The sequence below is a fragment of the Cyprinus carpio genome, chromosome A7 (assembly GCF_018340385.1).
Source record: "Cyprinus carpio isolate SPL01 chromosome A7, ASM1834038v1, whole genome shotgun sequence".
In the NCBI taxonomy this organism is placed as follows: domain Eukaryota; kingdom Metazoa; phylum Chordata; class Actinopteri; order Cypriniformes; family Cyprinidae; genus Cyprinus; species Cyprinus carpio.
This window is the reverse complement of record NC_056578.1, coordinates 1,632,017-1,704,105: the sequence shown is the minus strand read 5'-3', so window position 1 is coordinate 1,704,105 and position 72,089 is coordinate 1,632,017. Positions and strand designations below refer to the sequence as shown.

The 72,089-nt window shown below is 38.4% G+C and overlaps 4 protein-coding genes across 4 annotated transcripts; 3 read left to right on the top strand and 1 right to left on the bottom strand.

Moving 5' to 3' along the window:
* Window positions 1–7,992: 7,992 nt before the first annotated feature.
* On the bottom strand, window positions 7,993–8,991 carry LOC122145529 (fucolectin-5-like). The gene is made up of 2 exons (XM_042759310.1): window positions 8,367–8,991; window positions 7,993–8,273 (listed from the first exon to the last, which is right to left on the bottom strand). The coding sequence occupies exons 1-2, from the start codon at window positions 8,693–8,695 to the stop codon at window positions 8,105–8,107; spliced, it is 498 nt and encodes a 165-aa protein (XP_042615244.1). The 5' UTR covers window positions 8,696–8,991; the 3' UTR covers window positions 7,993–8,104.
* A 24,153-nt stretch (window positions 8,992–33,144) lies between these two features.
* On the top strand, window positions 33,145–35,550 carry LOC122134558 (SLAM family member 5-like). The gene is made up of 3 exons (XM_042759306.1): window positions 33,145–33,454; window positions 34,482–34,790; window positions 34,970–35,550. Exons 1-3 carry the CDS (start codon window positions 33,325–33,327, stop codon window positions 35,248–35,250), a joined length of 720 nt encoding a protein of 239 aa, XP_042615240.1. The 5' UTR covers window positions 33,145–33,324; the 3' UTR covers window positions 35,251–35,550.
* Window positions 35,551–37,752: 2,202 nt separating this feature from the next.
* Window positions 37,753–46,738, top strand: LOC109091131 (carcinoembryonic antigen-related cell adhesion molecule 5-like). The gene is made up of 4 exons (XM_042759255.1): window positions 37,753–37,937; window positions 43,543–43,578; window positions 43,743–44,006; window positions 46,278–46,738. The coding sequence occupies exons 1-4, from the start codon at window positions 37,907–37,909 to the stop codon at window positions 46,736–46,738; spliced, it is 792 nt and encodes a 263-aa protein (XP_042615189.1). The 5' UTR covers window positions 37,753–37,906.
* Window positions 46,739–51,497: 4,759 nt separating this feature from the next.
* LOC109106780 lies at window positions 51,498–71,160 on the top strand. The gene is made up of 4 exons (XM_042759308.1): window positions 51,498–52,138; window positions 69,043–69,154; window positions 70,157–70,462; window positions 70,642–71,160. Exons 2-4 carry the CDS (start codon window positions 69,091–69,093, stop codon window positions 70,920–70,922), a joined length of 651 nt encoding a protein of 216 aa, XP_042615242.1. The 5' UTR covers window positions 51,498–52,138; window positions 69,043–69,090; the 3' UTR covers window positions 70,923–71,160.
* Window positions 71,161–72,089: the final 929 nt, after the last annotated feature.

Below are 72,089 nucleotides of genomic sequence, written 5' to 3'. Positions count from 1 at the left end.
CTCATAAATCTCACCATTTACTCGCACGCTATGAACTGAACTGCTTCCGCATCAATGACACGAGAGCTCACTTGCTCTGCTATTTCCTCGAACACTTTGAATAGGAACAAGATGAAATTATGGTCTAGAATCTAAGTACTATATGTCTGCCATCTAGTGGTAGGGAATATAAAAGAGATATTACACCATATTAGGAACTACAGTCTATTTTATTAAGTATGACGTCTTGTCGCAATTTTGCGACTTTGGCGCTCAGAGGGTTAAGTGCACATACAGTCGTGAGTTTCTGCTGGATATCGGCAGAACCGCATTTTTAGAGTTAAACTCCGCGCACGCTGAACAGCTGCAGGCCCTCGGTCTCGCCCACAGCGGAGGTGCCACAAGAGGTGTGAGAGGAAGCAGAAGAGGGGTAAGCGTGGAGGTATCCGGGCTAGGCTAACAGCTAACCCACACAAGCCATCTATCCCCACCATCGTACTGGCTAACGTACGCTCTTTGGACAATAAACTGGACTACATCCAATTACTACGTTCAGCTCAGAGGACTGTAAGAGACTGTTGTGTTTTTGTGTTCACGGAAACATGGCTTAGCAACAGCATTCCGGACTGCGCCATTCAGCTCGATCAGCTGACATGCTATCGAGCAGACAGAGCTCTCATTGCGGGAGGTAAAACCTGTGGCGGCAGGCTTTGTGTTTACATCAGTGATGCGTGGTGCCACGATGCTGTTGTGGTCTGCAAACACTGCTCACCCCTGGTGGAGTTTATGATTATTAAGTGCCGGCCGTTCTATCTGCCGAGGGAATATACTGCCATACTGCTCATTTCGGTTTACATTCCCCCGAACAACAACAACAGGAACGATGCAGTAAATGAACTACACCAGCATATCAGTGAGCAGCAGACAGCACACCCTGATGCATTTCTCATCATAGCTGGGGATTTCAACCATGCTGAGAGTGTGTTTCCAAAAATACACCAACACATTAACTTTCCAACAAGAGGTAAAAACATTTCAGACTTTGTTTATACCACACAGAGAGGAGCTTACAAAGCCCTCCCCCTCCGCCACCTTGGTGTCCCAGACCACATCACTGTCATGCAAATGCCTGCATACAAACCGCTCATTAAAGTCGCCAAACCAGTTCAAAAACAGGTTCAAGTGTGGCCGGAAGGATCATCAGAGGCTCTTCAAGACTGCTTTGATACAACTGACTGGAATATGTTTAAGCAGGCTGCCACTTACAATAACACCACTGACCTCCAGGAGTACTCAGAGACTGTCACCGCCTACATCAACAAGTGTATTGATGATGTAACAGTTACAAAAACCAACACTGTCCAGGCTAACCAGAAGCCGTGGATGACAGGGGAGGTCTACAGACTCCTGGAGATGCGGAACGCTGCATTCAGAGCTGGAGATGAGGTGGGCCTGAGAACAGCCAGGGCCAACCTATCCCGTGGCATCAGAAAAGCTAAGAGACAGTACTCCAGGAGGATAGCCCATCAATTCAGCGACAGCAGAGACACTCGGAGCCTGTGGCAGGGGATACAGACCATTACGGACTACAAGCCCCCACCACGGACCTGTGACAGCAACATTTCTCTGTTGAACGAGCTGAACACCTTCTTCGCTCGCTTTGAGAAACAAAACAGCTCCACTGAACAGAAGACTCCAACGAGGTGAGATAGTCCATGTTTCAGGAGGTAGTGGGGGTTTGTGTGGGGTTTCAGAGGAGGGCAGGGTGATTTGAGTTCAGGGCTCTCACAGCTTGGGGGAAAAAGCTGTTGAGCAGTCTGGCGGAGTGGGCTCTGATGCTCCGGTACTGTCTTCCTGATGGTAGGAGCTGGACGAGACTGTGGGAGGGATGGGTGGGGTCCTTCACGATACTGTTGGCTTTGCTGGTGGATCGTGTAAGGAAAATGTCCAGGATGGAGGGGAGAGGGACACTGATGATCTTTGCAGCTTTGTTCACTGTCCGCTGGAGGGTCTTGCAGTCTGCTGCACTACAGTTCCCATACCAGACAGTGATGGTTTAACACATGCCTCTTGCATCGTTGGTGTTAAATTGTTCTTCAACTTTGTTTTTGTATTGTCTTTTTGCGGCTTTGATTGATTTCCTGAGATCGTAACTGGCTTGTTTGCAATCATCAGCGTTTCCGGATTTAAAAGCAGATGTCCGCGCTGACAAGGCTGCTCGAACATCACTATTAATCCGCGGTTTTTGGTTGGGGTAGATGTGGATTGTTTTTGTCGGCACTACATCTTCTACACACTTCCTTATGAAACACGTTACAGTTTCTGAGTACGCATCTATGTCATCATCAGACGCTGCCCGGAACATGTCCCAGTCCACGTGATCAAAACAGTCCTGTAGTATAGCATCTGATTGGTCCGACCAGCATTGAATTGTCCTGAGGGCGTGTGCTTCCCCTATAAGCAGGCAGCAGCAGAATGGAAGAGTGATCCGATTTGTCGAAAGGTGGGCATGGGAGAGATTTGTAGGCGTCCCGGAAAGGAGAGTAGCAGTGGTCCAGTGCACGATCACCACGCGTGTTGATGGTGATGTGTTGAAAATATTTCGGAGATATTGTTCTGAAGTTGGCTTTGTTAAAGTCCCCCATAAGAATAAACGCTGCATCTGGGTACGCGGTTTGCTGCTCACTTATATTCCCATACAGTTCCTTGAGTGCCTGGTCTGTGTTGGCTTGAGGGGGAATGTAAACAGCTGTGATTATGACCGCTGTGAATTCCCTCGGTAGCCAGAATGGTCGACACAGAAGCATATGAAATTCCAGATCAGTGGAGCAGAAGGATTTAACAGAGTGTAGGTTCCACAAGTTGTTGATAAAGAAACAAATGCCCCCACCTCTGCTTTTCCCTGTGAGCTCTTTCGTTCTGTCCGAGTGGTGCACAGAGAACCCCGTAAGCTCGATGGCTGAGTCTGGAACCACTGCAGACATCCAGGTTTCTGTGAGGCAAATAATGCAGCAGTCCCTTGTTTCTTGTTGGTATGAGATACGTGCCCGCAGTTCGCAAAGTTTGTTGTCCAGTGACTGAACGTTAGCCAGCAAAATGGATGGGAGAGGAGGTCGGAGGGGATGACGTCTGAGTTTGACAAGGACGCCGGCTCTCTTCCCTCTTTTCCAGCGGCGTTTCCTCTGTCGCGACCATGCGGCCCAGACAAAGGGCTCTGATGCGGTGTCTGTAAACAAAGCGTCAGTGTTCAAGAACTCAAAGTCCGGTTTGCATTCCGCGACATAGGAACCAATGTTTAGAAGCGTGTGTCTGTCGTAGACAGTTATACAAACAACATCCAACACGTAGAACAACAAAAAAACAAGTAAAACAAATGATGAAAAACTGCAAAGTTTACTCGGAGCTCGCAAACACGGCCGCCATGCTCGGCGCCATCTTGGATCAATTTTTTTTTTTTTTTTTTTTTTGGAGCTTATATATAGGTAAACATTTATATATAGTATATTTATAGTCAAAATCTGACAGTAGGTTAGTTGTGTATAGGTTTTTACTGTTTTACTTCATTGTTGTATGTCTGTATTTATGTATCACTGTGGTCCTGTGAGGCACGATACAGTGGGGCTCGAAAGTTTGGACACCCCTTGCAGAATCTGTGAAAATGTGAATAATTTTCAAAAAATAAGAGAGATCATACTTAATGCATGTTATTTTTAATTTAGTACTGTCCTGAGTAAGATATTGTACAAGATGTTTACATTTAGTCCACAAAACAAAAAAAAAAAATGCTGAAATTATTAAAATAACCCCATTCAAAAGTTTGGGAACCCTTGGTTCTTAATACTGTGTGTGGTTACCTGGATGATCCACGACTGTCTTTCTGTTTTGTGATGGTTGTGCATGAGTCCCTTGTTTGTTCTGGACAGTTAAACTGAGAACTGTTCTTCAGAAAAATCTTTAAGGTCCTGCAGATTCTTCAGTTTTCCAGTTTCTTTGCATATTTGAACCCTTTCCAGCAGTGACTGTATGATTTTGAGATACATCTTTTCACACTGAGGACAACTGAGGCACTCAAACACAACCATTAAAAAAGGTTCAAACATTCACTGATGCTCCAGAAGGAAACAAGATGCATTAAGAGGACCTTAAAGATTTTTCTGAAGAACAGTTCTCAGTTTAACTGTTTAGAACAAGCAAGGGACTCATGGACAACCATCACAAAACAGAAAGACAGTCGTGGATCATCCAGATAACCACACACAGTATTAAGAACCAAGGGTTCCCAAACTTTTGAATGGGGTTATTTTAATAATTTCAGCAATTTTTTTTTGTCTTGTGGACTAAATGTAAACATCTTTTATGTACAATATCTTACTCAGGACAGTACTAAATAAAAAATAACATGCATTTAGTATGTTCTCTCTTATTTTGGGGCAATACCACGACTGAGGTGCCCTTGAGCAAGGCACCGAACCCCCAACTGCTCCCCGGGTGCTGCAGCATAAATGGCTGCTCACTGCTCCGGGTGTGTGTTCACGGTGTGTGTGTGTGCATTTGGATGGGTTAAATGCAGAGCACGAATTCTGAGTATGGGTCACCATACTTGGCTGTATGTCACGTCACTTTCACTTATAGTCAGTTTATCTGTTAGTTGACCATTATAATAAAGTGTTGGCATATATTTACAGAAGCAGACATACTGTTACTCTAATGACTGCTAGTTGATATGTAGTTGCAGAGTTACTTATCAACAGCTGTCTAAAGGGTACCTTCAGTAAAAATAGTTCAAAGCAAATGTGTCATATTACACATTCTGATCTGATCTGATATCTGATCGTATGGCTATTTGAGAGAAATTATTATTATTATTATTATTATTATTATTATTATTATTATTATTATTATTATTATTATTATTATAATTACTACTACTACTACTTATAAGTGGTCTTTGACTGTTTTAAGTGAAGCAGCATAAGAAAAATAGCAAGATATGAGACTTATAATACATTATAACTATGAGAAATATAATCCATTGTAAAAGTGGAGGCAACGTGTTCACTGTGTTATAAATCATCATACTCTTAAAAGCTATAACTACAAATAACTAAATTTTATAATATATTAAAACTGTTCTTATGAATATTCATGAGACGATACAACATATGTTTTTTTTTTTTTTTTTTTATAATGCATTATGCATTCATTATAATGCCTTAAGAATACCCTTATAATGTATTATTGTAAGGTCTGCTTCGGGTTTTTATTTCATGTTCTTGTTTTCATGTCTTTTATTTTGTAGTTTAATTTGTGCTGTTTGTGTCATAGTTTGGTGGCTTTTAATGATGTGGCCCTTAAGGAAATTTTTCGAGTGGGTTTAAATGAACCGATTCGTACTCATTTGCCTGGGGAAAGATTCATTGGTCACTGGAACAGTGTATAGACTTTGCTTTGCGCATGAGTGGATCTACTTTTACTGTGGGTGTCATGGAGGAGGAGCACCACACTTCCTCAAAGTCTGCTCACATCACGTCTGCCAAGCCACAGCCTGCTCACGTCATGTCTACTACGCCAAAGCCAGCTAACGTCAAGCCTGCTACTCCAGGACCTGCTCACCACTTGCCAGTTAAGTCCCAGTTTACTCATATCATACCAAGTCAAAGCCTGATTACATCATGTCTGCCAAGCCAGAGTCTGATAACATCATGTCTGCAACCCCAGGGTTTGCTCACGTCATGCCTGCAAAGCCAGTGTCTGTTCATATCATGCCTGCTATGCTAAGTCATATTCATGTCACGTCTGCCAAGCCAAAGCCTCCTCACATCATGCTGGTCACTCAGAAAATTCTTCACAACATGGCCACCATTCAAGAGCTCCATCGCAAGATGGCCGCCACGCCGGAGTCCCCCCGGCCAAGATGGCCGCCACGCCGGAGTCCCCCCGGCCAAGATGGCCGCCACGCCGGAGTCTCACCATGTCATGGCAGTCACAGAGACTGTTCCCGTGACCTCAGTGCTTCCTGTAATGGCGGTCGCCATTTTGAGCATGTGGGCTGCACACTGTGCTCCAGAGACCTCTCCTGTCCATGAGTCTGCTTCTGAGGCCTCTCTTGACCGTGAATCCACTCCAGTGCCCCCAGAGGTGGCAACGTCCGCTGCAGAACCTCCAGAGGTGGTGGCGCCCACATTTGAACTCTCTATCAGCCCTGTTACAGCCAAGGAGGCTGTTTATGAACTCTCCGTCTGTCTTGTTACAGCCACGGAGGCCACTTCTGAAGTCTTTGCCTGTCCTGCCACAGAGACCATTCATGAACTTATTGTCTGTCCTGCCACAGCTATGGTGGCCACTTCTGAACTCCCTGCCTGTCCTGTCACGGCCAAGGAGGACTATACATTTTATTACCAAACATGATAACAAAACATGACTATATGTTCACAAATTATTATTAAATACTATGCTAATGATTTACAAATCTGCCGTAAGTTATCAAAAAAAAAAAAAAATAAATAAATAAATAAAATAGCATTATGAAATAATTAAACAGATTCTTAGTAAATGATTAATACACTGAAAAAAAAATACACTATTTTCTTTTTTTAAGGTAAGTGGTTGCCAACAATTTATTTTAGCTACATTTAAATATTTTTTTGAAAGTCAGTCAACTAAATTTATTTATTTTAATGTAGCTAAAATAAATTGATTGCAGCCACTTAAAAAAAAATAGTAAATTCAATGAATCATTTTTTTATTCAGTATAGCTACTAGTTAAGTTACTAGTTAATATATTATTAATCACTTATAAATCATTGAAATGTCAACATTTTTCTATTGTCTTAATAAATATTTGTTTATCATAAACAAATGATGATTAAACCATTTGTAAATTATCAGTATATAATTTATGCATGTTTCATTAAACTTGTAAGCAGGTCTGATAAAAACCCTAAAAATGCAATTATACTAAAACATTTTTTATTTTTATTTTAAAGATTAATAAATTATTTGTTGTCAAGTGAATCAACGTGTAAATAACTAATCACTTATAAATGACTTAAAACTGAACGTTAATATAAAGTGTCACCAAGAAATGTATTTTACCTCTAAGTCACACAAAAAATAAGAAACCACTAAACAGCTAACCAGCCAAGCAGCACACAGTCTGGAGAGAGGTGCCTAGCACTACACACATCACATATGAATCAGTAGTTGCTAGCTTCAATAATAATTGTTCATTTATGATACGCCTTGTTATTAGTTTGTACCCATAATTGTTGCTCAGTTACGAAAGATCTGTAGAAAAAATGGAAAAAGTGGATAACTTTCTGCCAGGACATTATTTGTGAAGTTTACAGACATTTCCTGTAACCCTACACAAAATGCAAAACATGATTTAAAATACAGGTAAAATCAATCAATAAAGAATTGTTTTCATATAAACACAGTACATTTTGCCAGATTTTTATTACTACATAAAAATCTAATTGTTTAAAAATGTGTAACTGTTCAATAATTCAGTGTTGAATTAAAATATAAAATATCTAATTTTATATATTTATATATATATATATATATATATATATATATATATATATATATATATATATATATATAGTATTTATATTACATTTACAAATATATTTTAAATGTTTAGATATTCTTTCCAAACATATCTAAAATGAATATATTTTAAATCATATTTTTGTTGAGATTTGAATAATATCATTGTGTATTCTACGCAATGACGCAATTTTGCATCATGTAATGACATCATCACCCAATGACATCACAGAGTCATTTAGCAACTTTTAGCGACAAATCAACCTGCCTTTAGCAACTTTCCCTGAAAATTAGTTGGAAACACTGCTGCCTGCGAAAACTCAACTGTATTTCCAATAAGATTCCAATAATAATCTGTGTGATCCGGAGTTTCCCATGAAGGCGAAAAAATTCCCCACACAGATTTCACTGCATGTTCAAGTTGATCACACAAATTTGACCAACAGAAAGATGCTGGGCTTGAAACATCTTTGACATCTGACATCTTTGTGAGCTGTGCTTCGTACATCTCTACACTATTGACAATGGACCTATTTTTTTCCACTTGAAATTTCACTAATGTTACCACACTTTAACAATCTAGAATGAGGTTACAGAAATTACCTGTTCCATAAACCTCCACCTCACACAGCACGAGATATGCCTGTTTAGGAATGTACATGTTCACATAACGACCTTCCATTCCACCGCAAGAGAAACTGACAGTACTGCCTGCTGGGACAGATGAAGTGACAGCACATCTGCAGAAAGAAAGAGAGAAACCACGACACAATCAGGTGACCTGCTCAAATCCGGTTCTCCTGACACGTTCATAATTGTTTTCATAACTTCACCTGGGATTGTTGTTGCCGTTGTTATCCAGAGAGTTTCCGATGCGGATCTCTACTCCAGTCGTTTGCTCCAACCAGCCGTCGCCTCTGTTGGTAATGGCCACTTTGTAAATGTAGTAATAATCCAGCAGGTCCAGCCTCCACCACGGGTTGAGATCGTTTGATGTGTGGGAGCAGTATGTATAGGTTTCTTCTGGATGGGGTGTACCTGAAGGAGAGTATCTGATGCCGTCGATGGCCTTTGAAGCTCCACAGATGGAATATGTAGCTCCACAATTATGTGTGCTCGACTGTACAGCCATTCCTTTTAATGCCAAATCCTCTATAAACATTTAAAGAGACAGAGGTTCAAGACTCAAATGTGTGCAGTTTCAGTACATTCCATTTGGTTTCAAATATTATATTCCTATCCAAAACACTCAATTCCATTTACTACTACATTAAAATCTGAAGTTAATATTTTTAATGGATCTGCGCTTACATGAACTAATTACAAGCAGTTGTATTTTAATAACCAACATTAACACAGATTAATAAATACTATAAGTTGTGTATTGGTTAATGTTAGTTAATGCATGTTAACTAATGGGACCTTAGTTACTACTTTTTACCTTCCAAGTTTTCTGAACTCCCCTGAATGGAAAAGACACCTGTTACAAAAACAAAATATTTCCATTGCTTTCTGTGATGTGGATCAAGTTTATGTTGCATTTGATTCTTTAAAAAAAATTCCATAAAGAATAGCTAAACAGGATCTATAATTGTACATCATTTGATTAATGTGTGTCATTTATACTCACCCAAAAGTAAGAACAGATAAGAGAGTACCTCCATCTTGTTTTTTTTAAAGACCATTAACCAGATATCTGTGATGGTCAGATATGACAAAGGCATCCATCCCTCCTTTAATGTATGTTTCTCTTAGCAGCTTGAGTCTCCACCCTTAGGAAATTCTGACTTGCTGAATATATTTCATAAATCGTGGTACCACCAGAATTACTTTTCTCAGCACACCTCTCAGGTCAAGTCTGATTTACTAAACAAATCTGACTAAATGCAAATGAAGATGAGGACTTTAAGGGTTTTTTATTTATTTATTTATTTTTTCCTGGCACCTAAATAAATAAATAAAAAGAAAGGACTGAACTTAAGCTTCATTTTCATACAGTTTTTCTTCATCTAAATTAATAATATACAAATTAAAGAAAACATCATCATGCTTGGAAAGTTTCAACTCTCCATGAGTTTCATTATTAGAGTTAGTTCAAAATAAGATCAGCTCTTAAAAGGAATCATCTAAAATAAGTTGAATCAGCATAACCATATTGTGTTGTCCAATGTGAGGCATTTTCCTTCTTTAGCATCTTTTATCATTCAAGTAGTTTATTCTGAATGAGAAAAAACGATTGTTGTAAAGTATCATAAAATCAATATGTGGGACATCTAAATGAAAGTAATGGTATAATTAGACGAGAAAATCATGTGCAATAAAGAAGATATCCAAAATAAGGATGCGTGTTTAAAAAAAAAAAAAAAAATTATTTATCATTGGCAGCTTGACATGGACATTAAATTATGCAATGTGGAGGGAAATAATTTTTGAAGAAGTATTCCCACAAGGTCAAACATTTCAGGTTTTACAATTCTTGTAGGATTTTTGGTAACACTTTAGAATACTGTTTCTTACTTACTGCATAACTAATAAGGAATTGTTGAAGAACTAACAGGTATTTTTTCATTAACACTTAACTCACTACTGTTAACTACTAAGGAAGATATGTTAATTAATCAGTATGTAATACAATTTTATGATTATGTTAAGTAACAGTGTTTTACATTTCTGAGGGAAACTTAAGATTTTCACTGATCTGTCATTGTGTAGAATGTGGTAAAACTCAATAGAAATGCATTACAATATGGACGGGCCAGTGGAAATTCCCGTAACTACGCAAATCACCAGGAACATAGTGTGAAAGTACAGCTGTACAAAGTTGCTTTAGTTCTTTGTCCAGTGATGAAATCTGGACAAATGCTTTAAATCTCTACATGTACTGTATGTTAATTATAGCAGCTCCAGATGAACCCACAGACCTTTAGTTCATCTCTGCTGATTTCCACTCCATCAGTCTGATCGCTGATCATTTCCATGTTGTTTTGTGTGGATTTAAATGATCTCAAGCAGGATGTAAATCAGGAGCTCCACAGGAGTCCATCATCTGCTCAAACCTCAAACAAAGAGCCTTCACTTCATACAGATCTCAGACTGTACACATTTTTGGCCGTTTTGCCTCAAACACAGATATAAGCATCACTGTAAGCTGTTAGTGTTCAGAAACACACTTTTTTTTTTTTTTTTTTTTTTTTGTGAGATGGATCAACTAGAATGTTTTCCTTCAAAAGTATTTTCCTTCACATAGCTGACATCTTCTTTTGTGAGGTCAATCACCCAACATTGAAACTATGTTTAGGCTTAAATTGCAAAATTTATGTATACGGATTTAACAAACAAACTAATAAACTTTTCATTTTTAGTTTGTCCTTTTAGTTTTTTTTAAAGGGGACATCAGATGATAATTTTCCACAAGTTGGTATGATTTTTTAGGGTCTTCATGAAATGTCTGCAACATACTTTGGTTCTGTTTCCTCAATGGACCTGTAAATCCTTTTTACCATGTCAAAAACAGCTCCTATCACAGAGTTCAAATGTAAGAGACTGAAACAAAACAATTTACCAAAGTTATCACTATTAAAAGGGTCACATGATGCGATTTCAATTGTTACAATCTCTTGGTGCATAAAGATCATAAAGAAGATCTGTAAAGTTGTAAAGACTAAAGTCTCAAATCCAAAGAGATATTCTTTATAAAAGTTAAGACTTGTCCACACCCTCCTAAAACGCCTCGTTTAAACACGCCCCACATGTCTACGTCACTGTGTGGGAAGATTTGCATAACGCTGCCCAAATGTTCACTCAAAGAAAGAAGGCGCAACTTTTATTCTTGCTGTAGTATTGTTGCTGCTGCCACCATGTTGTGGAGACACTGTGTGTTTCGTTGTGAAAGCAAAACTACTTTGTTTGGCCTTCCGAAAGAGTACGATATCCGCTTCGTCATGCCTAAGGCTGATCCGTGCTGGTCGCTGAGGAAGCAGAGTCCAGCCCGGGGTCATCACATGTGGTTGCCACAAGGCTGCCGGCTGCTCCTTCATCGAATCCGCCGGCTGTTCCTCACTCAAGCCCGCAGTGTGTGACACTGTGTGACGCATTTTATGGAGGACTGTTTCATGAACCTGCAGAGTAGCCTACAATGGGTCTGTGCTCAAAAGCTGTTCACTGATGATTCAAACCTGAGTTTTGAGCAGTGTAGAGTAGCGCTTGTTGTTTGTCGTTTCTCCGATCACAAATGTAGACATGGGTTTTATGTTTACACAACGAAATACGCAACGCGATACGCAATGCATAAAAAGTCATTATAATCAGTAATTATGTCCCCACTGGATGCAACAAATGCCTTGTTTATAATGGGTTTTGTTTTTGTCTTGTCGTGCCGGAACACACAGCATCGTTGTTCTGATTCTAGAAATCATGTTTATATCACGTTTATAATGGGTTTTAATGTTCATGTCTCGTCGTTCCGGTGGACAGGGCATCACAATATGTTAAGGGGCATAACATTTCCGTCACAAACTTGAGGTATTCAGCCAATCACAATGCACTGGATGGCTGGCCAATCAGAGCACACCTCGCTTTTCAGACCGATGAGCTTTGAAAAAAATTATGCATTTCAGAAAGGCAGGGCATAGAGGAGAAACAATAATGTACAGTATGTGGAAAATAATGTTGTTGTTTTTTTTTTAACCTTAAACCACATAAACACATTTCATTAAACCAAATACACAACATAATGTTCTTTTTAGCAATGTCATGTCACCCATTTAAAGAAATCTGATCTGTTTCATTTACTATATTCAAGATTCAAGATTTTTATTCGTCACATACACGATTATATAGAGAATACATAACCAGCAGTGAAATGTGAGTATATATGTATGTACATCAATATGTATGACAGACAAATATGCATCACATTAAGTTTATTAAACTGTCTAATCCAAATGGATGGAAATTGTATATGCAATTCATTACAAAAATCTTAAGTGCATTTTTTATTAAAATTTGATTGGTTTTCATTGTTTTGTTGATTCATATAACCTTAAGGCATTATAAAGCAGCGGTTCATATATGATTTGGAGCAGGGCCGTGCAGAGACCTTTGGAGGGGCAGGTACTCAAAGTATAAAAGGGGCACATGGAGCACGTCTTTTAATAGAGCTGTACTCCTTGCTGATACTTGAAATCTGAAACGGATGCTTCTGTATTGATAGCAGCAAATGCCATGACACAGTTTTTAAAAAGAAACACAAAACAGAAAAGACCATTTTAAGTTTAATAGTTAAATATATTTTTATTTGCAACTCTTAATCACTCTGGAATTAGAAACTGAATTATATTATTTTTATTATTGTTGAATTTATGGGGTATGGTGGTTTTGCTGTTGTTAACACTACTGTTGTTGTTGTTGTAGAAAAAAAAATGGCTTATTTAAAAATAGAACTATATTCAAATCCTGTTCTGAATTGATTCATTTTTTGCATGATAATGATCATAAAAACAGGATTGATAAATATAATTCGGAGGATGAGAAAATCAGTATAAGCCTGTTTTACCAGTGTTGGGGTAATTATTTTTAAGGCACTCTTTATTTTTTAAATAAATACTGTAATAATAAAAGTAATATTTTTTAGTCAGATAACATACAGACAAAAGCCCTCGACGAGCTTTAAACTTTTCTCAGTCAAACAGCAAGAACGAAAGCTTATAAAAACGTAGTTCTGGGTTTTTTTTTACCTTGTTTACTGTACACCTTGTCACACAGCAGCTTTTAGGCCTTGAAACATGAAGACAATAAACACATGATTGCAAAAATATATGGGTTATGTGTGTGTTTCAAGTTATCTCCAGATAATAAATAAATTCAATTCAAAATTCAATTCCCATCCCTTACGGTGCTCCTCAGGGTTCTATTATTGTTCCTTTATTGTTCTCGCTCTACATGGCTCCCCTAGACTCCATTCTCCAGAAATACAATATTGACTATCATTGCTACGCCGATGACCTCCAACTTTACCTTCCAATCAAACTTGAAAATGACTCTTCTTAACAACTTCTTTTCTCATGTTTTGACGAAGTGATAAATTGGATGGCTAATAATTTTTTGGAACTAAACACTAACAAAACTGAGGTGCTTCTGCTAGGCCCTGCTGCACTCAATACTACTCTTACAAGTAGGTTAGGTTCCCTCAGTGATAACTTACCACACCATGTAAAAAATCTAGTGGTCCATTTCGATCCATTACTACAATTTGACAAGCATGAACACACTGTTGTAAAGAAGTATTGTGAGAAAAAATGCAAATGATCACGCTGTAGCCTCCATGTCCTGCAAAGCACGCTTTGGCTTCCATTTATATATATATATATATATATATATATATATATATATATAGCCTAGCGCACATTTAGCTATCTAGTTTTAATGTTTAAACATGGTTATACACTTGAACTGTTTTATATCTATAGATTTAATTTTAAGCAAGTTGTGATGATTTGAGAAGTCTAAATTGATCAAACATAAGCTCACTGTCTGCCGCTAGCCGCTTGGTCATTACTTTAAAAACCAAAAACTTATATTTAATGAACAAAACATGCTCCAAACGTTTTTCTAAATTAATTTAATAAACAAAAAATAAAATAAAAAAATTAAACAAAATATAACCCTTTTGCGATTACATACAAAACTGAGCTATTTTAAAAGCTGAAACAGTAGTATAAGCTGTTTTGGGAGAAGGGGAAAAAAAGAGCAGGTCCCTAATTCTGATAAGCGGTCAGACACGGGCCAGGCTTTATAATGTGCAGCTTAACAAGCAACAAGACACTGCTGTGTGAAAGGAACTGGACCGGACAACCTTCTGTAAGGTCATACAGTGCGACTTCAGTAATTTACAAATGTGTGGATATAATCTGTCAGCTGAAGGTTTTAAATTTAGTTTGTGTTCCATCAGAAATGCTGCTTCAGTCTCAATTTTAAATCCGGGGAGGAAAAACAGTAACCTTATATTGCTTAAATGTGATCATTATACATGGCTATGATTTAATTAATCAAACACGACCACGGCATGTTCAAAATAAAAATGCAGTTAGCAATCACCAAATAGCTCACATATGCCAACTTTTGTTTCTTTCTACTGATGACGAATAATTAATATTTTGTGTAATTTATGGTGTTTAAGTCATACCTGTAAACTCACATTTCGCCCAGGAAAATTCTGATGGCATTTTCTTTTCGTATAGTTTATTTTATGTAAAGGCTATATTCTGTTGTTCCACAAGCGCCAACATCTAGCAAAGTGTGAATGTGCATATTCACTTAGATTCTACTGTCACTAACGATTATTTTGGTAATCGGTTGGTTATTCTGACTATTAATTGAGTAATCAGAAGAAAAAACAATTGTGGTAATAAAAATAGACCAAAGGCAACAACAGACTTAAAATACAAATATAATATTGGCAATAATAATTGTTTCAAATAAAATATCAAAAGCAAGTAATCATATGATTGTATTGAACAAAACTGTTAAAATACATAATGCAATTATACAATATGATCTTAACTTATGTATATAACATATTACATCAAATGCCTGCAGAGGGTGCAGACACATGGCCATTGTTTTTACACACACACATATAAATATATATATATATATATATATATATATATAATAATAATATATATAATATTGTAATATGTTGTATCATCTCATAAATAATCATAACTACAATTATAGTACATTATAACACTTACACATTTGTGGTTATAATATTTAAGAGTATGATTATGTAAAACAAACAATGAATACCATAAATCAACTTAATTTATAATGGATTGTGTCATATCTTGACATTGTTTATTTAAGATCTGGACAGCATCTTACTACTACTTGTGTGTGGTTAGGAGTGGTTGAGTGTTTTTTTTTTTTTTTTTTTTTTTCTGTGAGGTTAATATTAATTTTGCTGTAGTTTAAGATCAGTTGCAATACTTTCAAATGGAAAAAAAGCAATGTGTGTGTTTTATTATTATTATTATTATTAATTACATTTTATTTTGATGGTCCCCTTTAGTCTATTGACTATAAGCAACTTTGCAACTACATGTCAGCCAACTCTCATTAGAGTATTAGTAGGCTTCGGTTAAGGTTAATGTTGGTAGAATAAGTTGACGTACTTGCAAAGCTGCTTATAGTCAGTAGAATGTCTGTTAAAGAGGAACCATCAAAATAAAGTGTTAGCATACGTTTAGCTACTACTCATACTCTACTAATACTCCAGTGACTGCTAGTTGACATGTAGTTGCAGAGTTACTTATCAACAGTTGTCTAAAGAGTACCATAAAAATAAATCAAACTTATATTACATTAAAATTGTTCAAAACAAATGTGTACGTTTATCTGATCTGATATCTGACCTTATGGCTGTTTGAGAAAAACATATTATTTTTATTTATAGGTGGCCTTTGTCTGCTTTAAGTAAAATGAAGTTACTTTACTTAACTCAGCTTTCCAAAAAATGTGGTTAATCACAGTTTATTCGTGATTTAACAGGAGGGGCAAACACTTTTTCATATAGGTCTAGGCAGGTTTGGACAGCTTTTTTTTCCATTAATAAATGAAATCCTAATTTTAAAACTGCATTTTGTATTTACTCTGGTTATCTTTGTTTAATATTAACATTTATTTGATGATCTGAATCTTTTAAGTCCGACAAGAAATATAAAAGAGTAAAAATAAAAAGTAAATAATAATAATAATAATAAAAAACAAACAAACAGAAAAACAGAAAATATTTTTTTCACAGCACTGTACAGTATATACTGACTTCATCAAGTAATGACTTCAGAGTTGAAATGACGTAACTGCCAGTGGCCATATGTTCTTGGTTTTAAATTACATAAATCTGTAGTAATCCAGCCTTCATGCAAAGCCTCTCATTACCTGATGACTTTGATGGATCTCCTTCATCTGAAGCCCATTAGGCAAAAGCAAAAGACATGAAAATCATCTCTGATCAGGTTCACAGATTGGATGAGCATGACAAGCCGAGTGAACTCATTTGGTTGATGTAAACCTACAGATGAATCACCACTGGCACACAAGCGAGACCTTAAAAACCATGTGATTTAGCAGCTTTATGGAGGTTAAACTCTCTAAATGAACCCGATAAACCCATCTGTCGTTCAGCTGAACTAGCGGATCTCATGCCGGATGTTGTTTGGTCAAGGCTTCATTTTCACAATAATACTTGATGTCAATTTGTTGCTGTGAGAAATGTTTGAAACCTATAATTCAGATTTCAAAACTGTATTAACAGTCTTCTGTCAGCCAAGAAGTTAACTGAAAAAGCCAGAGAAGAGCAGAAGCAGGAGACGAAGTGATGATCATAAAGAAAATTAGCTCATTGAGTGATGAGTTTATTGAATAATCTTAAATGAGTTTATAGACTAATCTTAGTTGCGTATGTTTCAGTGCTCAGACTTCATCTGACCAGCACAAATCCTGCTGCAGGAAAATCAACAGTTAAGTTTCTCTAAACCTCTGATCTGACATCAGTTTCTTTCACAGTCACTCACCAAGAAATGGTGGCTAACAATGGTGGAGTGTTTTTTTGTCTTGTGAGTCACAGTGTTTTTGTATGTCTTCATCGCGTCTAACTGTCTTTAAGCCATCTTCAAGAATTGGCTTAAAACACATCTCTTCCATCTTTATTTGACCCTCTAACTTTTGCACTCACTATTCTAATTCTATTAAAAAAAAAAAAAAAAAAAAAAAAAAAAAAAAAAAAAACTAACACTAACTTTCTAATCTTTTTGTATTTTAACTATTTCCTTTTCATTTATTATACAATTATAAAAAAAGACCTCTAACACTAGCTTGCTCTATTCTTTTTCTATTCTATCTGTTTTCTTTTTATTTATTATATTATTTAAAAGCCCTTGCTATGTATACTGCGTTTAAGCTAACTGAGACTGGTTATAGCACTTATATATCATTGCTCTTTTGTTGTTTTTGATTGCTTCCATTGTCCTCATTTGTAAGTCGCTTTGGATGAAAGCGTCTGCTAAATGACTAAATGTAAATGTAAATGTAAGCGCGTATACAGTCGTGAGTTTCTGCTGGATGTCAGCAGAACCACATTTTTAGCTGCGGGACCTCGGTCTGCTCCAGAGACCTACACCATCACCGACCCCCACCACTGCATTTCGCCCACAGCAGAGGCGCCGCAATCGGCGTGAGAGGAAGCAGAAGAGGGGTAAGCGCGGAGGTAACCGGGCTAGGCTAACGGCTAACCCACACAAGCCAGCTATCCCCACCATCGTACTGGCTAACGTACCCTCTTTGGACAATAAACTGGACTACATCCGATTACTACGCTCAACTCAGAGGACTGTAAAAGACTGTTGTGTTTTTGTGTTCACGGAAACATGGCTCAGCAACAGTGTTCCAGACCATACCATTTAGCTTGATCAGCTCACATGGTATCGAGCAGACAGAGCTCTCGTTGCAGGAGGAAAAACCTGTGGCGGCAGGCTTTGTGTTTACAAAAATGACGCGTGGTGCCGCGATGCTGTTGTGGTCTGCAAACACTGCTCACCCCTGGTGGACTTTATGATTATTAAGTGCCGGCCGTTTTATCTACAGAGGGAATATACAGCCATACTACTCGTTACTGTATACGTTCCTCCGAACTCCAAGAGCAACAACAGGAGTGAGGCTCATCATAGCTGGGGATTTCAACCATGCAGACTTAAACAGTGTGTTCCCAAAAGACACCAACACATTAACTTTCCAACAAGAGGTAAAAACATTTTAGACCTTGTTTACACCACACAGAGAGGAGCTTACAAAGCCCTCCCCCACCTTGGTGCCTCAGACCACATCACCGTCATGCTAATGCTTGCATACAGACCGCTCGTTAAAGTCACCAAACCAGTTCAAAAACAGGTTCAAGTGTGGCCGGAAGGGTCGTCAGAGGCTCTTCAAGACTGTTTTGACACCACTGACTGGAATATATTTAAGCAGGCTGCCACTTACAATAACACCACTGACCTCCAGGAGTACTCAGAGACTGTCACCGCCTACATCAACAAGTGTATTGATGATGTAACAGTCACAAAAACCATCACTGTCCGGGCCAACCAGAAGCCGTGGATGACAGGGGAGGTCTACAGACTCCTGGAGATGTGGAACGCTGCATTCAGAGCTGGAGATGAGGTGGGCCTGAGGACAGCTAGGGCCAACATATCCCATGGCATCGGAAAATCTAAGAGAGAGTACTCCAGGAGGATAGCCCATCGTTTCAGTGACAGCAGAGACACTCGGGGCCTGTGGCAGGGGATACAGACCATTACGGACTACAAGCCCCCACCGCGGACCTGTGACAGCAACATCTCTCTGCTGAATGAGCTGAACGCCGCCTTCACTCGCTTTGAGGAACAAAAGAGCACCACTGCACAGAAGACTCCACCTCCTCCCGGTGACAAGGTGATGATGCTGACCCCGGACAGTGTGAGGAGATCCTTCAGCAGGATCAGTGCACGCAAAGCTCCGGGTCCTGACAACATTCCTGGGCGTGAACTAAGAGACTGTGCATCTCGCTTAGTCAGGCTGTTGTCCACATGTGCTTCAAAGCTACCACCATCATTCCAGTACCGAAGAAGCCGTCTCCATCCTGCTTCAATGACCATCCAGTTGGACTTACTCCTATCCTCATGAAATGCTTTGAACGGCTAGTCATGCACCACATCAAGTCTTGGATGACACGACTGTGGTGGGTCTCATTAGCAACAGAGATGAGACAAACTACAGGAGCGAGGTGAGCCGCCTGGCCAGGTGGTGCAGTGAATCTGGAGAAGATGAAGGAGATTGTTGTTGACTTCATGAGAGTGCACACTCAGCATGCTCCTCTGACCATCAACGGTGCGACTGTGGAGAGAGTGAGCAGCACCAAGTTCCTGGGTGTGCACATCACAGAGGACCTCTCCTGGAATGACAACTACCTCCGCAAACTGAGAAGAGCTAGAGATCCGGCCCCCATCATGTGCACCTTCTACAGAGGCACCATCGAGAGCATCCTGACCAGCTGCATCACTGTGTGGTATGGCGCCTGCAACACGTCCTGCCGGAAGACTCTTCAACGCATAGTGAGAGCAGCTGAGAAGATCATTGGTGTCTCTCTCCCCTCCCTCCAGGACATTTACGGAACCCATCTCACCCGCAAAGCCCTCTGCATCGCAGGTGACCCCACCCACCCGTCACACAGCTTCTTAAGTCTGCTGCCATCAGACTTCCTTGCCTCCCCTCCCCTCTTCTGCCCCAGGCACCACTGAACCCCCCCCCCCCGCCCCCACCAGGTCCCACATCTCCAGGTCCTTCCATTCCCCCCTCCCACTAACATACAGTGACATGCACCAGACACTTTGTGCAGGTTTGGTCTGCTCACTACCTCATTCAGCATAGAACTGACGTCATTCTACTAACTCTTCAGTCAGTTTAAATAAGAACTGCTCTCTGAGCTCTGTCACTTTAATCTGACTGAATAAGCTCTTTTGCACTACAATCTTTTTATCTGCACGGTTTGTTCACTTCACTGGTTTGCACTCTATATGCCATGTGCCTTGCGCTGCTTTATTTAACCTTATTTTTATTTTTATTATTTTTTACATGCCCTTATTTGTATAGTTGTATTTTATATTTTATATTTAATCTGGATCTATCTGTATTTTTAGGCTCTACTGTTAGTGTTATCTGTATGCACCATGGGTCTGAGAGTAATGCAATTTCAATTCTCTGTATGTATGTACTGGACATGTGGAAGAATTGACAATAAAGCAGACTTGACTTGACTCACCGAGAAAAACCATGAGTTGAATCTTGTTCTGCATCATCTCGTCCTCACAGGTTTGTTCACTGAAAGAAATCTATCCTGAGCCTGATCCACTGATCTGTATGACGACTGGATCGCTCAATGCAAATTATATGGCGTTTTACTAGCATTACAGTTTCCATAAATGTTATGTATGTATGTTGAATTAATTAAAGCAATAAGCCCAGTGGAGCCTTGGTTTACAGTGAATTTATAATAGTTAAGAGGCGTTAGGTATGATGTGAAGTGGAGTGCCTAAAAACCCCTTGTCTGTTATAAACCTTATAAACCCTTTGTCCCCTTGTCCGCTTTTATAAAACAATTATTCCATGTATGTAGTAAGGTTTCACAGAATAAAACAGAGCAAATAACCTGTAATGACATTAATAAAAACAGTATTCTTCCACCAAACAATGTAGTTCCTCAGAATCAGTTGTGGTACAACAAAGCGGTTGCCAAGCAACACACAAAGTAAACAAAGGTGTATGTTTGTAGAGTAATTTACAACAGCTTTGAACGCGGCTCAACCAATCAGAATCAAGGACCGGAACTATCAGTTTTATAATATTAATTTAACCAATGTTTAAATCATTACCTGCATCAAAATGAATGCTGTTAATGAAATCACTGGAAACATTTTCAGTTAGCCTACTGTACGAATAAAAACACCATTACATGAACAGCCCTGAATAACTGTACAAGGTGAATTAAGGTATATGCGCATACAAAACATAAACCTTTATTCAGATTTCAGAAAGACCACTTTGTCATTGTTATACATGTTTTGAGGATCTCTTCCTCATTGCTGCTGTAATGAATATGATATGTCACTTCTTAATAAGCAGGGTTAATTCATTAAGCACCGATAAACAACAGCAGTTGACCTTAGTGCTGTGCAAATAAGATAAAAACAATGAGAAATGGTAATAGCAGTAAGATTCTTCAGATATAAAAACTGAAAACTTGTGGATTATTGTGATGTTTTCTCATTAAAATCATACTATTAATTCAATAGAATGTAATGGGATACTAGGGAATATCAATATGGCGGCATGGTGGCTTCACTTTGATGACGTCATGAGCAATCCAGTTCTCTGTTATAGATCAGTGGCCCGATCCTTATTTTACGTCATGCCGGTGTCGTGCAATAGGTGGCAGTATGCACCTTCAAGTTGATTTGCCAACCACCATTAAAAGGCTTAATGTGTGTTCATTGATTGTGATGTATGGCCAAGTATCCCTGCTGGTACCAAGACTCAAACCGAGACCTTTGGGTTGCAAGTCCGACTCTCTAACCATTAGGCCATGACTGCCCCCGTCATACAGTTGCATGTTGCTGCTTTAGCTGCTGTCCACTCACATCACTGCTCTAGTCCTGCTACTACTGACTGTGCTCTCTTCTTCTTCCTATCTTCTGTCTTGGTCAAGGTCTCAGCTGTAATCCACTCTTTTTCTGACTCCCAAGTACTTCCTGGCATAATGATCTAAGCGCCTCTTTTACTGGCTGCAATCTAAAGAGTATTTTGTATTCTTCATGCAGATCTTGTAGTACTTCAAACCTGTTTCTGATCTGCTCTGGTTTTGGAGTCCTTCAGAAGGCTGATGTTATATTTCACTCTTTTGTCTGACATGTATGGTCACCACCAGGTGATGCTCAGACACCACGTCTGCTCCTCTTCTAACCCTTATTTTTAATAACAAAGTCAAATTAAATAAAAATCGCCATATGATAATGATGATATATATAAAATATTTATATATTTATATAATATTTTATAGTGAAATAAAATTTCTCATACTGTGAAATATTTTAGTCACATCACCCACCCCCAGTGCCGCATTAAGCCTTTGCGGGGACCTGGGCTTACGCAGCTTTGGGGGCCCCCCTACCCGACCCCTTAAAAAAGTGATCAAACACTGTATAAAGATGCGCACAATATACTCGTGAAATAAAAACAAACTTATGTGCGCATCATAATCCCATAGGAGGCAAAAAAAAAAAAAAAGTTGCCTACATAAATTAAACAATATTATCGAGTAATAATCTTGCAAATCAACAACAGCCCAGCAAATAAAATTAAATATCACACTACTAAAAGTGTTTCTTCCCGCTCTTCTTATAATGCGCTAGATTTGTTTCTCTATTTAAAAACATTAACTGATGGACTGGAGTGCTGTGGATTACTTGTGGATTTTTGTGATGTTTTTATCAGCTGTTTGGACTCCCATTCTGACGGCACCCATTCACTGCAGAGCATCCGTTGCTGAGACACTGATGCAATGACACATTTCCCCAAATTTGATGAAGAAACAAACTCATCCTAATCTTGAATAGCCTGAGGGTGAGTACATTTTCAGAAAAAAAAAAAAGTTTCATTAAGGTTGTACCATTTAGGCTTTGTCAATGAAACTGGAATATGTTGTGCTCACATGCGACTCAAATAACTGTGCTTGAGTAATTTCAGTCTTTTAATTGAATACACTTTTATTTAATGCACTGAATAAAAACACAGATTTTTTTATATTATTATTATTATTATTATTATTATTATTATTATTATTATTATTATTATTTACATATGTTCAATAATAATTTGTGAATTTAGTACCTAGAAGAGCTCAATACTAGGGTATCATTATTTTTTTCTAAATGAATTGGTCTGAAGTGAAGTGAAGTGACGAAGTGACGTGACATACAGCCAAGTATGGTAACCCATACTCGGAATTCGTGCTCTGCTTTTAACCCATCCAAAATGCACACACACAGCAGTGAACACACACACCGTGAACACCCGGAGCAGTGGGCAGCCATTTATGCTGCGGCGCCCGGGGAGCAGTTGGGGGTTCGGTGCCTTGCTCAAGGGCACCTCAGTCGTGGTATTGAGGGTGGAGAGAGCGCTATACATTCACTTCCCCCACATACAATTCCTGCCGGCCCGAGACTCGAACTCACAACCCTTCGATTGCGAGTCTGACTCTCTAACCATTAGGCCACAACTTCCCACTGTAAGGTTTCGTATATTCAGTGAGCATTTCTGCATGTATTGAGGACCCCTCCCTTGTAAGTATGACCTAAAGATACTCCGTTGTTGACTCTTTTTCATTTACACACTTATGCCACCGAACTGTTGTATAAATGCAATATCACACTTGTAGCCGAGCTGAAACCTTCCAGTATCAACTTGCTACCAAATAAGCCTATTCAAGTGTCTGTTTGAGAACTTTTGTTGAGTTATTCATAAATGATGATTATAAGGATGATTGGGATGGAGAAATTAATGAAATAAAGAAATTCATTTATTTATATATATATATTTATTTGTGTGTGTGTGTGTGTGTGTGTGTGTGTGTGTGTGTGATGTTAAGTACAAAAATAAAATAAAAATAAAAAATAAATTCAAAAATAAAAATACAAAAAATAGCATGTTAATGATGTTCAAAGGATACAGAATCATCTCACCTTCTTCTCTATGGCCTACATCACTGCAGATTCATCCAGAGATCTGTGAAAATAACTGGTGAAAAATAGAATTTGCCATCAGATGTCATGTCTGTAATTTATAGCAAAACATCTAGCTTTGATTTGATCTTAAATGGATTAATTAAAGTTTTTACTTTACCACCTGCATGACATCATTAACCAATGTGGTTGAAAAACTATTTGCGACAATATAGTTTCGGAAAACAGTTTGTTGTGACTAGCTAGTTGATTTCTTTAACGATGTATCATACTGTGCTAGTTAAGCAGCGGGTTACAGGAAACACACACCAGTTCGGTTATCTTCCTGTTACAGATTTAGGTGTGCTGCATTCTGATTGGTTTGACTCGAACACAGAAATCACGCTTTCAGCAGTTTAAAAATCATGCATGCTAACATTGCGATATCATTATGATTTTGATTAATTGCACAGCCCTATATTTTCGGCTGCAGGAAAATCAACAGTTAAGTTTATCTAAACCTCTGATCTGACATCAGTTTCTTTCACTGACACGCACCGAGAAAAAACACAAGTTGAATCTTGTTCTGCATCATCTCGTCTTCACAGGTTTATTCACTGAAAGAAATTACAAGAATACGACTTTGTTCGTTTTCTGCACTGGTTTTTCTACAGTTTTTAGACACTTTCAGTCTTTGTTCATACATTTCATTTGCTAACACCTTTACAAAGATTGTGACTGAATTCACCAGTTTTAGCAACAAAAGTATTTTTAATGGTCAAGTAAACATCAGTAAACATGATCAACAAATGTTTTTCCCATTACTTTTACTCATCAGATTCATTAAATCAGTTTCAGCTCATTAAGTCATACAAGATTCAGTTTAATTTATAAGTCAGTTTAATATTATTTAAGTTAAAATAACTTGTACAGCCAGTTTTATAACACTTAAAAATAAAGCAACAAATATAGCATTTTTAAACAATGATAGAAAATCACATTGGAGAATATGAACATAAGGGTTTTTTTTTTTTTTCATGTCATTCTGAAATGCCTGTTTGTTTGTTTGTTTGTTTGTTTGTTTGTTTGCTTTCATCTAAATTTGAATACAACATCTTATATTGCTAATATAAAGAAACAGTATTGGAAAAAGTATAATGTTGAAATGCAGAAAAATAGTGCTCTCATACCTTCGGATTAAAGTCTGTCGGTAACACTTTAGAATAAGGTTCCATTAGTTAATGTTAGTTAATGTATTAATTAACATGAACAAATAATGAACAAAACATGTATTACTGTATTTATTAATCTTTGTTAATGTTAGTTAATGAAAAAAATAGTTATTCATTGTTAGTTCATGCTAATTCACAGTGCATTATTAACAAAGCACAACGTTTGATTTGAATAATGCATTAGTAAATGATGAAATTAGCATTAAATAAGATTAATAAATGCTGTAGAAAGATTGTTCTTGCTTAGTTCATGTTAACTAAAGTAGTTAACTAACATTAACTAATGGAACCTTATTCTAAAGTGTTACCAGTCTGTCTACAAAAAATACAAATAAAAAAATTACCTGCTCCTGACCGACTGAAGGTTGATCTTTTCACCAGTATATTACGTTTCTTCCCTCAACATATTACCAAACTCTTTATACATTACATTATGCAAAACATTTTGTGTAGTACTGTACATACAATACTACGGCTGATTATTGATTTGCATTGTATTTTGCTGCAGAATGAGGCTTTTCATTCAAATTGCATCAGAGAGCATGAAATAGATCACAGAAGTGATTTTTCACAACTATAAAACACAGTTGAATGTGTTTATCAGAATCAGAATTATTAAACTGTATTTAACAAATATAGGCAAAATGAGACACAATACAACAAGATTTAACATGACGCTCAACACAAACAGCAGCTGTATTTAGTCATAACATTTGCATTCAAATAAACAATTTAAAATGACCTTATATGACCAATATGAATCCACTTTTACCGATAAAAATCATTGAACTGATATTAAACCTGTGCCATCAAACATGAGTATCTGGAGTTGTTACTCAATGAATCACAATCCAATTTAGTCCCTTAACAACAGTTTGTTCTAAGGCTGCCCTGACAAAGATTTTTCTAGTTGACTAGTAGTTGACTAAACTTGCGATTAATTGCAAGTTTATATTAATGAAATTAATAAGATAGAGCGCACAAATAAAGCTTGCAGCAAAGCACCAGTAAAAGCAATGATTAGGAATGTGTTTGTATTTTGTTTCCACTGTTATAAGGGGAAAATGGCAGTGATTGTGCCAGCGCCTCCGTGTCATGCCGTATGTGTGCTAACAACTTCCACACGCCACACAAACACTTGGATGTGCACCTAATAATGCACATTCATCTAGGGCAACGTTAGAGCAAATAGCCATGTAAAGTTGCTACTACTTACATGTTGCAATGATACGCCATATTTGAGGTCGATGAATAATAGACGAATGTTTCGATATCCGATACAGTGGGTCTAGAAAAGAATGAGACTAAAACTGAATTATTTGGCATCAACACAATGACTTGAATACTGCAGTCCACAAACATGAGCAGCTCTGCAAAGAAAAGTGGGCAAATATAGCAAAGTCTAGATGTGCAAAGTGAGTAGAGACAAATCCCAACAGACTAAAGTCTGTAATTAAAGCACAAGGTGGTTCAACAAAATACTGACACAAGGGGCTGGTCCTTTGTGATGAAAATGTGATTACCTAAAGACCAGTGGTTAATGATCTGTACATCACAGACAGCTTTTTTTTTTTCTTGTGACTAACAGACTAACATTTAGTCAACTGTTAGGGAGCCAGCCCTACTTTGTTCTCAATTGCCATTGGACTAAAGAGGATGAGATTACAGATTACTGTACACTACATCCATAGTCGAGTTGTTTAGAGTTGCTTACAAGACAAATTTCCATCAGAACAGCAATTTCTAAATGACTTCAGCTGATAGATGGTGTAGTTACAGCATCTGACTGACCATATTAACCAGTCAAATGAACCCTGATCACTTGGAAAAAAACATCTTATATTGGTTTGCTCTCCCAGTCAAATTGGACAAATTGGTCTGGTTTGATTGGTTTAGAGGAGGGGTGTCAAACTCAGTTCCTGGAGGGCCGGAGCCCTGCAGAGTTTTGTTCCAGCCCTGCTTCAACACACATACCATGTGGCTTTCAAAAAAGCCTGAAAGACTTGATTAGTTGGATCAGGTGTGTTTAATTAGGGTTGAATCTAAACTCTGCAGGGCTCCAGCCCTCCAGGAATTGAGTTTGACGCCCCTGGTTTAGAGGGTTTTCTCAGTCATTTTCCTTTAGGTGAAAGTGTTTTCAATCTGTGTGTTTAAACCCCACCCACAATCTACTGCAGCCATGCCCACATCTTAACATCCAATCAAGAACAGATGGATAGAATAAAGTCCCTGCCTTGCTTTTTTAATCCGTTACAATCACAATATGGAGACATGAAACTTCTGTTTCATCACAACTTTAAGAGCAAATACAGTTTGTTTGGAGGATCTTGTCATTTAAATCCACAAGCACCTTCCCTCCGGTTTTTCCATGAGTACACTACATGCACTCGCATACATTTATTTGTCTGTCTTTTGTAAAAATGTTTTATTTTTGTAGACACCAGCGATGCCATATGTTGAGTTCTTATCCACCTCAAACAATCCCATTGACTTTTCATGAGCTCATTTCCCTGCACGTTTGCATGAGAAATGAGTTTTATTTGTGTATCATTTATCTCCATTATACAAATAAGAACCTAATGAACGTGAAGATGACAATATATTTGTTCGATTGAGTCATATGCATGTCACTGACACAAGGGGCAGTCGTGGCCTAATGGTTAGAGCAGGGTTAGGCAAATTCAGACCTCGAGAGCTGTCCTACAGAGTTCAGCTCTAACCCTAACTAAATACACCTGAACAAGCTAATCACTGTCTTCAGGATCACTATGCTATATGCAGGTGAGGTTTTTTTCAGGGTTGAAGCTAAACTCTGCAGTACAGTACCTCTCTAGGACTGAACATGCCTATCCATGGGTCAGAGAGTTGTGGGTTCGAGTCTCAATACTGGCAGGAATTGTAGGTGGGGGGAGTGATCCATAATCCATAAAACACTTCCTCCAGTAGAAAAACTCCATCTCCTGTTGTCTTCTCACAGCAAAATCCACCATCATATTTGTTAGAGCTCTTTTGTCTTGTAAGCGGTGATTGATCTGCGCACATTTCTCTCCTGATTCAGACCAGATGACTTTTTCTCTAAAGATTTGAAGAATTACTGAAAGGGGTTGGATGTCCTAGATCGAATATAGACATCTTGATAAAATATACAGTGCAGCTCATGACTAGTTATTCACTAAAGAAGAGTGAAACCTAAAGCTGAAGTGTTACTGTGTCCAGCAAAGGGGGCCTTATTTGCTGTGGTCTTTACCGTATCAATCCCAAAGCATTCTGACCAAAATGCTCTTTTTTAGCCTCTATTCATTATGTTCCATTAATAACTATGAAAGGCTCATGGGAACTGTGTTTACTGAGGATTCAAATCACAGCAATGCCTGTATGTTTCATGAATATGGAGTCAAAATAATGCCGTATATATACACAAAAAAATAAAGTTTTGCAAAAGAAAATAAAGTTTTGCAAACGAAAATAAAGTTTTGCAAACGAAAATTAAAGTATTGAGGAAAATAATTTTGCTTTGTGCAAATAAAAATGAACTGCAAAAGAAAATAAAGAATTGGGAGAAAAAAAATGAAGTGTTGCAAACAAAAGTAAAGAATTGCAAAACATAAATGAAACAGCGCAAAGCAATGATTTTGCAATACATATTTTCCATGGTCATATCTATTAATTTATTTGCAACGCTGCTTTTATTTTGCGTGTCAGTCTAGTTTGAGCTTGCGATGCCGTTTTCCCTTTGCGCTTCATTTTTCTGCGCTTCTCGCTTTGTGGCACTGTTTTGACGTGGGGGTGGAGTCAAGGGATGGGGGCGTGTACAACAGGCCTCCCTGGAAGTGACGTCATCAGCCCGAGACGCAGCTCGCTGATCCAGGTACTGTCATGATGAGCAGAGGCTTGCGAGTGGATTGTTTCTTTTTATTCACTAGCATTAAAATATGCATGTTTTCGTTTTATTAACTTTATTAACAAATGTATATGTGTATTAGCAGTGTTTGCTCAAGTTAAAGAAGTTGTTAACATGAACACCTTCTCTCCTCTTCTCCTCATCAGTTTACACTGGCTACCAGTAGCCGCTCACATCAAATTCAAGGTACTGATGCTTGCCTACAAGACGACCACTGGCACAGCAACAATATGCCTAAACTCACTAGTTCAAACTAATGCGCCCTCCAGAAGCTTGCACTCTGCAAGTGAACGACGTCTTGTGGTGCAATCCCAAAGAGCTTCAAAATCACTCTCACGGACCTTTTCCTGGACTGCGCCCAGCTGGTGGAATGACCTCCCGATCTCAATTCGAACAGCTGAGTCTTTACTCATTTTCAAAAAACATCTAAAGACTCATCTTTTTCGCCTGCACTTAACCAACTAATACTAGTACTTACCTTTTCTTTTCTTGTCTATCATATTCTAAAAAAAAAAAAAAAAAAAAAACTGGCTACGTGTTCTGTACTAGACTAACTGAGACTTGTTATGTCACTTGTATACTCTTGTTGTTCTCTCTTTGGTCTGATTGCTTCTATTGTTCTCATTTGTAAGTCGCTTTGGATAAAAGCATCTGCTAAATGATTAAATGTAAATGTAAACACCTGCTGTTTATTTCTCTCAATGTGCACACTTTTATAGCATTAAAATATGTATTGTTTCATTTGGTTAACTGCATGTGTATTAACTGTTTGTTTAAAATCTATTAACTTGTGGGAGGACAGAAGCGTTCTTTGTTCACATTAGTTCAGAGTTACTGCTAGTTTTAATGTAAAATTATGCAATTCACTTCATAAACTATAACTTACATCATTAAAGAGGTCTACGACTCAAGTTTCATATCGATCTCGACTTCATTTTTCATTTACATAACTCCTGGCATAAATTAATAAATGACTGTCATTGTAAGATAAAAAAAAAATAAAAAATGAAGCTCGAGTCTTTTTGGTTTAGTTTTGCCACGAGTTTAATGCATAAACAAACCCGCATGACCATAGCAATCTGAGATTATCAGAGATTGATCAAATATTTTTATCCATCCCACAGTCTGTTGATCGTGTCAACGATATCGCTGTAAATGAGGTGTCCCCAACTAAGCAAGCCAGAGGCGACAGCGGCAAGGAACCAAAACTCCATCAGTGACAGAATGGAGAGAAAAACCTTGGGAGAAACCAGGCTCAGTTGGGGGGCCAGTTCTCCTCTGACCAGACGAAACCAGCAGTTCAATTCCAGGCTGCAGCAAAGTCAGATTGTGCAGAAGAATCATCTGTTTCCTGTGGTCTTGTCCCGGTGGTCGTCTGAGACAAGGTCTTTACAGGGGATCTGTCTCTGGGGCTCTAGTCCTGGTCTCCGCTGTCTTTCAGGGCTGTAGAGGTCCTTTCTAGGTGCTGATCCACCATCTGGGCTGGATACATACTGGATCCGGGTGACTGCAGTGACCCTCTGACTTGGATACAGTCTGGATCTGGTGGCTATGGTGACCTCGGAATAAGAGAGAGCAATACTAATATGAGCGTAGATGCCATTCTTCTAACGATGTAGCAAGTACATCGGTGTTATGGGAAGTGTTCCCGGTTCCGGTTTACCTAATTAATGCAGCCTAAAAACCCTTTAACGGATTTGGATATTAGAAGTGTATTAGTATGTTATGTGTAAGCCAGGTTAATGAGATGGGTCTTTAATCTAGATTTAAACTGCAAGAGTGTGTCTGCCTCCCGAACAATGTTAGGTAGGTTATTCCAGAGTTTGGGAGCTAAATAGGAAAAGGATCTTCCGCCCGCAGTTGACTTTGATATTCTAGGTATTATCAAATTGCCAGAGTTTTCAGAACGGAGCGGACGTGGAGGACTATAATGTAACAAGAGCTCGTTCAAATACTGAGGTGCTAAACCATTCAGGGCTTTATAAGTAATAAGCAAGATTTTAAAATCTATACGATGTTTGATAGGGAGCCAGTGCAGTGTTGCAAATTTTTCAGAATTTAGCAGTAAGAAATTGCTCGTCATCCAGTTTTTTATATCTACTATGCATTCCATTAGTTTTTCAAATCGGTATGTTTCGCCGGGCCGCGAAGAAATATAGAGCTGAGTATCATCAGCATAACAGTGAAAGCTAACACCTTGTTTCCTGATGATATCTCCCAAGGGTAACATGTAAAGCGTGAAGAGTAACAGCCCTAGTACTGAGCCTTGCGGTACTCCACACTGCACTTGTGAACGATATGATACCTCTTCATTCACTGCTACAAATTGATGTCGGTCATATAAGTACGATTTAAACCATGCTACTGCACTTCCATTAATGCCAACAAAGTGTTCTAGTCTATGCAAAAGAATGTTGTGGTCAATATTTTCGAACGCAGCACTAAGATCCAATAGCACTAATAGAGAGATACAACCACGATCAGATGATAAGAGCAGGTCATTTGTAACTCTAAGGAGAGCAGTCTAAGTACTATGATATGGTCTAAATCCTGACTGGAAATTCTCACAGATGCCATTTTTCTCTAAGAAGGAATATAATTGTGAGGATACTACCTTTTCTAGTATCTTGGAAAGAAAAGGGAGATTCGAGATCGGTCTATAATTAACTAGTTCTTTGGGGTCAAGTTGTGGTTTTTTGATGAGAGGCTTAATAACAGCCAGTTTGAAGGTTTTGGGGACATACCCTAATAACAATGAGGAATTAATAATAGTCAGAAGAGGATCTATGACTCCTGGAAGCACCTCTTTTAGGAGCTTAGATGGAATAGGGTCTAACATAAATGTTGTTGGTTTAGATGATTTAACAAGTTTATACAATTCTTCCTCTCCTATAGTAGAGAATGAGTGGAACTGTTCCTCAGGGGATCTATAGTGCACTGGTCTGATGTGATACTGTAGCTGATGGCTGCATGGTTACAATTTTATCTCTAATAGTATCGACTTTAGAAGTAAAGTAGTTCATAAAGTCATTACTGCTGTGATGTTGAGAAATGTCAACAATTGTTGATGCTTTATTTTTTGTTAATTTAGCCACTGTATTGAATAAATACCTGGGGTTATGTTTGTTTTTTTCTAAAAGAGACGAAAAGTAATCAGATTTAGCAGTTTTTAATGCTTTTCTGTAAGATAGGTTACTTTCCCTCCAAGCAATATGAAATACCTCTAGTTTTGTTTTCCTCCAGCTGCGCTGCATTTTCTGGGCTGCTCTCTTTAGGGTGCGAGTGTGCTCATTACACCACGGTGTCAGACTGTTTACCTTAACCTTCCTTAAGCGTAAACGAGCAACTGTATTTAAAATGCTAGAAAAGAGGGAGTCCATAGTTTCTGTTACATCATCAAGTTGTTCTGAGGTTTTGGATATGCTAAGGAATTGGGATACATCAGCTGCGTCAGATATGAACGGAGCGCAAGTGCAATCCTGTGACAGTCTCGGGTGGTAATATTGGAGTGCGTGAAGGATAGATGCGAGGCACGAACACTGTTCAAGGTCTCCATTAATTTGTGCATGTAGTAATTTAATATGTATATATTTTGAAAACACTGGATTGCTATTGAAATCGCGATTCATTCGATTCTTAGCGTTTTAAATTGATTAATGTCCGAGATCGGCGATTCACGATTCAAAAATCATGTTTCAAGATCGATGCATATGCATCGTCAGGGTTTGTAATCGATGCATCGAGAAAACAAGTGAAACATGAATAAAGGTTTAGAAAGGTTAAGGATGTGTGGTTACGTGAGTTTATTACTCTGTAGTTCACCAGCTCACTATATACCACCCACTGCTATTCTTTCACAGCACCATCAGCGAATGAAGCTGGATGTTTAACTCGAACAGGAACAGGGACTCTCACAGATCAGGGCCTTTAACAAAGAGAGTCTTATTTCTAAGTGAAACTTCCTTATTCCATTTAGGATTTAATTTCACTTTGACTCCCTGATGAGCTGCCAGTACTTTGGTCATTTATAGTAATGCATATCTAAATGCTTACCCTTCACTTCCTACATGTTGGATGTAATGCTTGCACTCTTACACTAGAACCTAGTGGGAGGCGCAAACAAATTTAGACCAAAAAGCCCCTAAAACTCAAGCACAAATTCCAGGAGGCACTTCTTAAAGGTATCGTCACCGAAGCTCTTTGTGTGTTGTTATTTGTGCAGATATGCACAAAGTGAGAGACGCAGAGCAGTTGGTGTGAGGAAGCCTGTTATAGTCTCTTCTGTTTCACTGTGCTGGTTGATCAAACGCTTGTGCTCTCGCACAAGATGCTAGTGTGAGGAAGTCTGTTTATGTCTCTTCTGTTTCAGTGTATCTGCTGTCACGAATCCCTCAGTCTGTCGTCTAAACGTCTGGACATGAACATCTTTCAAGAGTCCCACTGCTCCATTTTAGGAGTTCTCCTGGTTTTCCTTCACCAAGGTGAGTGACTCCAGAAATACAGTAGTTATTCCTGTATGGGGAATGAATATGAGTATATTAAATGAATTAAATACAGCCCTATTCGGACAGTAATTATTTTCAACATGTACAGGGGTTAGTGTAGATGTGTGATTTCATTGCCGTCAGAATATTTTATTTTTTTCTGAAATGCTGGAAAGTAGGCTGTTTACAGGAACAATATTTCACAGCGAGCGGGAGCTGTTAAGAACAAGAAGAAGAAAAGCATGTTAACATTTGAAATGGGTCATTATTAACAGGAATAAAACTTTAAAACATGTAACCCTATTATATACAATTAACTACATCCTGTATAATTATACTTAACTATAGTGCATCTTTTATTCCCTATGTTAAACAGGAAATTTCAATAATTAATAAATAGGATATTATTTAATATCGATTAATAATTTTTATTCCAAGCATTTAACATTTTATTTACAGCAGAGAATCATGTGATCATGTGTGTCCCAGGGTCGTAGGATCTCAGAACTCACTTCTGCACTGAGAAACAATTACCGCCTGAATAGGGGTTATGTTTATGTTTATTAAATATGAAACAAAATGTGTTTAATGCAATGCATGCAAATGATCATTGACAGTTACAGTAGTTTACATAACTGTTTCATCTGTGAGAAAAGAGTTCAGCTCAGGAACCTCAAGCCTTATCTGTAGAGAATGTGTCCAGCTGCAGTGGAGCGTTATTTCTGTTGCAACCAGCTTTAGAATAATTCTAATAAAAATAGCCTATATATGTTATTTTGTGGTTTAACTTTGGAACAAATTGCTTTCTTGGTAATAATAAAGTTGACCATGACCATCACAAAGTGTCAGGTCTCCCCTTCCTTAGTGTCTTTAACCAGCCAGCAGAGGGCAGATGATTTACTCACATTTATTTATTTAATCAAATGTGTTGATTAAATGCATGTTATCTTTTGTTGAATGGGAAAAAATGGTATGAATTTATGACAGATTGTAACCATGTGTTGTTGTTTGTTCTGTATTGTAGGGTCATGTGCTGATCCAGATGTTGAGGTGCACAAAGCTGTTGGAGACTCCCTGGAATTAATCGCTGATTATCCAAAAAGAGATCTTGAAGTGCAGTGGAAATATAATCAGACTATATTTGCTGAGTATCCAAATGATGATCTCCAAAAAGTGAATTCTGAATTATTTAATAACAGGTTACAGATGAATAAGAACAATATTAGTGTAACAGTAACAGACCTTACACTCCAGGATTCTGGAAGATTTTCTATTGTTGCAGAAAGTAAATCTTTTCAATATAAAACAATAGTCTTTGTACTACATGTTCATGGTGAGTTTAATTGTTTGATATTTATTCTGTTAATGCTGTTAGGATGCAAATAACAAATTCTAAATCAACTCATTTAAGAACTGACACTGAATATGTTTGTGGTCATTTAACCGATATTAAATATTTCCTTAAGCATTAGAATGCTTACATAATTAATTTAGCATACTATTCTCCTACAGGTCTCATCAGAGAGGTAAAGATTGAGGACAATTATGTCTGGCTGCAATCAGAAAACATCTGCATGTTTCATCTTCGGTGTGTGGCGTCTGGTGATCCGAGTCCCTCCTACAGCTGGATCAGTCCTCAGACTCAAGGATCACAGCTGAATATCAACCTCAGTTTAGCAGAGAGCGCTACACTCAACTGCACAGGCAACAACACCGTCAGCGTCAAGTACACTACCAAGACTGTAGTGTGCACAGACAAATCTGAGGTTCAGCAGTTCTGTGTTAAAAGTTAAATGATTAAATTCTCGAAGGATTATACAGTTTACAAAAGATTACTTTGAAATAAAGACAAACTTAGAAACAGGCCACTCATTTTTGGAGACACATTTAAATGACGATATGTGTATATTTGTTGATTTGCTCTTAAATGATCATGTTAGATTATAATTCATCATGATATGTTCATGAGCAGTTTTAGGATCTGTACATATATACAACATGAACACAATTAAATCTCTTCAAGCCACCAGTTATACAGCATTATTATTTATCTTATTTACTTGTTTATTTCTGATTAAATGAACTTGCAAACATCTTGTCATGTGTCACATGCTGCTCAGTGAATCTAAAACACTACTTTGTACTCATCATCAAACCACAAACTACATTTTAGCAAAAATATTGTGCAGCAGCCACATCAGGTGCAAGTGTTTAATATTAAAGTAGCAGTATGATCTACATCAGGGGCTCTCAGCTCTGGCCCTCGAGGTCCACTTTCCTGCAGAGTTTTTAAGTGACGTGGCATACAGCCAAGTATGTTGAAGTGCCTTGTAGGTATTTTATGAGTGAATCAGTTAAAATAGCCAGACATGAGCTACTCCCACAACTATGCCTACAGTGATAAGTACTTAATACAACAAAGAGAAATAAGAGCCATATGAAATACCTAAAATAGTCTGACAGACAACAAAGGCAACAAAATAAAGGCAACATTTTTTAATTTATTTGTAGATGTTAGCCAGCTAGCTAGCTAGTTTGTCTAATTAGCATACCAATACCTTTCATTTCAATTATTTGCATACAGTGGAAAATTACTTCAACTTAATTAGTCTATTTCATTTTATGAATGCTAGATTATAGTCCTAGTCATGGTCTTTTTCAAAATAAATTGAGACAATTTTTTGGTGAATTAAAAGCAAGCAGTAATGTAACTGATACTGAAACAACATTACAGAAGCTTACATTTATTTTAAAGAAAATAAAGTCAAATTTAAATAAGCTGTAAACTCAAGCAAAAATGTTCCACAGTGTCAGTGTTGCCAGATAAGATGTTAGCCCTATTCAGACAGTAATTATTTTCAACATGTACAGGGGTTAGTGAAGATGTGTGATTTCATTGCCGTCAGAATTTTTTTTTTTTTTTTTTTAAATGCTGGAAAGTAGGCTGTTTACAGGAACAATATTTTACAGCGAGCGGGAGCTGTTAAGAACAAGAAGAAAAGCACGTAAACATTTGAAATGGGTCATTATTAACAGGAATACAACTTTAAAACATGTAGCCCTATTAACTACAACCTGTATAATTATACAACTACAGCGCGTCTTTTTCATATTTTAAAACAGGAAATGTAAATAATTAATTAAATAGGATATTAATATGAATTTATTATTTTTTTATTCCAAGCATTTAACATTTTATTTATAGCAGAGATTCATGTGATCATATGCGTTCCCAGGTTCGTAGGATCTCAGAACTCACTTCTGCACTGAGAAACAATTACCGTCTGAATAGGGGTTATGTTTATGGGATATCAATTAGAGGCTAAATAAACACCAAAGATGTTAGATATACACTCGCACTGTCTACGTTATGAAAACTGGTGTAACACAAACCTACTCTCAAATATTATAACAGAGTGCACATCACACCTCTCTTCATCAGTTTGCACTGGCTGCTGATAGCTGCTCGCATCAAATTCAAGGCACTGATGTTTGCCTACAAAACAACCACTGGCTCTGCACCAAAGTACCTAAACATGATAGTCCAGATTTATGCACCCTCCAGAAGCTTGTGTTCTCATGGACCTTAACCTGGACTGTTTCAAGCTGGAGGAATGGTCTGCCTATCTCAGTTTGAGCAGCTGAGTCTTTGGCCATCTTGAGTGACTAATGCTAACATCTTTTATTTTATTTTATTTTTTCTCCACATTGACTATTTTAACAGTCCTTACTACCTTTCTGAGCCTTGAACATTTCTTTTGTATTGCTGTCAGGGTCTGAAAGCTCTTGGATTTCATTAAAAATATATTCATTTGTGTTCTGAAGATGAACGAAGGTCTTACAGGTTTGAAACGACATGAGGGTGAGTAATTAATGACAGAATTTTCAATCTTGGGGGAACTATCTCTTTAAGAGGTCTAATAAAAGCATTGAGCGAATGGTGGCATTGAGCTGATAGTTGTGGTTTTACTTCAGCTTTGTTCTCTGCAGCTCTTTTTCACTCGTCTTGACTGCAGCCGCTTACTGTCGTCTATATGAAGGCAAGGCTTTTGACCGACAAACCGAGACCAGAGAGCTACTCACAATCTCACCAGAACGAACCGCAGTTCAGCTGCAAATTACAGCTGAAAGTATAGCTCAAATTACATGAAAAAATCTACAGTAGATGTCACCTTGTGATTTTACTTGCTATTTTCTGAACTGTCCTTATCTTGTGTGGCTGTGGGTGTGAATTTGCAAAATAACATAAACAATAAAATAACAGAACAATTCTAAAACAACTTTTCTGTGAAAGTCTTTCCAAGTAGAGGAAAGAATCTAAATATCTTAGAATGCATCTCTTTTTCTTAGAATTTTCATCTCTTCTTAAGGTGTGAAATGACACTTTAAACACAGGAAGTGTCTGTTTAAGAGCACACAGGGCAGCAGTTATTTTATTAATGTGTCAGTATGGGGTCCAGTGCACTGCCTCTAATCCTCTGTAAGTATTTTATTATATTCTATACTAGGGGTGCAAAACTCAGTTTCTAAAAGGTCACAGTCCACCAGTGTTTCAACATTGTTACCTTTAGTTCTCAAATCAGCTCAAATTTGCAGGGCTGCAGACCTCCAGGAACTGAGTTTGGCTCCCATCTTCTACACTATCTTCTATTTTCTGTTTCTAATATTCGTATTCAGTTGAAGATGAATTTCAGCAGGTTGTGCTGTGTGCAGGAGGGTTTGTGTCTTTAGTCTCAATGCTAATTGTACCCCCCCCCCCCCCTCCATAATCATGAGATTTGCATAGTCATGTCTCGAACACTTTAATACAAGAGAAATGGAACGTATATGCAGGGCACTTACAGTCGAATAGAATAAACAGCTGAAGCCATCAGAGAAACATACAAAAAGTGCAGAGCGGGGGTCGCGAGGACCAGGACTGCTGGCATTAGACACAACATGTCAAACCAAATGCCAACAAATGATGCTCAAGCTTATTTAAGAACTAATTTCTATTTTATGAGACACTTTTTCACTTATTTTTAACCAGTTTGTCTCAGTGTCATTTTTAGCAGAAAAACCAGAGCTGTAGTTCATTACATTAACATATGAACATGTTCCACCATTGCATGACAACCTGAAAGACTTTGGACTCGTTTGAAAAACATAATTATTATACATCATATTTATTATCATGTTTTATTTTGTGAAATGTTTTAATTGAAAATTGAGCTTTTGCTATATTTCTTTAAAATAAAGGCCACTTGTTTTGAATGTTGCAAAGATGTAAATGTTGTATCAGTCTGTTTACATTGTGAACACTAAAAGCACTGAGGTCACTTGCAGCAGTTTTCTTTTCTGGTTCACTTTAACTGAACTGAGATTGGTTCATTTAAAATATACTTTATGTGTAAACACATAAAGTGTCTAAATTCTTTTTGCGGCCACTGTAAAGTCATAATTAAGTTGAGGGTACCAACGTCGAACAGGAAGTGAGGCTGTGTGTATCTCAAACACTTTGACCTCATTGAGGAGTTTTGTAGCTTGTTTTGTTCCAGTGAAGAATCAGTGGTGTGAAACATTCACATTACTGCATGTAACGTGTTTGCAAGTATTTTAATACAAAAGTGAATTTTTATGTTGTAGTGAACATTCCAGGGCCCAGTTGTTGGTGGGGCCCCTCTTTGACCACAATAGTGAACAAAGGTTTGCTACTTTTTAAATGGATCTTGGTGGAGTAACCAGTGGTGGTGTCTAATTTTTTGTAGTGAGTATTCTGTAATTATTCCCTCCCAGCCTCATACTCACCCGTCCCAGAGCGACACCCCATAAGCACCACCACAGTCACTAATGCATGCAGTATACATGTAACTGAGAGCATTCTGAAAGATTGCTTATGTGTTATCAACATGTCAATTTATTATTAGCAACACAAGACTTCAACAACCAAAGACAAGCTGGGGAGACTGAACTGATTTTATACTGTTTAGTGGTAAAGGGATAGTTCACCCAAAAATGAAAGAAAGAAAAAAAAAAAAAAAAAAGAAAAACCACCATAGACAGCAAGGGAAGTACCACGTTCAAGGCCCAGAAATGTAGTAAGAACATTGTTTAAATAGTCCATGTGACACATCAGTGGTTCAATCATAATTTTATGAGACTCAGATTTCAACTGAAATATCTTAATTTGTGTTCTGAAGATGAACGAAGGTCATAAGGGTTTGGAACGACATGAGGGTGAGTAATTAATGACAGAATTTTCATTTTTGGGTGAACTATCCCTTTAATTATTTCCCTGCCAGCGTTTTTGAAAAAAGTTGCCAGCCACCGCCAGCATTTTCGATCATTTTCACATATATTTCAAGACCTCCAGAATATTTTGTTGTATGAATATCTGAACATGTAATACATCGAAATAAAGAACAAAGCTCTACTTTTAAACAAACAAAAAAAAGTTTTATTCTAGCTTCAAGCATTCTTTATTATTAATACTTGAATGTAGGTAAGTTTTATAAAAAAATAAAATAAATAAATGTATGAATAAATAACTTTTTGAGCAAAAAAAACTGAGAAAATCACATTTTTATCAAAGACTTGATCTGGATCATATTCAGTTTTATGGTCAAAGCAAAGATGCAGTAGATCACTTTCATCAACACCCCCAAAGCTTCACAGACCTTTACCAGTTCCGGGATCGCCATTTCACTCGGTAACATTAGGGAGTTATCATTTACTGTATTTGCTGGTTATTGTTGATGATCACATTATTTTTCATATGCATCTGCTTACATATGAGTTCACTCGTTTCTTCGTCTTCCTAGTCAGTGTTTTTGATCGGGAGATTGTGCTCTCAATCAGGAGATGTGTAAGGAACCCAGGAAATATTCGTTTTTGGCAGGGAAGTGTTTTCTCATAAATAATGGAAAATTCCATGTTTGGTGTGGAAAGAGTTAATAACCATCTAACTCATAAATCAGTTCACTTGCGCCTCTGCTTGCCGTATGCCAGGTGCTGATGGCCAGTTGTCTATATCCAGAATGCTGAGATCATGAAGCCTTTCACCTTCAAATGAGAGGCGCTTTTTCCAAGTTGTTGATTGGATTTTGTAGAGATTGTGGATAATCTTCATGAATGCTCTGAAGTGGTTGACTGCTTGAACCTCTTCCACAGCATCAGATACTGTACAGTCAGTTCCAAACGGTGGTTCATGCAGTGCCATGAAAAGATTTTAGGTAAGCTTCAGTCAGCCTGGTTGCCACACAGAAGTTCTTGCTTAACATGACACTGTCTCCATCAGAAACAAAAGAGACCCAGTTCTTTTGAAGCCACTCTTCACTGAAGCCTGCAGTGTCCAAACAGTTAAGTAGAGCAACTTCTATATCCTCCGATCCTTTGGCTCTCCAGCTCCACCAGCTCCAGGAACACTTTCAAGTTGACAATAGCCGCGTTTCCACTGTCGGGCCAAAAAGGGGCATGCTAGTGCGTGCCAGGGCCAGTCGCGTTTCCACTGTCACTTCCGGGGCTTGATCGTGCCTTCCTCGGGGCCAGCTGCCAGGGATTGTTGGCCTGACGAAAACCTTGGGCCTAAGCGGGCCAGCTGGGGCTAGAGGAGAGGTTATGAACAAAGGCCGAGTTTCTCCGCGTCTGGAGAATATGTAGCTCATTTCATAAATATTTCATATTTCATAAAGCTAACACCAGTATTAAACACTTTTTAAAATACATTGAGCTCAAACTGACTTTCAGTCAGCAGCGAGTGTTTGAAATAACTCGATCCGATCCGATGTGGATTATAATCACCATAAAAGGCAGAAATATTTATAAGCGATGCAAAAGAATATGCACGCTAGGTATTAACGTTACCATAGTAAACATGAAAAATGTGACCATTTAAAGAAATCAGACGCCAGCTTCTTATTCTCCATCAGAATTGTGTAGTAACATATTTTATCTATCATAAATCTCGTCTCGATAGTTTAGCTCCACGTAGCCTATGTCATAAAAATATAATAATGGTTTTTGTTCGGGAGCTTTTATAAAAATAGAGAAATTATCATTAATTTTAAATCTGATGTATGTGACTACAAATAAACAGAAACAGTCTCGACCGAATAAGCAGGCTATTTTTATATATTTTCAAAAATAAATAAATTAAATAGAAATATATTTATTTCTGTGACAAATTTTCAAGTCTGATAAATTGATTCATTATGCTCAATGTATCACTTATAGTAAAACATTGATGCTTTTGAATTTAAATATTTAACAAAGCATGCAAACAAAAGGCCGCTCTTATCGTGTTCGTTTTGTGATGCCGCATGTTCCAGTGATTTTTTTTTATTAGTTTTCTGATAACTTCTCTTTGTTGGTGAAATGATGGCATTGCATGACGTTGTCCCTGAGAGGCGTGTAATGGGCGGGTTTCAGTGAAGCGCAGCGGAGCTTCTGGCCCGACGGTGGAAACGCAGTGGTATTTTGGCCTCGTGCTACTGGCCCGAGGCTATTAGCCCCGCCTGGCCCATTTTAAGCCCTGGCTCACACTGGCCCGACAGTGGAAAATCGGCTAATCATGGCAGATTTGTGGCCTTATCAATGAGAACAGACAACTTGCTTGAAGACGACACAATACTTCAGCTTTAGTGACAGTTTTCTTAATGTGTGTTTAGATTAAGCAAATAAGTTCCACAAGTGGAAAGAAGGGTTGTCCTCACCGTGTTCCCCCTGCTCTGATGGAAACAGCCAATCAGAGCACAAAAATGGAGAACCGCCAAACTGCAATCTCCTCCTCAGTAGAAAGAGATAAAGGTACCCTTCCAGAAGACACTCCTTGTTGAGTCTCAGTCCTGTAAGGAGAGAAACATTAGCAGATTCCCTCGTTCTGAGTCTCCAGACTGCATGGTAGGAGACAGTAACAGATATACAAATGAGCCTGCGGCCCACTACAGACTGTAACAGATACATTCAGGTTCTGAGTCTCTAGCCTGCATGGTAGGAGACAGTAAGTCTGAGTCTCTGGCCCGTGAGGGAGAGACATCAAGAGACCACATCCTGAGTCTCCAGCCTGTGAGGAAAGAGACATCCTGCGTTCAGAGTGTTCATCCAGCAAGACAACAACAGATGCAGCACGTCCAGAGTCTCCATCCTAGACAGACAGCAGACTGACCAAGTTCTGAGTCTCTAGCCCAGAAAGGCTTTATTATTGTTATTATTTTTAAGTTTATCTTTTCATAAGAAAACATAACTCTGCCATAGCAACATCCAACTGAACCACTTGCATTTTATGCATAATGCACTTTAATCCTTTTTCATTTATTGTTGCACTTTATTATGATGCACTTTATTATTCTTCATTCATTATTTATTCAGCAGTAGTTGATTACTCCTGTCTATATTTTGTTAATAAAATGTATTTTATTAAACTTGTCTTCCTTGTATTGATAATACAGTAAGAGGTTCAAGTTAGGTATCTCACCAATCATTCTTATCTGATGTACTCAGTGACACATGATCCTGAAATCATAAAGTCATCTGTGACGTGAATCTCCATCACTCACTATTTCGCCTCCCTAGGTTGGTGAAAGCAAAATCACTACAATGCACTATGAGATAATGTCATAGTTACTGGCGTGAAAATTGCATGATTCTGCATTTGATATATTTTCAATTGCATCTTTCATGTTTTATGAAAAAGTGAGCAAATAAACCGTGGAAGCAAACAAATTCATTTGGGACATGTATGGTATAGAAAAGCAAAAATACAAAAAGAGAGCAAAACAAATATAAAAACAAAATGAGCAATAAAAAGCTAAACAGACAGCACTACAGAGATTGACATCGCATTGATTGATGGGAATATTGTAATTTGTTGTATATTGTGAACCTCAGTGCTTCTCTGTGCAGCAGTGAATCCATCAGTGAATCAACTCTCACATCAGTTCACGAGTCCTGTGATGTCATTGTGTGTGTCGATGTTGATGTTGCTCATCAAAACACAGAAAGACACTTTCAGTCAATGTAAAATAAACTAAAATAGACATGTTTCAGTGACTTGCATTGTGTTGAATAAATGAACATGCATCATATCTGTGTTTCTTTTTCGGGGTTAGTGCTGATGTTCCTCATCCACGCTGGACTCACTGAAGGTACTGTGATTTGATTTAACAAATGTGAATTGTTTTCTAGTCCTATTATGTTTATTTGCCTACAATGCAGTGTTTTTCTCATGAGGAGGTTTTGAGTTCATAACAGTTACTGATACAGTGATGCTGTTGGTGATCAATATCTCCTCATATGTGTATTAATACAGCGAGACCAAAAGCTGTAGTGAAGGTGACTCCAGATCAGCGTGTGTTCAGAGGAGAGACAGTCACTCTCACATGTGACATACAGGGAGCAGGAGACATTCAGTGGACATACAGCTGGTTTAAAGATGCTTCAGTCATCAGAGACGTCACTGAGAGAGTCTACACCATCACATCTGTGTCTTACAGTGGTGAATACAGCTGTAGAGGAGAGAGATCAGACTCACAGAGATCAGACACCAGTGCTGCTGTTACACTGACTGTATCAGGTGAGTCTTCAGATTCACATCTGTTTAATGATCATTTATTTGTTGCTCCAGTGCACACAAGTATAATATTGTTCAGCTCTGACTGATTTAATGGAACAATGTATGAAGAAAATGATTTGGTAAAATATATTAATAGCAACAATGAAATAAGACAGTACAGTTTATCCGTCAATCAGATACATGTGAAAGTTGTAGGTTACTATAACCCTGCATGTTTTCTTCAGAAAAATGAAGAAAGCGTGAAACAGTGTTAAAACTCACATCCACATTTTAAAGTCACAAGGAAAATTAGGTAGTGAAGGATCGTATCTTCTGTGTTCTGAGTGATTTAAAAAAAAAAAAAAAAAAAAAAAAAAAGGAAGGCAGGACTTGAGATGTGTTTACTGCACTAAACAACAGAGACAGATGTGAATGTGAGCTTGCTGTCAAAAGAAAGAGACAGAGTTTTAGTCAAGGGTGCAAAACTCAGTTCCTGAAAGGCCACACAGTTCTGCAGCCGTTAGTTTCAGCCCTGTTACCTGTAGCTCTCAAACAAGCCTGAAGGACTTGATTATTGTCACACCTGCCAGGAGTGCCTATGACAGCCACAAGAGGGCACTCCTTCCATCTTTGTCTTCTTATCATGGACTTCCTTTCCCATCACCCATTGCCTGGACTCATCATGCCTGATTACTTTCAGCTGTTGCTCTTTACCTTGTTAACTCACCCTGTATAAGCCTGGGCCCGTAGTCACAAAACATTTTATCTTACCACTAAGAGTTCTCCTAAAGAGCAGTAAAAGTTTTTAGCTTAGAGTTTCCTTTTAAAACCTATTCACAAAGCTGCTGAGACCAACTTTTACTAAAGACTTGGGAGAAATCTTAAACTGAGAGAAAGGGCAGGGTGACCTTCTTATGGATGACATCAGCAAGTTTACTAACTATGCCCACAGTGATTGGCTGAGAGGGAATGGGTTTCTGTGAATGATTTGATCATAGAAATATTGTAGAAGGAGGTAAATGTTTACCTAATTAAAGTATCATTTGAAAATTAAAACATGTAAGTTGTAGCAACTTTACATCCCTGCTCGCTCTAGTATTAACCTGATAAATGTGCACTACTGAGTGTTTGTGCGGAAGCTAGTAGCACGCGAAGGTGTCGTGGGTCACTGGCACTTTTTTTCCTGATAATTGTGGAAATAAAATATGCTGTCATTTTTGCTCATACAGATAAGAGAGTAATACATCATTCTACTCTTCTTTGTGTGCAAAGCACAAGAACTTCACATGTGCAATCACATGTTAAAATCACAAGAGAAATATGTGAAACTCACATGAAACGTGGTCTTGACCCTTTACCTACTATTTGGATTAGGACTGTAGATTACCCTTAATAAAGCTGTGTTTGGTTCTTCAACACAAGGCTCAGAGCAGTGATTCGTTACAATTAGCAGGATCAGGTGTGTTTAATTAATGATGAAGCTAAACTCTGCAGAGCTGCAACAGTTAAAGTGGACTGAATGAAATAAACTGGAGAAATCCAGCAAACTTCACGAAAAAGAAGTCTGTGTCATTTCACTGGATGGATGCATAGATGAATTAAGTTCTGTGTAACATTTACAAAATTTCAAAAAAAAGAGTCACTTTATGTTTTAGTCTTCCTTCACAGATATCCCCAGATCTACACTGACTGTGACTCCAGACAGTCCTGTATTCACTGGAGAGAGAGTCAATCTGAAGTGTGTGATTGAGTCTGACAGTGACTGGAGATATGAGTGGTATAAAGGTATATACTACAGTGTAATGTTACCGACGTCTGAGCGTTACACTGTAAACAGAGACACTCTCACTATCAGAGCAGTAATTACAGCTGATGCGGGTCAGTACTGGTGTAAAGCACACATAGATGGAAGATCAGTCTCATCACAATCAAGCTCTGCTGTTTCTCTCTCAGTGAAGGGTGAGTTTAATATCATTGTCCTCCTAAACTCTCTGTACTATATATTTGATCATTTATTCAGGTGAGACATTTACGCTGAAGCTACAAACTCCTAAAGTTCTCAGCCTAACATAAAAAACCATTAACTTAAAGAAAACAAAACACATTCACTGTAAGTCTGATAATTGTTTCAGATGATCTAATGTTGAACCACATTAAACCTGTAGTGAACCAGACGAGGAGAGACCATCACTCTCCTCTTTAACATCAGTGTCACACAAATACAGGAACTCAGATGATTAGATCATGTTTCTGACTAGTTCACTGAAAGAGCTCCGTCTTCTTTCTTCACAGATTCACCCAGATCTACACTGACTGTGACTCCAGACAGTCCTGTATTCACTGGAGAGAGAGTCGATCTGACGTGTGTGATTGAGTCTTACAGTAACTGGAGTCAGAGAAATGACCTGACATATGACTGGAGATATGAGTGGAGATATGAGTGGTATAAAGGAGGAAACAACAGTGTAATGTTACAGACGTCTGAGCGTTACACTGTAAACACTGACACTCTCACTATCAGAGGAGCTACTGAGTCTGATCAGGATCAGTACTGGTGTAGAGGACAGAGAGATAAAAGACCAAACTCATCACAATCAAGCTCTGTTTCTCTCGCTGTGAAAGGTGAGTTAAATATCATTGTCCTTCTGTATCACATGAATGATCACACATCCAATCAAAATACATTCTCATTCTCAGATGTTACATTTACACTACTCATAAATATGAATGTTACACTTCATTTGAGGGTTTAATTCTTTTTTAAATTGCTACAGAGCTGTTCACACAAGACCTGTTCTTGTTTACAACAGATGCAACAATTAAACGGTTTACAGGAATCTCAAAATGTTTTTTAAATTCGAAGTATGAAGTGTCGTCTTAAAAACACAACACTGGCTCTATAATGCTGATAAAACCTCGAGACACGACACAACAGCTAAAGGCTTCTGTCTGATGTATGTGAGCGCAGACCTGAACAACAGCTAATAATAGTTCTGTGTGAACTTACAAGTACACTCTTAAATAAAGGTTCTTTATTGGCTTTGATGGTTCCACGAAGAACCTTTAACATACATGATATCTTTCCATTGAACTAAAGTGTCTTTATATTGTTAAAATGTTCTTCACATTATGGAAAATGGTTATTTAAGCACTGTTCACTGAATGGTTCTTTGGGGGACGCAATATGTCTCTTCTATTGCATCACTATGACAACTTAAGTCACTTATGAATGGTGACTGGAGCTTTCAAAGTTCAAAAATGACCTAAAAACACCATGATTGTTTTAAAACAACCATCAAATGACCCATGTGCTATATTCCAATTCTTCTACGTTTATACAATAGGATATACACTGGTTCAGACTCACGTCATCAAGAATTCACTGTGAATATTCACAAAGTTGGACTGCTGCGCTGTATAACAATACCAAACCTGTGCTGAGGGGAAGCACTAATTGTCTAGTAGTGAGCAGAAAAAACTGAAAGCTTAAAAAAAAATCACAAATAAAGACATTTTTAGATGTTTAATTGCTATGTGGAGCACTGGGATTGCTAGACGAGAGCGAAAACTCACTTTTGTGAAAACCTCAAATTCATCCAGCACTGGTCAAAAATAAAGCTGGAAGAAAGTAGAATGTTTATCAATGTGTATTTATCATTATGGCAGTTATACTGAAAGTTTTAATTTATTTATGATTTCATTTCTTAATCAAATATTGTGTAAATATTTGCATAATCAACTAATAAAAATAAATTAAAAACAAGTCATTAACTATACTATACCTAGTTATCAAAAGAATGGGCATGAAACCATTTAGTTGAAAGGAGCAAAAAAAACTGAGACCATCACTCTCCTCTCCTCTTTAACATCAGTGTCACACAAATACAGGAACTCAGATGATCAGATCGTTTCTGACTAGTTCACTGAAAGAGCTCTGCTGCTTCTTTCTTCACAGATTTACCCAGATCTACACTGACTGTGACTCCAGACAGTCCTGTATTCACTGGAGAGAGAGTCGATCTGAAGTGTGTGATTGAGTCTTACAGTAACTGGAGACAGAGAAATGTCCTGAAATATGACTGGAGATCTGACTGGACAGATTTCCAGACATATGAGTGGAGATATGAGTGGTTTAAAGGCACAGAGAGTGTAATGTTACAGACGTCTGAGCGTTACACTGTAAACAGAGACACTCTCACTATCAGAGGAGCTACTGAGTCTGATCAGGATCAGTTCTGGTGTAGAGGACAGAGAGATAAAAGACCAAAATCATCACAATCAAGCTCTGTTTCTCTCTCTGTGAAAGGTGAGTTGAATATCATTTTCTTTCTCTACTACATTAATGATCACATCTGTTAACTTGCTATGGAGCTGTTTACACGCCCTGTTCTTGTGTTTACAACAGATGCAACAAATAAAGGGTTTACAGAAATCTCAAAATGTTTTTTAAATTTGAAGTATGAAGTGTCGTCTTAAAAACACAACACTGGCTCTATAATGCTGATAAAACCTCGAGACACGACACAACAGCTAAAAGCTTCTGTCTGATGTATGTGAGCGCAGACCTGAACAACAGCTAATAATAGTTCTGTGTGAACTTACAAGTACACTCTTAAATAAAGGTTCTTTATCGGCTTTGATGGTTCCACGGAGAACCTTTAACATACATCTTTCCATTGAACTAAAGTGTCTTTATATTGTTAAAATGTTCTTCACACTATGGAAAATGGTTATTTTAAGCACTGATCACTGAATGGTTCTATGGGGGACGCAATATGTCTCTTCTATTGCATCACTTAAGTCCCTGAATGGTGACTGGAGATTTTAAAATTCAGAAAGGAATATAAAAACACCATGATTGTGTTAATAAACCAGTCCAATGACACATGTACTATATTTAAACTCTTCTACCTTTATGCAATAGTTTTGTAAGAAACAGCCCAAAGTGTCTGAAGTATTTTAGTCATGTGCTGATCCAGATGTTGAGGTGCACAAAGCTGTTGGAGACTCACTGGAATTAATCACTGATTATCCAAAAGATGATCTTGAAGTAGAATGGAAATATTATGGGGCTTATTTTGTTGAGTACTGAAATGGTGATTTCAAAGAATTGAAATCTGAATAATTTTATGAAAGGTTAAAGATGAATAAGAATTTAAGTGAAACAGTATCAGACCTTAAACTCCAGGATTCTGGAAGATTCTCTTTTGTTGCAGAAAGTAAATCTGAACAATGTAAAACAAAAGTCTTTGTACTACATGTTTATGGTGAGTTTAATTGTTTGATATTTTTCTGTTAATTCTGTTAGAATGCAAATAACAAATTCTAAAAGTTTCAAGTTTCAACAAGTTTGTATTTATTTATACAGCACATTTAAAAACAGCAAGCAGGGCTGACCAAAGTGCTGAACAATACACAAGATAATAATAATAATAATAATAATAATAATAAATAAATAAATAAATAAGACACTTTCATGACATGATATCACAATGAATTAAAAGCTAAAGAAAAAAAGTAGGTTTTAAGAGAAGATTTAAAAATAGTTAGAGATTGAGCCGTTCGGATGTAAGCTGGAAGGCTGTTCCACAGCCTCGGCCCGGCAATCGCAAAGGCTCTGTCTCCTCTTTTCTTTAGCCATGATCTGGGGACAGCCAAAAGTCTCTGATCACCAGACCTCAGGATTCGTGTGGGATTGTGTGGACAGAGAAGCTCGGACAAATAGCTCGGTGCCAGATTGCTTACGGATTTAAAAACAAAGAGAAGAATTTTAAACTCAATTCTAAAATGCACAGGTAGCCAATGCAGTGATTTTAAGAAGAAACATGATCGAATTTACGTTTCCTTTGGGGAACTTTGCAGCAGCATTCTGTACTAATTGGAGACGAGCAATAGAGTGTTTGGCAATGCCATAGTAGAGAGAGTTGCAATAATCCAACCGTGATGTAATTAGCGCATGGACAGCAATCTCTAAGGTTTTCTCAGAAAGAGAGGATTTGACCTTTGATAGAAGACGTAGCTGGAAGAAACAAGAAATAATCACCGCATTTATTTGTTTTTCAAATTTGAGGTTGTGGTCCCAGAGAACAACTAAGTTCTTAGTGCAAGATGAAGTTGGAGAAAGGTAATCCAGATCGATGTTACTGCAATTAAAGTTGTCATGGGGGCCAAAGACTATAACCTCGGTTTTGGATTCATTCAGAAATAAAAAGTTTTGAGAAAACCACATTTTTACTTCCTCTAGGCATGCAAAAAGAGATTTCAGAGCAGAATCTTTGTTCAACTCATTTAAGAAATGACACTGAATATGTTTATGGTCATTTATTAATTAGTATGCTTATATAATTAATTTATCATATTATTGTCCTACAGGTCTCATCAGAGAGGTACAGATTGAGTACAGTTATTTCTGGCTGAAATCAAAGAATCTCTGCATGTTTCATCTTCAGTGTGTGGCGTCTGGTGATCCGAGCCCCTCCTACAGCTGGATCAGTCCTCAGACTCAAGGACCACAGCTGAATATCAACCTCAGTTTAGCAGAGAGCGCTACACTCAACTGCACAGCCAACAACACCGTCAGCGTCAAGTACACTACCAAGACTGTAGTGTGCACAGAGAAATCTGAGGGTCAGCGGTTCTGTGTTAAAAGTTAAATGCTTAAATTCTCGAAGGATTATACAATTTACAAAAAGATTACTTTAAAGTAAAGACAAACTTATGATCCTTAGATCCTCACGTGCAAATTGTGTGTTGTTTTTATTTGTATGTTTTTCCTCATTCATTTATAATCATTTATTCACACAATCATTTTATAATCATTAGTCATTCCTTTGAGTTATTAGTTGATTATTTTTATTATTTGATTATTTTGATAACTTCAATTATATCACTTAAGTTTTTTTTTATTGTTTATTCATTTATTGTTTATTCATTTATTATGTTTCTATATTTCTTATAATTTTTTCCTAGCTTATGCATTTTCAATTCAATCCAATCTCATTCTTGTTTCATTAAATGAACTTTCTTTACTAAAAGAAAAAGATAAAGATAAAAGTTAATGGAAGCCCAACTCAAGGTTTATGGAATGTTGTTATGAAGCAGTTTTGGTATAACAGTACATGTTGAAGTTATGCTGGTCATATGCAACTAAGATTGTTCAATAAACTCTGTCACTTTTTACCATCATCACTTTGTCTCCTGCTTCTGCTCTTCTCTGGCTTTCCTCAGTCAACTTCTTGACTGACAGAAGACTTAAACACTCATTTTGGGTATTTTTGTGTAACCCGGTTAAAAAATCATGAGGTGATAAGTGATGATTGTAGTAGGCCTATCATTTAATTATCAGATCATATAAATAGTGTGATTAAAAAGGTTGAAATTCATTTAAAAAGTTATTATAAAAATGTTAAAAGCCGTTTAAACATTATTTTGTTTATTGTTTCATGGTAAAAGATTATGTTATTCTGAAAACTGTCCAAACCAGCATTTATGTGGTTAATAACGATTGGGCGGAGAGTCAGAGCTCGCGGGTTTGTTTTGAGCACTGACAGGGAAAAGAAAAAAAGAAAAAAAAAATGAGTGAGCGGGACACAGAGATTTTCTGAGTTAATTTGTGAATTAGTAGTGCACAAACCAGTGTGTAGATTGTGTCTTATGATTGTTCCCACAACAACCGGTGAGACGAGTGACAAGCTGCATATTGAGAAACGGGAAGAATTTCTGCACGAAGTTCAGCGACTGTTTATTTTTGTGTTACTGCTAATATTAACGCTTAGCTAAATTTAAGTATAGGCTGGAGTCCGTTCATTACAAGTGAATGACATTTTCTAGCTAAAGTTTGACTACCTCAGTTGAACTGTTCGAGGGGTTTATCTGCTGTTTTCGACCTGAAGACAGGGAAGAGACTCAGACTGGGCTTGGATTTACCAGGATTTCTCTCGTGGGTTTACCGAAACTGTGAGGAGAAAAGAGAAATCAATGGAGTTCGTGCTGAAATGCTGATCGGACGCGGAGCCTGCTCATGTGATTGTTGGAGAAAGACTGGACAGAAACGTTATCTTAAGGTATTTTTCCTTTTGTTTGCTCGTTGACGAGTGAAACGGCCATTATTTTTGGGCCACAACGAACACAAGCATCGCATCAGGCCTGCTACGGTATTTAGTTTTATAATAATTTTACTTGCCGGCTTTAGATTGCATTAAGGTGTGTGTGGGCCCACAAAGTATGTTGTTTTTAAGTGATTTTGAAGTTGATTCATCGAGGTTTTCTGAATTAATCCTATTGAAGGTTAATAGGGTTTAAAGTGTTGTCTGTGCATTTATATATAGTACAGTTTTGACAGTATCTTCCTTTTAAAAAGAGAGACATTTTATGTTGAAGTTTTAAAAAAGAACAATCATATCCTTAATTCATTGTCTTATTTCATTGGAGATAATAATTTCTTTATTGAGTAAATAATTTATATATATTTTCCTAAAACCTTGTGTTGTGTTACTTTATTACTTATCTGGAAAGAGGTTATCATTTGGTTCGAGGAGAGGAATATACAGACACATGGTTAAAAATCTTTATTAAAACTATAACTTAAGAACGGTGAATTCATAAGTAGGTTATAAAACCATTTCAGGGGTATACTATAAAAGAGAGATCCAAGATAACATTTAAAACTGAGTTAATCAGGGTTAAAACACATTTGATAAATACCTTAAAAGAACCCAAAAGCCCTGCCCTCAACAATATCCAGTCTGAGGGGAGCGCTACATTTGGATACCAGACAAGACTTGCTGTTGACAGGGTTTGGGTGTTAACAGCACTGCTGGCTAGTTGTTCTGTTACTGTTACTGACAGGATCTGGCGTCTGGGGCTGCATCCTAAATATTATCTAGCGTGGAGACCCGATCTAACATGTTGGCGTCACAAACAGGATGGAAGTAACTGCTGTTATCTCCATAAGAGCAGAGTCTTGATTGTTTCTCGCACAACCAGATGTTGGACTGTCCCAGACCACTGGGCTTCTGACTCCGGGGCATGAGTGAGGACGAGGGTGTATCTCGCAGACGTCTTCTCCTGGCTTAAATACTGCAAAGCAGAGTGAGTGTGTTCTGTTTTGACATTTCATGATAATTCAGTACGTACTGTGAGAGTAGCTTGGCTACTGGGTCAGATTATATAATTTCTTCAGTTATGGAGGTGACAGAAGTTAAGCTAGATGATGTAATTGAAACAATGACAGAACAACTGAAAGAGCACTTTAAGATCAAAGAAGCAGAGCAAGAAATAGTTGCTAAATATAAAATCAAAGTGCAAAGGGGTGGTCTTTGGAAACCTAAAGACATCAAAAAAGCATGGGGTAAAATTCAAAGAATGAAAACCAGAGAATCAAGGCAAATCCCTTGGATTTTTGCCACTTTGTCTAAATGTAATGTTTTATCAAAATTCTGGGCAAAGGAGGGCCTTTCCTGTCAGTTTGGCTGAATGGGTTAATTCCTGAAATTGGGAAAGGAGTGTGTAATAGGAAGGAGGGCTTAGGCTTCCCTACTGACACCAATTTAACTGTTGAAGAATTGCTAATTACTGCAAGAGATGTGGCACGAGCAGAAAACCAAGCTTCAAAGTTAGTGCGTGTTTTGATCGCAGATCCTAACAGTTCTGACAACATTCTGAGAAAATCTGGAGCAGTGCCAAAAGCAAATCAAATGTTTAGGACAAGCCAAATTCTACAGTCAGACGCTTGTTGGAAATATGGAATGAGTGGACATTGGGCAAAAAATTGCAAAGTTAAAGAGAGACCAAAAAATCTGAGAATTGAAGCCTTTCTCCCTCTCCATCTCTCAGTTTGGTCAGTTTCCACTTGAGACGCAGCATAGGCTGCTGAGCGCTGTCTCGGCTGCCCCAGCGGCTGCAGAGGCAGAGACACAACAATCCCCCCTCCTCTCGCAGGGCCTTGGAGGGAGCCGGACAGCTTGTATGTAAGGGCCCATATTCTGAACACATCATTTGATCTAGATCTGCTCATTGATACCGGTGCAGAGATAAGCGTAGTGATCTGATTTTCTTATGGAAGTTTCTTTGACATCAGAAACTATTCATGTTACAGGTCCAACAGGAAGTGGGATTTTCTCAGTATATTGATGATGTTTTGATTTGTTCAGAAGATGAAACTGAACATGAGAGGGATGTCAGGCAGCTGCTTGACTTCCTGTACAGCAAAGGTCACAGAGCAAACCAAAAAAATAAATAAAAGCTGAACTGTGTCAGACAGAAGTAATCTATTTGGGTCAGAGTATATCTCAGGGTGAGAGGTGAAGATCACCTAGTCGCTGTGAGGCTGTTAAAACACATCCAGTTCTTCGAACGTTCGAGAGCTGAGATCCTTTTTGGGCCTGTGTAATTACAGTCGTAGTTGGATTGAAGGGTATGCAGAAAAGTCACAACCCTTAAACAATTAGTTAAAAGGAAATCCAAGGGCCCAAGAACCAGTTAACTGGTCTCCTGCAGCTAAAATGGCTTTTGAGGAATGGAAACATGCCTTTTGTAAAGCGCCTGCACACGGCATGGTCGATCACAGAAAGTCTTTTTTCATTGCATGTGAATGAACAAAAAGGTTACATGACATCTGTTTTAACCCAAGAATGGGGAGATCAAAATAAACCTGTAGGGTATTATTCACAGCAACTTGACACTGTTTCACGAGGCTGGGGGCCGTGTTTATGAGCAGTTCAGGCAGTCTATTTGGCCTTGATGCCAAACATCACTATTGAAAAAGCCACTCCATCAAATCCAGCTACACTTCTTGCTCCGTCTGAAGCAATTCCCAACAGCCATGACTGTGTAGAGATTGTACAAACATTAAGTGTGGATGAACACATCATCAAATCACAAACTACATTTTAGCTAAAATATGGTGCAGCAGCCACATCAGGTGCAATTGTTTAATACTTAAGTACAAGTATGGTCTACATCAGGGGCTCTCAGCTCTGGCCCTCGAGGTCCACTTTCTTGCAGAGTTTACCTCCAAACCTGATCAAACTCACCTGTCTGTAATGATCCTGAAGAGCTTGATGAGCTTGTGCAGGTGTGTTTGGTTAGAGTTGGAGCTAAACTCTGCAGGAAAAGGGACCTCGAGGTCCAGAGTTAAGAACCCTGGCCTACATTCTCCCCTTAAGAGGGCTTTTAATACTCCACTTAACCCAGAGTTATCTTTTCTCCTAAAACTCGCTGTTAATCCTGGGTGAAGGAAGGTTGCACACTTGTAATTTAGAAACAGGGTTAGCATTGGTTTTACCTGGGATTTACCTCTTTTACACTGTTAAGAAGTGATGGCGAGATGAAGCACTGAAGCTTTTCAGCCAAGTGGTTAACAAAAGGGTTCATTTCTCGAGGCTTCATTTGCTCACACTATCATCTGGTGGCTAAAGAGTGTAAAACAAGCAAATACATTAAAGTTGACCTGATGTGATCTGTAATACACTGTATTTTGTGCCAGTTAAGGCTTAGAAATAATGGTGAAGAAAAAAAATCCATTTCCACAAACACTTATCTATTTATATGAATATAATGTGTATTTTCTAGTGGTATATAATGATTGTATAGCATAATATAACATAACTGTGTAATAAACATATTGGCTTGAAATGAATGGGGCTATTAAAGGGATAGTTCACCCAAAAATGAAAATTATGTCATTAATGACTCACCCTCATGTCGTTCCAAACCCGTAAGACCTCCGTTCATCTTCGGAACACAGTATAAGATATTTTAGATTTAGTCCGAGAGCTTTCTGTCCCTCCATTGAGAATGTATGTACGGTATACTGTCCACGTCCAGAAAGGTAATAAAAACATCTTCAAAGTAGTCCATGTGACATCAGAGGGTCCTTTAGAATTTTCTGAAGCATCGAAAATACATGTTGGTCCAAAAATAGCAAAAACTACGACTTTATTCAGCGTTGTCTTCTCTCCCGGGACTGTTATGAGCGTTCACAGCACTGCAGTTTAGTGATATCCGGTTCGCGAACGAATCACTCGATGTAACCGGATCTTCTTGAACCAGTTCACCAAATCGAACTGAATCATTTGAAACGGTTCGCGTCTACAATAAGCATTAATCCACAAATGACTTAAGCTGTTAACTTTTTTAACATGGCTGACACTCCCTCTGTGTTCAAATAAACCAACATCCCGGAGTAATTCATTTACTCAAACAGTACACGGACTGAACTGCTGTGAAGAGAGAACTGAAGATGAACACGAGCCGAGCCAGATAACGAACGAAACATTGACTCGTTCTCGAGTCAAGAACCGTTTCTGTCGGATGCGTCCGATTCGAGAACCGAGGAGCTGATGATACTGCGCATGCGTGATTCAGCGTGAAGCTCACTGACACACAGCGCGTATGAACTGAACTGGTTCTTTTGATGATTGATTCTGAACTGATTCTGTGCTAATGTTATGAGCGCGGGTAAACCGAAGGCTTGAATCAAGGGCAATCATCGCCAATGAAGTCATTACGTCGAGCTCAAAAGAACTGGTGAACCATTTTCTTCAACCGGTTTATTTAATCGAACTGTCTGAAAGAACCGGTTCGCGGAAAAGAACAGAACTTCCCATCACTACCGGTGATCCGAAAACCGATGCAACCGGTTCTTGACTCGAGAACGAGTCAATGTTTCGTTCGTTATCTGGCTCGGTCAGTAGTTCAATCAGTGTACTGTTTGAGTAAATTAATTACTCCGGGATATTGGTTTATTTGAACTCAGAGGGAGTGTCAGCCATGTTAAAAAAGTTAACAGCTTAAGTCATTTGTGGATTAATGCTTATTGTAGACGCGAACCGTTTCAAACGATTCAGTTCGATTTGGTGAACTGGTTCAAGAAGATCCGGTTACATCGAGTGATTCGTGAACCGGATATCACTAAACTGCAGTGCTGTGAACGCGCTCATAACAGACCCGGGAGAGAAGACAACGCTGAATAAAGTCGTAGTTTTTGCTATTTTTGGACCAACATGTATTTTCGATGCTTCAGAAAATTCTAACCGACCCTCTGATGTCACATGGACTACTTTGAAGATGTCTTTATTACCTTTCTGGACGTGGACAGTATACCGTACATACATTCTCAATGGAGGGACTGAAAGCTCTCGGACTAAATCTAAAATATCTTAAACTGTGTTCCGAAAATGAACGGAGGTCTTACGGGTTTGGAACGACATGAGGGTGAGTCATTAATGACATAATTTTCATTTTTGGGTGAACTATCCCTTTAAATGTGTGTATATCAGGTCTTTGCTCAAAATAGGCAGGAGGGGCAATATTATTAGTCTAAAACTTTAAAGTGGCTGGATTTAACAGGACAGAGGACTGTGAATTTACAAGATTTGAACCGCTTCCTGAACTAGTCAGGCCAAGCGAGGTTACGGATGTTATCAATGACGTCATTGTTCTAAAGCAATACAAGTCGATGGTATGCTTTGTTGTAGATGAGGTTTCTCCTTTTTATTTTTACTTTTTTTTATTTACATTTTTAAGTGCTGCCTTTCTTGGCCAGGGACCATTTGAAAAAGAGACTATAGTCTCAATATGATTTCCCCAGGTTAAATAAAGGAACTATAATAATAATAAGTCTCGATATGCGCTTCACTGAAAGCTGCAGGGATTTCTCGACACATGCTCCGAAGCCTCAGCACAGAACGTAACATCACTACTGTTAACCCACAATTCAATGCCAAATGTGTCAAGTGTGGAACAACTGGAAATTCCTACTTTTCCCACCTCCTACCTGGAAATAACATCTGGAAGTCGGACATCCAAGCTGTGAACTTGCAGATCGATCAACTTTGACCTCAGCAACCTAGCTTCCTTATTAGTGCGTCTGCCTCCCACGCTGGAGACCAGGGTTTGAGACCCACTCAGAACAAGAATATGAGGTGTGATGGTGAGGACCTGAGAGGGGTTTCATGAGATGACTCGTTTGATATAATTTCCAAGATGAAGCAATTCTACTTCTGTGAGCATAGTATGGAGCTAACTAAACAAAACTTCACATTAGACATTACGTTTATGTAATGATGCCTTGATTTCTGCTTTTTGTCAGATGTTTTCAAAATGAATGGCATCATTGTGTTCATTATTCTTACCATTATTGCCAGAACATCATGAAAAGCTGTCCTTGCGTCATGGTGACATCATGTGGTCAACATGTGAAGGTGACGTGTGATTGACTCACTGAGGTTTAAAGTGGGACATTTCTACTCTGATGTGTTCAAAATCGCCCCCTCATTCACTATTCCCTATATAAGTCCAATGTAGGGAGTGAATGAAAATGAGTGAACAGATTCGGACACTGGAACAGAGTTGCTGCTTTTGCATAGTTTGTGCTTGCTGTTTGGCAGAGGTGGAAAGTAACGAATTACATTTACTCGCGTTACTGTGTTTGACTGGCTTTTTTGTGTACTTCTGTTTAAAGTAATTTTTAAAATCTGTAATTTTACTTTTACTTAAGTATATTTAGTTTGAAGTACTGTACGTCGCTACATTTTAAAACACATTAATTACTGAATAAAAATAAATAAAAAAGCTCCCTGGAAACTACTGCAGTAAATAATGGGCAGGAGGGCAAACTGGCGCTAAAATCACAAGAAGGATGTAGACAGACAAAACAGGCGTTAGTGGTGCAGAAACCGCTGAAAACTAAACTCCGTCATATTCTGAAGTTGAACTCGAAGGAAATGAAGTGAACCCCTGGCCATATTCATGCTCTATATGTAGTGTTAGCCGTGCTTGCCTAGGAAGACCAAACTAACAGCTTCTAAAATCTCAACAAGACATCAACCCTTCGCAAGCATGTATATAGGTAAGCTAAATAATAGCATAATGCATTGGTGGTTAAAATGAACATTTGATATTTTAGCAAGAGGTTTTGCACAAATTAGCCAAAAAGACAGTGGTGCAGAGTGTGCGATATCGTCTGCGATAATATCATGTTGTTTTAACGATGTGTGCATGCATTTGGAGTGTGTTCTTTCACTGTGGGATTCAGTCTGTTTAAATGCATTTAGAATGATCACAGAATTGAAGATATAGGGGCAGAAAATGTATATATTTATATCATAGATTTTATTTATTTTATTTTTTATTTTTACAACAGTTCAGTAAACAAGTTAATTAAGAGACTTGAGTTTTTGACACCATATTGCCTGTTTTTGCTCTATTTCTATGTAACCCCTCTCTCCCGAGTTCTCGCCCCAAGTGGGCCTCGAACCCGGGTCTACGGCATGGGAGGCGGACGCACTAACAAGGAGGCTAAATGACTGCAGCCACTAGTGTCAGTCGCTAGTGCGTCTCTTGAGATCAGGGGAGTGAGGTTTGAAGCATACATTGAAAAAACACCAAAGAGTTGGCCGGCGACAGCCTCTGACGTCACTACCGGCGCGACTATAAACAGGCACCGGGAGAACACGTCATTCTCTTCTTCGTCTTCACTGACTGTTTTGTTTGAAGCGTGCATCTGAAAGAACCGGTAAGAGCGCTCTTTCTCTGTCTATCATGGCGACTACTAGCAAGCGTTTAGACAATGTGTGCATCCGTGTCGGCGTTATTTGACACCCGATGACACACACGATCTTTACGTCATTTGTTTGGGTAAAGAGCACACACGCAATGTCTTTGAGGAGGCAGTCTGCGTGCATTGTGAGCGTTTTTTCAATGAAAAAGCTCCGCTCTCATTCGTCTCTCTTTCCGAGGAAAAAAGGCAGCCATCTGCTTCCCACGGTTCAGGACCAACCGCTGCTGAGGCACGGAGGAGAATGAGCTTCTGAGAATTTCAGGTGGATCTGTCTCAATGATTTAGGGAGGGGCTTTCCCTTTTGCGCTAGTCGGCGGCGGACGAGAGAGAGTGCCATGAAAGTACGCTAACAAAGTGACACCGTGAGGCCGCCTCGATGAGCGTTATCTTTCCGACCATAGCCCTCCAGCTCAGGTGAGCCTTCCATTTCTGCCTGATCTCGATACAGAGATCAAAAATAAATGAAAGAGGCCATTTTCTTCTCGCATCCATCGGTTTTGGCATAAGAGTTTTGCTGACATCGAGGCAATGCGGGAAAACTGCTATGAGAGAATGCCCCCTGTAGAAAGAGCTTTCTTTCTGCGGGGGAGACATCCTCTCTTAATCTCCCTACTTGCCATCTAAGCCCTTTCAAGAAATACATCTCACTTAAATGGCAAGGCATACGCAGCAGCAGGTCAGGCTGTGGCTTTATTACACACAATGGTGGTGCTTAGACTGATCTGCTAAGAGACCTGGATAGAGGCGAAGGCCTTTTTCCTGATCAGGTAGCCGAGCTGCGCCGCACCACAGGCCTCTCTCCAGGCTACCAAGCAGGCCGCCTCTGCCATGGGCAGGACTATGACGGCCATGGTGGTAGCGGAGAGACTTCTGTGGATGAACCTGGCAGACATCGGGAAGAAAGAAAAGGCTTTCTTCTCGATGCTCATGTTTCGCCTTCTGAACTTTTCGGTATTTCCGTTGAGAAGTTCGGGAAGATGAAGGCACACTCCGCTGCTTTCAGATCCTTCATTCCACGAAGGTCCAGGTCTGAGCCTGAACAACATAGGGGTCCTGGCCTGTCTCGATCTGAGGATCAAAGACGGGCACAGAAGGCTAGTGTCGCAACTCGCGCTCCTCGCCCACCTGCAGGCAGGGGTAACAGGAATCTTGGGTCACAAGGAGGTAAGCAGAACCTAAGGGGTGTGATCCAGATGAGGCAATGTTCTCGTCTGAATCAGAGTGATACTGAGGTATCTACTCGTTCCCTTTAGGGATTTTTAACTTCTGCTTTTATCCTCCCCTTCCTAATTCCCCTGTAACCACCAGCTCTCCACCTGATCGAGGTTAGGTGGAAACCTCTCGCATTACAGTCTCCTATGCTGGACCTATAATGTTTTTGGCTGGTTCTATGTTCATAGCAACCACCTTACTGATGGTCCGGACTAAAAGGAGGCGCCCCTTGAGCGGGGCTCCAGCGCAGGAGGGTGGGAGTAAAAAAAAATAACCCTGTCTGTATATTCTTATGTTTAAATTGCTGGTGGTTATGTGTCTACTAATAAACTCTGTGAGTTTCCTTTGCAGTGCTCAGTTACAGTGTTTACTAAACACTCAAAAAAACCATCAATCCGTCATAATTTTCCATCACTCCAGTATTCCAGTATTAGGTTTCTGCGGGAGCCTCCTTGATCATCAGGCCTGGCACAGCACTGCAGGGAATTTCATGGATTTCTGGCCAGGTCACCCTGAGGGCTCTGCTGGCTGCTTAGTTGTGCTGTCGCATCCAGCGGGAAGTGAAGGTGGCAGTTACAGAAGTCTTCTTGTATATGCTGCCTCAGGTGATGCTCCCCTCGCTAGAGGTTTGTAAAATTTGAGCTTGCCTCTCCCGTGCGGTTCAGCGCCTCTGCGATGCTTAGGAACCTTTAGGTGCACACGCTAAGCTCTGTGTACTTTCTGGAAACCACATGGTGGTCAGTGTGCACGTGAACACTTTGCGCACTTTCTAAAAATCCACGTAAGTGGTAAGTGTGCACGCAAGACTCTGCGCACTTTCTGAAATCCTGTACGGTAAGGGTTACGTGCTCTACCTCGTTCCCTTTCTTGAGATGATTAGACCCTGGTTCCTTGGGCTCCATTCACCCAGTGTGTATTTGTTTATACACTTCAAGCATCGCTTCCCTCAACATGAGGGGCTATTTGGGCGATCCTCATGGTAGTTTAACAGCGCTCCCCTTTTCCAAGAAGGGTCGCCTATGAGCACACTACTCTGAATTCGGAGTTCTCCTCTCATATGAGACTGAGTTTGCTGTTTTTCCCCAGAGCGCTCCAGCATTATTTCCACAGATCGAGTTGATGACTCTCAAACATACTGTTTTGAGATGCACCATTCCATCTATTAGCTGCTCTATCAGAGTGCCACGAGAGCCCCTCCTTAGAACAGTATTTGAAAATCCATGCTATGCTAAGTGTGAACGTGAAGTCTTTGCACACTTTCTGAAATCCACACTGTGGTAAGTTCGCACGCTAGTATTCTGCGTTCTTTCTAAAATCCTATATGGTTAGGGCTTCGCGCGGTTGCTTCGTGCCCTTTCTTGAGTTAGTAAAAGCCCCGTCCATCTTGGGCGCCACTCCACCTATGTATCCTTGGATACCTATCTAAACAGGGTGTTGCTACTGGAGATCTGTTGAGACAGCTCCTTCAGCAAGCTTTTGCTAGAGCAAGCGGTAGCCCCTGTGTGACAGGCAAGACTTAGTTTAAAATGCTAGGTTCTTAGACGTATCCCTTTAAAGGAATCTTTCCTGATTCCAAGCCTTCAGCTCTACCCCGGGCTGAGGCCCTAACAATTAAGTTGGGTATGTAGCTTAGGCCTTTGGTCGTAAGGGGTACTGTCACAGACAGCTGTCTAAACGTCCCAGGGGCAACTCCCATGGAAATGGTAGAGTTGGTACTTAGTGTTCGCCATGATTCTGGCCTGCATTCCCCTCAGCATGGCGGCGTGGGTATACTATTCCCCATAGCGACACCTAGAGGACGCAGTTCGAAGTTCCCTTGAAAGGGAACGTCTCAGGTTACGAATGTAACCATGGTTCCCTGAGTAGGGAACGAGACACTGCAACCTCTAGCTCCCTGCCATGCTTCGGACGCAAGCTTCAGACGAAGTGAATGACGTGTTCTCCCGGTGCCTGTTTACAGTCGCGCCGGTAGTGACGTCAGAGGCTGTTGCCGGCCAACATGTTGGTGTTTTTTCAATGTATGCTTCAGTCACGGGTCACAACGAGGTGTTCCCCATAGCGACCCCTAGAGGATGCAGTGTCTTGTTCCCTACTCAGGGAACCATGGTTACATTCATAACCTGTGACGTTTCACTCTCCCAAGACGCCGTATCCGTGTGGACAAAATGCCTATACGATACAAAATGTATGTGTATACAGCGAAATGCGTCTCCATGTGGATGGGGCCTGGAGGGCCATAGCCCTGCAAAGTTTAGTTCTAACCCTGCTCCAACACACATATCATGCAGTGTTCAAATAAGCCTAAATGATTAGATTAGCTGGATTAGGTGGGTTTAATTAGGGCTTTCCAGGAACTGAGTTTGACACCTTAGGCCTGTCCCATTTTTGCCTCCCTCCCACTGTTAAAATGTAACTAAGTAATTTTTACTCTGAGTAAATTTTAAATGAGCTACTTTTTACTTTAACTTGAGTAGATTTGTAGACTGGTACTTTTACTTGTACTTAAGTAAATTTTCATTAATATAATATTTCATAATATTTCCACCTCAGCTGTTTGGTAATAATTTGAAAACTTAGCAAAACAGCCATCTTAAGTAGTAATGAGAATATAAATATTGAACTCTCTCATGGAAACTAGAATAAATAAACCAATGAAACTATTTAATAATCAATAAAAAAATACATTTGTATCTGTAGGATATCACTGCAGACCTAACTCTCATCAGATCAGTGGTTTGTTAGATGGATGGATGATTCAGCTGCAGACACTATCTTCTGGTGAGACACGGGTGCGTCTCAATCTGCTCCGTAGTCAGGACACTGATCAGGGAGTCAGCCATTTTAAGGACTGTCTCAATCGTGAAATCCTTCCAGTGCAATGGAACATTTGCTCCCTGAAAAATCCCACAATGCACCACAACAACTAGAGAGCATCAATCCTCTCTATGCTCCCTTACTGGAAAGTACATCACATTTCTGAAGCACTAAACTTAAACCACACAAACCAGCGATAGAGGATTTGAAAAGACAACCTGTTTTTATTTTTTTTTTGTGCATTTCAGTATAATCACACATCGCTAGACATGTGAAAATATCTAGTTAACACTTATAATTAATATTCAGCTGAAATGTTGTAAGGACATGCAACAGAAGAGATACTAGTAATAATAAAGTTACATATTAAACAATATTATTTCACTCCATTGAAAGATTACGCAAGCTACACAAATGAATTATTTTTATTATTAAAATATATAAAACCATGTAAAAGTTCAGAGGAGTTCAAAGTTGAACACAAGTTTGCAGAATACTTTTAAATTTCTTCCTTCTACTCGTAGATATTATGTGCCTTTATGTAGGACTGATTATTTTATACCAGCTGCCATCAGCCTTTTAAATTACAAATAAGTTTATATAAATTATTAATGGAAGTCTTGTTTGTGTCTGTGTGTTGTGGTGGTGTGTGCTGGTTTTGTTGATTGTATAGTTTACTGCTGACTGAGAGACAAACTGCCCTCTTGCTGATAATAACCCAGACAGCAAGCAGTTTCGGCCCAGATCCAGCCCACATCTGGCCCACATCGATTTCACACAGGCCAGATGTGGGCCGGATCTGGGCCTACACTATATTGCTGTCTGGGAAAGTTGACATGACAAAGTGTCAGGGTCTCTCATTCCTTAGTGTCTATCACCAGCCAGCAGAGGGCAGATGTCTGATTTACAAGCTCCAATCCTGGACATGTGAAAAGGGTCTCTTAATTGCTCCACAAAGTCAAGTCAAGTCAAGTCATCTTTATTTATATAGCGCTTTAAAAAAAAAGATTGCGTCAAAGCAACTGAACAACAATAATTAGGAAAACAGTGTCAATAATGCAAAATGACAGTTAAAGGCAGTTCATCATTGAATTCAGTGATGTCATCATGCAGCTCAGTTCAGTTTAAATAGTATCTGTGCAATAATTTGCAATCAAGTCAACAATATCGCTGTAAATGAAGTGTCCCCAACTAAGCAAGCCAGAGGCGACAGCGGCAAGGAACCAAAACTCCATTGGTGACAGAAAGGAGAAAAAACCTTGGGAGAAACCAGGCTCAGTTGGGGGGCCAGTTCTCCTCTGACCAGATGAAACCAGCAGTTCAATTCCAGGCTGCAGCAAAGTCAGATTGTGCAGAAGAATCATCTGTTTCCTGTGGTCTTGTCCGGTGGTCGTCTGAGACAAGGTCTTTACAGGGGATCTGTATCTGGCGCTCTAGTCCTGGTCTCCACTGTCTTTCAGGGCTGTAGAGGTCCTTTCTAGGTGCTGATCCACCATCTGGGCTGGATACGTACTGGATCCGGATGACTGCAGTGACACTCTGACTTGGATACAGACTGGATCTGGTGGCTACGGTGACCTCGGAATAAGAGAGAAACAGACTAATATGAGCGTAGATGCCATTCTTCTAACGATGTAGCAAGTACATCGGGTGTTATGGGAAGTGTTCCCGGTTCCGGTTTACCTAATTAGTGCAGCCTAAAAATCCTTTAACGGATTTGGATATTAGAAGTGTATTAGTATGTTATGTGTAAGCCAGGTTAAAGAGATGGGTCTTAAATCTATATTTAAACTGCAAGAGTGTGTCTGCCTCCCGAACAATGTTAGGTAGGTTATTCCAGAGTTTGGGCGCTAAATAGGAGAAGGATCTGCCGCCCGCAGTTGACTTTGATATTCTAGGTATTATCAAATTGCCAGAGTTTTAAGAACGGAGCGGACGTGGAGGACTATAATGTAACAAGAGCTTGTTCAAATACTGAGGTGCTAAACCATTCAGGGCTTTATAAGTAATAAGCAAGGTTTCTAAAATCTATACGATGTTTGATAGGGAGCCAGTGCAGTGTTGACAGGACCGGGCTAACATGATCATACTTCCTGGTTCTAGTAAGAAGTCTAGCTGCTGCATTTTGGACTAACTGAAGTTTGTTTTACTAAGCGTGCAGAACAACCACCCAATAGAGCATTACAATAGTCTAACCTTGAGGTCATAAACGCATGGATTAACATTTCTGCATTTGACATTGAGAGCACAGGCCGTAATGTAGATATATATTTTTGAGATGGAAAAATGCAGTTTTACAAATGCTAGAAACGTGGCTTTCTAAGGAAAGGTTGCTATCAAATAGCACACCTAGGTTCCTAACTGATGACGAAGAATTGACAGAGCAGCCATCAAGGCTTAGACATCATTCTAGGTCATTACATGCAGAGCTTTTAGGCCCTATAATTAACACCTCTGTTTTTTCAGAATTTAGCATTAAGAAATTACTTGTCATCCAGTTTTTTATATCGACTATGCATTCCGTTAGTTTTTCAAATTGGTATGTTTCGCCGGGCCGCGAAGAAATATAGAGCTGAATATCATCAGCATAACAGTGAAAACTAACACTGTGTTTCCTGATGATATCTCAAAGGGTAACATGTAAAGCGTGAAGAGTAACAGCCCTAGTACTGAGCCTTGCGGTACTCCATACTGCACTTGTGAACGATATGATACCTCTTCATTCACTGCTACGAATTGATGGCGGTCATATAAGTACGATTTAAACCATGCTAATGCACTTCCATTAATGCCAACAAAGTGTTCTAGTCTATGCAAAAGAATAGTGTGGTCAATAATGTCGAACGCAGCACTAAGATCCAATAGCACTAATAGAGAAATACAACCATGATCAGATGATAAGAGCAGGTCATTTGTAACTCTAAGGAGAGCAGTCTCAGTACTATGATACGGTCTAAATCCTGACTGGAAATCCTCAAAGATGCAATTTTTCTCTAAGAAGGAATATAATTGTGAGGATACTACCTTTTCTAGTATCTTGGAAAGAAAAGGGAGATTCGAGATCGGTCTATAATTAACTAGTTCTTTGGGGTCAAGTTGTGGTTTTTTTGATGAGAGGCTTAATAACAGCCAGTTTGAAGGTTTTGGGGACATACCCTAATAACAATGAGAAATTAATAATAGTCAGAAGAGGATCTATGACTTCTGGAAGCACCTCTTTTAGGAGCTTAGATGGAATAGGGTCTAACATACATGTTGTTGGTTTAGATGATTTAACAAGTTTATACAGTTCTTCCTCTCCTATAGCAGAGAATGAGTGGAACTGTTCCTCAGGGGATCTATAGTGCACTGTCTGATGTGATACTGTAGCTGATGGCTGCCATGGTTACAATTTTATCTCTAATAGTATCGACTTTAGAAGTAAAGTAGTTCATAAAGTCATTACTGCTGTGATGTTGAGAAATGTCAACACTTGTTGATGCTTTATTTTTTTCGTTAATTTAGCCACTGTATTGAATAAATACCTGGGTTTATGTTTGTTTTCTTCTAAAAGAGACGAAAAGTAATCAGATTTAGCAGTTTTTTTAATGCTTTTCTGTAAGATAGGTTACTTTCACTCCAAGCAATACGAAATACTTCTAGTTTTGTTTTCCTCCAGCTGCGCTCCATTTTCTGGGCTGCTCTCTTTATGGTGCGAGTGTGCTCATTACACCACGGTGTCCAGACTCTTTTCCTTAACCTTCCTTAAGCGTAAAGGAGCAACTGTATTTAAAATGCTAGAAAAGAGAGAGTCCATAGTTTCTGTTACATCATCAAGTTGTTCTGAGGTTTTGGATATGCTAAGGAATTGGGATACATCTGAATATTACTTACAAAGCAGTCTTTTGTGGTAGAAGTGATGGTTCTACCATACTTGTAACAAGAAGTGGAATTTACAGTTTTAGCTATATGAAGTTTGCACAAAACTAAATAATGATCTGAGATATCATCGCTTGGCTGCATAATTTCAACACCATCAACATCAATTCCATGTGACAGTATTAAATCTAGAGTATGATTTCGACAATGAGTTGGTCCTGAGACGTGTTGTCTAACCCCAATAGAGTTCAGAATGTCTATAAATGCTGATCCCAATACATCTTTTTCATTATCAACATGGATATTAAAATCACCAACAATTACAACTTTATCTGCAGCCAGCACTAACTCGGATGTAAAATCAGCAAACTCTTTAATAAAGTCTGTATGGTGCCAAAGGACGGAGGAAACATCATGAGGATGTTTTGAGCAAGACATGAATTACACATTTTACATACTTCAACAGTGCATCTTGCTTTATTAAAATTTATCACACATTTCTTATTTAACCAAACTTCAACAACAGATTTCATGAGTGCAAGCTGATGACAGTCTGGAGCCCTGAAACATTACTCTCATCTTCTCAGAAATCTGTGCTTGTTAATTATACTCAGACAAAACCCACCTGCCTTCAGCTGACACTGCAACACTGACAAACTATATATAGTGAACATCGATAAACTATACATAGTGAACACTGACAAACTATATATAGTGAACATCGATAAACTATACATAGTGAACACTGATAAACTATATATAGTGAACACTGATAAACTATATAGTGAACATCGATAAACTATACATAGTGAACACTGATAAACTATACATAGTGAACACTGATAAACTATATATAGTGAACACTGATAAACTATATAGTGAACATCGATAAACTATACATAGTGAACATCGATAAACTATACATAGTGAACACTGATAAACTATACATAGTGAACACTGATAAACTATACATAGTGAACACTGATAAACTATATATAGTGAACACTGATAAACTATATAGTGAACATCGATAAACTATATATAGTGAACACTGATAAACTATACATAGTGAACACTGATAAACTATATATAGTGAACACTGATAAACTATATAGTGAACATCGATAAACTATATATAGTGAACACTGATAAACTATACATAGTGAACACTTATAAACTATACATAGTGAACACTGATAAACTATATATAGTGAACACTGATAAACTATACATAGTGAACATCGATAAACTATATATAGTGAACATTGCTAAACTATACATAGTGAACATTGATAAACTATACATAGTGAACACTGATAAACTATAAATAGTAAACTTTGGTAAACTATATATAGTAAATGGCCTGAATATTGTGTCAGTTTGTGAGCTTAAAGAGGAACTGAGAACTGGCCATTCCTGCATGTGCACTATGAATATGAAGAAATCATATATCCAAACCTCTAAATGTAAGTAAATAATCACAGAATTGTCATGATTCTCAGAGATACAAACTCATCTGAATCAACATGTGTCTAAATGCGTCACTGTGCTGGTTGATGAAACACTTGTGCTCTAGTGTGAGGAAGTCTGTTTTTTTCTCTTCTGTTTCGCTGTATCTGCTGTCACGAATGCCTCAGTCTGTCGTCTAAACGTCTGGACATGAACCTCTTTCAGGAGTCCCGCTGCTCCATTTTAGGAGTTCTCCTGGTTTTCCTTCTCCAAGGTGAGTGAAACCAGAAATACAGAAGTTATTCCTGTATAGGGAATGAATATCAATATTTTAAATGAATTAAATACAGCCCTATTCAGACAGTAATTATTTTCAACATGTACAGGGGTTCGTGTAGATGTGTGATTTCATTGCCGTCAAAATATTTTTTTTCCTGAAATGCTGGAAAGTAGGCTGTTTACAGGAACAATATTTCACAGTGAGTGGGAGCTGTTAAGAACAAGAAGAAGAGAAGCACGTAAACATTTGAAATGGGTCATTATTAACAGGAATACAACTTAAAAACATGTAGCCCTATTATATACAATTAACTACATCCTGTATAATTATACAACTATAGCACATCTTTTATTCCCTATTTTAAACAGGGAATTTCAATAATTAATAAATAGGATATTATTTAATATTAATTTATAATTTTTATTCAAAGCATTTAACATTTTATTTACAGCAGAGAATCATGTGATCATGTGTGTCCCAGGGTCGTAGGATCTCAGAACTCACTTCTGCATAATAAGGGTTATGTTTTTGTTTATTAAATATGGAACAAAATGTGTTTAATGCAATGCATGCAAATGATCATGGACAGTTACAGTAGTTCACATAACTGTTTCATCTGTGAGAAAAGAGTTCAGCTCAGGAACCTCAAGCCTTATCTTTAGAGAATGTGGCCAGCTGCAGTGGAGCGTTATTTCTGTTGCAGCCAGCTTTAGACTAATTCTAATAAAAGTAGCCTATATATGTTATTTTGTGGTTTAAAGTTGGAACAAGTTGCTTTCTTGGTAATAATAAAGTTGACCTTGACCTTGACAAAGTGTCAGGTCTCCCCTTCCTTAGTGTCTATAACCAGCCAGCAGAGGGCAGATGTCTGATTTACTCACATTTATTTATTTAATCAAATGTGTTGATGGATGCCTGTTAACCTTTCTTGAATTTGAAAAAAATTGAATTTATGACAGATTGTACCCATGTGTTGTTGTTTGTTCTGTATTGTAGGGTCATGTGCTGATCCAGATGTTGAGGTGCACAAAGCTGTTGGAGACTCACTGGAATTAATCGCTGATTATCCAAAAGATGGTCTTGAAGTGCTGTGGAAATATAATGATACTACATTTGCTGAGTATCGAAATGATGATCTCCAAAAAGTGAAATCTGAATTATTAAACAGGTCAAAGATGAACAAGAACAATATTAGTGTAACAGTAACAGACCTTACACTCCAGGATTCTGGAAGATTCTCTATTGTTGCAGAAAGTAAATCTGAACAATATAAATCAAAACACTTTGTACTACATGTTCATGGTGAGTTTAATAGTTTGATATTTATTCTGTTAATGTTGTTAGGATCCAAATAACAAATTCTAAATCAACACATTTAAGAACTGACACTGAATATGTTTGTGGTCATTTAACCGATATTAAATATTTCCTTAAGCATTAGTATGCTTACATAATTAATTTAGCATATTATTCTCCCACAGATCTCATCAGAGAGGTAAAGATTGAGGACAGTTATGTCTGGCTGCAATCAGAAAACATCTGCATGTTTCATCTTCGGTGTGTGGCGTCTGGTGATCAGAATCTCTCCTACAGCTGGATCAGTCCTCAGACTCAAGGACCACAGCTGAATATCAACCTCAGTTTAGCAGAGAGCGCTACACTCAACTGCACAGCCAACAACACCGTCAGCGTTAAGTACACTACCAAGACTGTAGTGTGCACAGACAAATCTGAGGGTCAGCAGTTCTGTGTTAAAAGTTAAATGCTTAAATTCTCGAAGGATTATACAGTTTACAAAAAGATTACTATGAAATAAAGACAAACTTAGAAACGGGCCACTCATTTTTGGAGGCTCATTTAAATGACGATATATGTATATTTGTTGATTTGCTCTTAAATGATCTTGTTAGATTATAATTCATCATGATATGTTCATGAGCAGTTTTAGGATATGTACATATAAACAACATTAACACAATTAAATCTCTTCAAGCCACCAATTATACAGCATTATTATTTATCTTATTTACTTATTTATTTCTGATTAAATGAACTTGCAAACACCTTGTCATGAGTCACATGCTGCTCAGTGAATCTAAAACACTACTTTGTACTCATCATCAAACCACAAACTACATTTTAGCTAAAATATGGTGCAGCAGTCACATCAGGTGCAAGTGTTTAATACTAAAGTAGCAGTATGATCTACATCAGGGGCTCTCAACTCTGGCCCTCAAGGTCCACTTTCCTACAGAGTTTTTAAGTGACGTGACAAACAGCCAAGTATGTTGAAGTGCCTTGTAGGTATTTTATGAGTGAATCAGTTAAAATAGCCAGACATGAGCTACTCCCACAACTATGCCTACAGTGATAAGTACTTAATACAACAAAGAGAAATATGAGCAATATGAAATACCTAAAATAGTCTAACAGACAACAAAGGCAACAAAATAAAGGCAACATTTTGTAATTTATTTGTAGATGTTAGCCAGCTAGCTAGCTAGTTAGTCTAATTAGCATACCAATACCTTTCATTTCAATTATTTGCATACAGTGGAAAATTACTTCAACTTAATTAGTCTATTTCATTTTATGAATGCTAGATTATAGTCCTAGTCATGGTCTTTTTCAAAAGACATTGAAACACTTTACATAAACATAAACTTCACGGGCTAATACACAGTCATTAACTTGTGATTTTTACCTCTATATTGATTTTTTTCCTGCTCCTCTTCTTTGTGTCACTTCCGGCCTCGTGCCCCTGATCATTTTCTTTTTCACATTTTTTTTTTCAGAAACAGGCCGGAGTGCCCATTTTCAGCCCTAGAGTCTCATGCCTTAGACCGTAGTAGACTTTGTTTTTTATTTTTTGTTTTATTTTTTTTCTGGTCATTTCAGTGCCACCTTTGCGCTTTCTATTATCCATTTT

What these genes read in the sequence shown, in the direction of transcription:
- LOC122145529 (XM_042759310.1), bottom strand. Translation starts at nt 8,695, where the DNA reads ATGTTTATAGAGGATTTGGCATTAAAAGGAATGGCTGTACAGTCGAGC. An exon ending in AACGGCAACAACAATCCCAG is followed by an intron (nt 8,274 to 8,366) that starts GTGAAGTTATGA and finishes TTCTTTCTGCAG; the next exon opens with ATGTGCTGTCACTTCATCTG.
- LOC122134558 (XM_042759306.1), top strand. Translation starts at nt 33,325, where the DNA reads ATGTCTCTTCTGTTTCAGTGTATCTGCTGTCACGAATCCCTCAGTCTG. An exon ending in CCTGGTTTTCCTTCACCAAG is followed by an intron (nt 33,455 to 34,481) that starts GTGAGTGACTCC and finishes TCTGTATTGTAG; the next exon opens with GGTCATGTGCTGATCCAGAT. An exon ending in CTTTGTACTACATGTTCATG is followed by an intron (nt 34,791 to 34,969) that starts GTGAGTTTAATT and finishes ATTCTCCTACAG; the next exon opens with GTCTCATCAGAGAGGTAAAG.
- LOC109091131 (XM_042759255.1), top strand. Translation starts at nt 37,907, where the DNA reads ATGGGGTCCAGTGCACTGCCTCTAATCCTCT. An exon ending in TGCACTGCCTCTAATCCTCT is followed by an intron (nt 37,938 to 43,542) that starts GTAAGTATTTTA and finishes TTTCGGGGTTAG; the next exon opens with TGCTGATGTTCCTCATCCAC. An exon ending in CCACGCTGGACTCACTGAAG is followed by an intron (nt 43,579 to 43,742) that starts GTACTGTGATTT and finishes GTATTAATACAG; the next exon opens with CGAGACCAAAAGCTGTAGTG.
- LOC109106780 (XM_042759308.1), top strand. Translation starts at nt 69,091, where the DNA reads ATGAACCTCTTTCAGGAGTCCCGCTGCTCCATTTTAGGAGTTCTCCTG. An exon ending in CCTGGTTTTCCTTCTCCAAG is followed by an intron (nt 69,155 to 70,156) that starts GTGAGTGAAACC and finishes TCTGTATTGTAG; the next exon opens with GGTCATGTGCTGATCCAGAT. An exon ending in CTTTGTACTACATGTTCATG is followed by an intron (nt 70,463 to 70,641) that starts GTGAGTTTAATA and finishes ATTCTCCCACAG; the next exon opens with ATCTCATCAGAGAGGTAAAG.